Below are 72,089 nucleotides of genomic sequence, written 5' to 3'. Positions count from 1 at the left end.
ATTACAGCAAAAACATTTTTTTTAAAAAGGAGCCAAGCAGTTATAACAAAAAGGGAAAAATACTACTAGGTGGCTTTAAATAAATAACAATAATGATAACGGTGAAATGGCGGTCAACAAGAAATATAGTTCTCTTTGTGTTTCCTTTGTGTTCAAAACTCCCGCCACCACCACACACAATGAGTAAAAGAAAATAACCCTAACCCCCTTAATGTGTTTCATCATCTTTAATATTTTGAAACAGAGAATAATATTGGTGTTGAAGTAAGCCAGTGTAATTATAACAACAGAGAGGGGCAGGTACTATAAGTTTTCTTCATCCTGCTCCTTTTCATTCATGGTGAAAATGTGTACACAATGTATATGTGCAACTATGTGAGAATGTACATACCATGAATGAAATAAATCGAAAATGAAATGTGTCAACACAATGATGTTAAACCTATGTAAAGAAACAGGCAAAATATATTTTGTCTCCTACAGTAATAACTGTGTCGTCATCATCATCATCATCATCATCATCATCATCTTTATTCACATATAGAAAAGGTATTAAAATCATTAAAATATTTGTAATTTCATATGTGAAATGGGACACCCTGAGAAGCTCAAGAGCTTTTAACTCTGCATCACAGAGCTCCACTGGTACCTGGCAGTGTAGTAGTGTGCTACTGTGTTTTACTGTCAGTTTACAGGAAGGTTAGACAGAGGAGGTCACATCTGTAATTAACTGCATAACTAATCTGGATTATAATAATAATCAAAACAGAAGAATTTTATCAGATCTATTTTGCATCAACATCTGATATGTTCATATTCAACCTGTCTGGAGCTGAGAGGACATTTCGTATTAACTCTTCTTTAAAGGCCCAAGACTTTGAACCTGAAGTTTATTTTTTCTTGGGCTGATACAAGTGAATGTAACAGCTGCATTTTAAATTATTCTAATATTTTAAGATCTTTCAAAATTAATTGTGAACTATCTGTTTGGTGATAATTCGGATATTAGAAAAACAGCTGCTGTTGACCACAAAATAATGACATCATTAGTTTAGTTTAGTTTAGTTTAGTTTAGTTTAGTTTAGTTTATTAGTTTAATAAGGGACAGTGTGCAATTACATTAATCATTTAAAGGGGAAAAAATGAAAAGATGGTTGCACCAGGCAAAGTGCTTATAGCAGCAAGATGTTGATTGTTATATACTGTGTATGTGTGGTGGACACCTACAGTATCAGTACAGTAACTGTATGTGTGGTGGACAAAGTGCAAAGTGCTCATAGCAGCATGATTATTCATGGTATTGATAATAATAAATAAAGTAATAATAAAGATAAAACATGAAAGTGGCAACAGTGGCAGATGTAATACCAACGATGGTAATTCTCAGTTACAAAAAACAAAAAATTACCAGCTATGGTAACGTGCATTCACTGTGTGCTTTTCTTAATGAATGCTGCTGTGCTGCTGCTGCCTTGATCATTACGTTTGTCTCTATATAATATAACTTAATTAGGTAAAACAATCAGTTCCAGAGTCCCAGAGGTCTGCAGCACCAAAAACCCTCTGACCTCAGCCTTAGGGTCATGACTTGACAGGTTCTTCCCTCCACCTACAGTGGTGGAAATCTGATTGTTTCTGATGCTTTATCCCCCTCAAGTGGGCTGAAGTGGCATTACATAAAACTAATTCACCCCAAATTGTATGGAATTCACTGCAAGTGCATAATTTCATCCCAGTTTTTTTGCTTTTTTAATTTTTAACAAAGATATTTGACTTCAGGTCGCCCACTTCCAGCTACTTTGCAATTTAAAACTTATATGGATTTTTCTTGCCTTGCAGCCACTGTTGTGAATTTCACAACAATTTTTACTAAAGAGGAAACATCAGCAGAGACAAGTTATTATTAGTCATGTCTACTTTAAAAATAGTCATAGTGTTTTTAGTTATTTAGTATTTCAGTTATTTATTTTATATTATTGGAGTCTATCTGTTAAAAATTGCATTTCATTGGTTAAATTACTCTTTAATTAAGGATTCTGACAACTTTAGTAAAACATAACATTTTGTGTTTGTATTACACAAGTAGACATTACTCCACATGATGTTCAATCTTTAAAAAAAATGCACATGCAAACTGTCTCATAAAGAGACAGTTCAGACATTTCATCTTTTTAACAGTTTAGATGTACCTGTAGCTCCTGAGAAAGAAACACAGCAAAACAGCATCACTGGTTTTTTATTTTTTATTTTTTATTATTTCACAGTTTGCATAAGTTGTACCTGTAATATGATCATAATATACAACAATATCAACATTACCACACACACACACATCACACTGTGTGATACACATCAAAGCAGCTGTTGGGAGAAACTGACATCTTGTATTATGTATTACACAGGAGGGAAATTAAAGCTCTGAAGCTTTAATTTCCCTCCTGTGTGTCAGTGTGTTGCTGCTGCTGCACCGTGGATTTCCAAGGAATAAGATTTAAAAACTAAAACACACAATAACACAAGATATAAACATTAATCACTGAAAGTAAACACGTTAACTCACTCACACACACACACACACTCGCTGTTTCATCTCAAATCCACACAAAATATGTCACTGTGTAAACATTTCAACCTGCTCTGCATGTGTGTGTGTGTGTGTGTGTGTGTGTGTGTGTGTGTGTGTGTGTGTGTGTGTGTGTGTGTGTGTGTGTGTGTGTGTGTGTGTGAGGGATTAGCCTCAGTGTGTGTCCACCAGTGATTAGCCTGGTCAGTGGGCCTGTTGTGCATTCACTCAGCCCATTAGCATATTAATGCAGCCTCGCTCTTCATCTCCCTCCCTCCCTCTCTCCCTCCCTCTTTCTCTTTCTCTTTCTCTTTCTCTATACATAATATTTCCCAGACTCAGTCGTCGCTTCCTGCAGCTTCAATCTATAAATCTCACCAATTTACACCACATCCATCCATCCATCCATCGCTCCCTCTCTCTTTCTCTCATTTCACTGCATTCAAATCCTTTACTTTCTCTCATTTCTATCCCTCCTTTCTGTCTCTAAGTCTGCAGGCCCCCTGAACTTTGTCAAACACAGGAAAACACACACAGAGGCAGGCAAATACACACACACACACACACACATGCACACACACACACACACCTCCCTCCTCTCATTCATTCTCCTTTCTCTCTCTCTCTCCTTCCACAGCAGGTTTAGCAGGACTCGCTCTCTCTCTAGACGCCGGCGCTGAAGTGCGAACCGGACACATTCAACTGTACTTACCGTGGTGAGAGCTATTCAGGCCTTTCTGCTGCACAGACAGACTCTAACCCCCCCACACACTCCCACACACCCCCCCATGCTTTACCAAAATGGGACACCCCCCGATCGCCTGCATGGACGAGCATGAGGCTTCGCATCTAAGAGGGAAAAATATACAGAAAAAAAAAGAAAAAGCACAAAAATGAGTGGCAGGTGCATGTAGCCAGTTGGATCAGCCTGTTGAAACTCACATTTGCACATGAGTGTAATAAAATAAAGTCCGTTTGCCTTTTTTTGGGGGGAAAATCATTAGATTTTGCATAAAAATGTTTGTGAGGTTGCGTTCTTTAAGATTTAGACGCGCCGGCTAGTTTGTGTGTGTGTGTGTGTGTGAATTGCCAAATAATAAATGAAGTGACTTCCTCTTCACTTCCCATTTGGCCGCCGTCCACCTGCTGTCTCTGCTTGGTCGCCATTACTTCTCAAACCAATGATGATATTAATTATTCACCAGCTGGTCTCGTAAACCATGACTGGCCTGCAAATGTAAGATTATTTTAAAAAAAGAAAAAGAGCAGAAATGACTTTTCACTACAGATCATGCTGCTCTGGTACAAGTCGAACTTCTCACAGGCCCGACTGGAAGTGGAAAAAAAGAAAAAGGAAAAGTTGAGCTAATGTCCAAAAGTGTCAAGCGAGTTCTTAGAGGATTTAGATTTACATAAACACACACTCTCCTCTATTCACTGTGTCTCTGTGTGTTTGTCTCTCAGCAGCGGTGGTCGGTCCCTCGCCGGGGTTCAGAGGTCAGGGGCGTGATGTCCATCCACAACTCCTGGTTTCACAAAGGCAGACGCAAGAATTGCGTTTGGACAATCAGCTCCGGACCTCTGGATCATCTTCATCATCATCATCATCATCATCATCATCATCAGGTGAGTTCAGCTCCAGGAAACTCACAGGAAAACAAACCAGAGTGTGCGAATAGTTTAGAGGGTTTTTTTTCATCCCAAAACATCAACTTCCATCCGCTCCGCTGACTGGCTGAGGCTCGGTTTCATAGCAGCAGCGTTCGACCCCCAGCTTGGATCAGGTTGGTTGTATGTTGTATGGAGGAGGGAAGGACGGTCGGGACAGAGCGGCGCAATAATGAGCGGGAAGGAAAGAGAAAGAAAAGCAGAGAAGAGAAGAGAAGAGAAGAGAAGAGAGAGAAAGGCTCTAACTCATGGCTGTCCTGTGTGTGGGTGACACCATGATGAACGGAGGGGTCACCACCGGGGGTGTGTGTGTGTGTGTGGGGGGGGGGGGGGGTCAGGCCCAAACGGAGCCTGAGACGTGACCCTCGCTACAAAAGGAGAAGTGGCTCCCCCAACGGTCACACGGATCAAAGAGGACAAAAGCCTGAGATGATAACTCAGCACAGCAGTGGAGCGCATTATTATCACACTCATGAGCAGCAGCGGTAGTAAATTTAACTGGAGGAGGAGGAGGAGGAGGAGGAGGAGGAGGAGGAGGAGGAGGAGGAGGAGGAGGAGGAGGAGGAGAAAGTAAAGCTCTGACTGGCTCTAATCTGATTTTCCCTACGCAACATTTTCTCTTTATCTGCTTCGCTCTGTGAGGCGTTTTCTCTTTCTGTGGGAGTCCGTCTGTATCCAAACGCTGTGGTCTTTGGTGCGGCCGCGGCCTATTCATGGGAACCCCATGTGCTGCTGTGTGTGTGTGTGTGTGTGTGTGTGTGCCCACCATTGAGGTGCAGAGCAGCATGGCCACAAAGGATGGCAGCGATTCAGAGGGAGAGAGACCTCTCCTCTCCTCTCCTCTCCTCTCCTCTCCTTCTCCTTCTCCTTCTCCTTACAGTTAAAGTCTCTGTTCAGGACAAAGTTTACAGTTAAATCACAGAGCCAGAACGTCCACCTCACTCTTTAAAAGAGGAGAAAGAAAGAAAAAAGGTTGAATGCTGCAGTTAAAAGTGTCTTTTAGTCTGAAACTGTAAAATATTAGAGTTGCACAGCAGCATGGGAGGGAGCAGCAGTTTGACATGAAGGCCATAAGGAAAAGTTTTTAAAAGTCAGAGATAAAACTTTTGCTGTAAAGTTTACAGCCATGTTTAATGACTGTTAGTATTCAAAACAACGTCTATATTCTGTTAAATGTTTCAGACAAAAACAAAAACCCTCTGCTCCATTTTCCTGATGAAACTCCCTGAAGCCTGAAGGCCTAAAGACGCTGCACACACACACACACACACACACACCGGCTGCTGAGCCCATTCAGAGACTCGGCCTGTTGAAAAGTGCACGAAAAAGAGAAAAAAAAGGTGTAAAAGCTGCATTCACATCAGTTAGAGAAGAAATAAAAGAAGAAAGAAAGAAAAGAAGAGAAAAAGAAGAGAAAAGAAGAGAAAAGCCCATAGTGAACCGGTGTTTGGAGCCTTTGGGGCCTAAAGATCTCACGTGATGAAGTTGCTCCCTCGTTCCCTCGGCCGGCGAGGACTCGTCCTCTCCGTGTGGCGGACGTCCTGTCGTCCTGTCGTCTCTTCACTCGTCCTCAAGTCTCAGTCTCAGTTCTGGGTCGAGGTTTAGTCGCTGCGTTGCCGTCGACGACCGCACTTGTCCTACTTCTCTCCATCTTCCACTCTCTCTCTCTCCTCCTCTCCTCCTCTCCTCCCTCTGATCCTCTGATCCTCGTCCTTCTCCCTCTCCCTCTTCAAGCCTCTCTGTCCCTCCGTCCGTCCCTCCTCCGCCTTTACATTTCCTTCTCTCTCTCTCTCCATTTCCACGCCCTCTTTCTCTCTCTTTCTCTCATTCCCTGTCTCTCTCTCTCTCCCTCTCCCTCTCCTCATTTCATGCAGCGCTGGGGTTACCTAAGAGACTGGGCCTCAATGGAGAAAATCTCCTTTGGTACAATGAACTGGGCGAGAGGCAGAGGGGAGGGGAGGGAGGGGGGAGAAAAGAGGGTGAGGGGGTGTATGTTGGATTGAAGGGTGAGGGGGTGAGGGGGTGAGGGGGTGAGGGGGGGGTGAGTGGAACTAGAGGGGGAGATAGTGGGATGTTCAGTTCAGTTCAGTTGAGTTTATTTCATGTCCCAAAGGGCAGTTTGTGTTGCAGGTCCTAGAATCACATAAAGGTAAAAACAACGTAGAGACACATAGAGACATAGAGATGCATCATTATAGACAAGACATCTTTATTTATACAGCGCATTTCATACCAAGGCAACTCAATGTGCTTTACATAAAGACTAAACATTAACAAAGAAGCATAAAACAGAATAAAAACAAACAAAACACTAAAAGCAGAGTTAAAAGCAAGAGCAAATAAAAGCAAAAAGAAAATAGATAAAGTTTAAAGTTCTTAAAAAGAGCTCAGCTATAAGCTTATTTGTTTTTTTCATATAACATTGATTATGTCACACTTTATCTCTTTTTTTCTATGATTATTTGTTAGCCATTGGAATTAGTCTTGCTGTAATTTGTTATAGCGGTGGAACTTATGTACGAGCCAACCGGCTTTGTTCCCTCCGTGCACCATTGAAATTTGTGTGCTAAATAAATAAACTCTAAGCACGTGAAAAGAGAAATGTTTTTTAACCTGGATGTAAAGGTGCTGACAGTTGGGGCTGATCTCAGGTCTGCTGGTAGTGGTAGTTTGTTCCAGTTGTTGCAGCATCACAGCTAAATGCTGCTTCACCAGGTCTGGTCTGAGCTCCGAGCTCCATTATAAATAACAATATAAATACAATATGCACTAATTGTGATCATATAAGAGATAAAAAATATAAGAAATACAAGTTAAAACACTGAATACAAAATCCAAGAACATAGTGGTGAAGTAAAGTGCATCAGATAAAGTGGAGGAGAGCAGAGTGATGGGGACAGAGGGATGGAAGGGGGGAAAAAAAGCCCCAAAAAATTGAATAAGTGGCTTCGCTTGTGTGATTTTGCCTCAATGGTCTTTTGGCGGTTGCCTGTTGCCCCCCCTCCCTCACCCCCCACCTGCTCTCCAGTCAGCCCACTTGGTTGAACTAAAACACACTCACACACACACACACACACACACACACACACACACACACACTCATTTGGGACATTTGAAAAAAACACAAAACTTGAAAACCTGAAGAAAACTAAACTGTCTTGTTGCTTCATTGATAAAAACCACGGCTGGTTTGAGATGAATAACCTTTAGATGTGAGAGTTCTGTGTCAGTGGCCACCATTTTGTTTGTTTACTTGTTTGTTTACTCTGGCTGGGGGGAGGGGGGGGGGGATGAGACCCCCGGGGATCAGAGCTCCTCTTCTCTTTTCTTTTCAAAGACGACGACAAGTGTGTAAACCCTCTCTCTTCCTCCGACCCCCATTCAGCTCCAGTAATTACACTGTCCCTCTTTAATCTATTCACTGTCTCTGTCCAAGAGCTGCCCCCCCCCCCCCCCCCCCCCCCCCCCCCCCCCCCCCCCCCCCCCCCCCCACAAAAAGAGAAAGAAGAAAAAAGACAGAGACAAAACACACACAACCTTGTTTGGAGGTTAGTTACTGATTAGCACCAAAACTGTTGCAGTTCATTTTCCTGCTGCACCTTATTGAAGCTTTTCACTTCCTCATTTGTCTCTGAGTTAGCAAACAGAGCCCCCGCTGCTCAGCTCAGTGTCTTTACAACAACCCCCCCCTCTCCAACACACACACACACACACACACACACACACACACACCGCCCGAGCCCCTTTTCTCATCGCAGGATGTGAGAAAACAATAGGAGCTAATAAAAGCAGTAGAGAGATAATTACAGTTAACGCTCCGACGCCCAGAACCAGAACCACCGGCCACTTTGGGGTCTCGCTTTTCCTTTTTTGTTGCTTTTTTTGTGCTTTTCTTTTGCCGACAACAGAAGCGTGTTGTTGGCGTGTTGTTGGCGTGTTGTTGGCGTGTTGCTGCTGCGTACACGCCACAGTGGATCTGGGATCAGTGTGTTAACGGCTCTATCAGCCCCGGCCCCCGCCGAGGGGACAGGTCCAAGAGGATTGGGGTGTTAGAGGTGTCAGAGTCGGTTTGGGGGCGCCGGGTGTGTGTGAGAAAGAGAGTGAGAGTGTGTGTGAGTGTGTGTGTGAGGTGGGGGGGGGGCAGAGGGGGGCAGAGGGGGGGTGGAGGGGCAGATTGTCCATGGTGCTCGGCCCCGACCCTCCGGGCGGCGGCTGAATGAAGTTATTTCCAGAGCCCCCTGTCCATCTGTTACCGTGGCAGCAGCGGTGACCAAGGTGTTGCCATGGCGAGGTGGACACACAAAAAGGCGTGGCGTGGGAACGGGTCCAGGGGTCAGGAGTGAGGGTCGGGGGGGTCGGGGGGGTCAGAGGTCACAGCCAGCTGGACGGCCGCGGTGAGAAAAGGTTTGGTTTCCTTTCTCTCCTCCGCCTCCTTTCACCACCGCTGGACGGCAACATTGAACTGGAGGGGGGGGGGGGGGCAAGGGGGCTCAGTGGCTCAGAGAGTGGGGCCCCTCAGTGTCCAGCCCCCCCCCCACCCCCCCTGCATTAGGCCGTAGACCTACTGGTGTCTAATCGTGCAGAGCATTTGACAGGCAATTGACTCTGGTCAATGTTCGGCGCAAACGCGACGATTAAGAGGATGTGGTCGGTCTGTGTGGCCGCGGACAACGACTCGTACTGCTCCTTTAAAACTGAAACCTGCTGACAGACAATGAGACGGACTGAAGGACATGGGAAAACACATTTACTCATAATATCATTACACACATATATATATATATATATATATAACCCTAACCCACTAACCCCCTAACCCTATATATATTCAGTTTCAGTTTCATTTATTGACAAGGGACAATGTAAATGAATAAAACATTGTAAAAAACTAATGTAAATGCACCAGAGTTAGCTAAAAAAAAAGCTAGTTTTCATCACCAGTCCCTCTGCCTGATGATAAAAGGCAACCTTAAAAGCAACAATGAGGTAAAATACCAAAGATATATTAATAAATATACATTTGTAAGACAGTAGCCTACACACGTTTGCGATGGCACAAGGTCGTTAGTTCTCATAATATAATCAGTTCTTAGTGCTGCCGTCATAGGACATCAACAATACATGGTATTAAGGAACAGGATTCATTAAACCAATCACTATAACTATCTGGTTACTACATATAGGAAGATACATGACAGAATACTCAATGCCTGTACTACAGTAACTATCTGGTCATATACACTACTCACAAAATGTTGGGGATATTTGACAAGAATCTCCCTGTAAGAAGTTGATGCTGCAGTGATGTTCTATCATGAGGTCTTTTAAGTAGAAGGATGCAGCGGTCATTTCTTTATCTCAAAGAAAAGCAGTGGTGGCTATAACACAACAAAAACCTCAATGTCTCAATAACTTGATCCATTTGATCAAAGTGTCGTCTTGGTCTCATGATGTCACCATGGTAATGTAACGGATGTGCACTCACTCCACCCATAAAAGACGTGCTAACCAACCCGCCAAGTGGTTGTCAACACTGTTCCCTCTAAGGTGTTTTACTGTGCAATTGCACACTGCTCCCCACCTCTTTGCTCAGAAGACAAAAAAGTTCCACACTGTAGTGCAACTACGATTTAAGTTTTTGCTTGAGAATTATTATTACTGTTCATATCAAGAATACTTCTGTGCCAAGAGTTGATGACACCAACTTGATGTTAGTTATTTTTTGACATAATTGTTCATATGGCAATAAATGCAAACTCTATTTTGCCAAAACAATATAGTATTTTTTTATCATTAACTGTAACTGACCTAGATATGGAGTAGCCTAGGTAATGTTGTCAAAATAATCTGTTATTAATCATTATAGTAATAGCCAATAGTATTGATATGTGGAGTTGGAGAGGTGAGGCCATAGCACCAGCATGTGGACGTACGTTTTAAGCTGTCACTCACAGTCGCTCAAGCAGGTCATCAGGGAAGTTGAATTTCTGCTCAGGAGTTTTGAAAATTAGAGGGAACATTTGTTGTCAACCTCTTGGCGAAGAGGTTAGCATGTTAGCATCGTCGCCTCCGGTGCGGGAGATCGTGGGATCGAACCTCACCTAGGGCAGGCCGTGAGAAACACAACGCAGAGGGCCAGATATGACATCGGCTACAGTAACATGGTGGAGAGGAGAGGACTGTCTACAAACTGTCACTGAACCACAACATTTAGTGGTTCAATGACGACTGAACCACTAAATCAGACGGTGCTGGTGATGTTTGTGGTTAATCAGCTTGTTAGAGAACAAGTACTGAAATACTGAACAACTGGCAATGTGCATTCAAAAGTACATATATGTATATACTGTATATATGTACCTTTTGTCCACGAGCCCTACACAGCAGTACACAGCAATACTCTAATATTTCATTAGACTGCCTTCAGCTTTGATTACCACGTGCATTCACTGTGGCATCGTTTCAATAAAGCTTCTGCAATGTCACAACATTTATTTCCGTCCAGAGTTGCGTTCTCAGGTGGGTGAAGGTCTGGACTCTGTGGTCACATTGAAGATGATGGTTCCTCACTGTCCTTCCTGTTTGTAATAATACGTTGGACAGTTCTTAACCCAGCTTTAGTCTCAACAATCTCCTTATGTTTTATCTGCTTGATGCCGATACTTTGACCCTTCTGTCTGAAACAGATGAACATCTTCTCCACGACCACAGGATGAGTCTTCAGACATGGTTGTTTAGAGATGAGACTGCATCCGTTAGGGTTAGATAAGTTGTTACCAGCTGAAACATCATCATCTATGCAGTAATTATCCAATAAGAGGCTCTGACCTGTTAGCTTTATTAAATCCAAGTGGTGACCTTTATTTTTGGACGGGCAGTATAATTTATGCTACACAGAGACTTTAAACCTCTCATTGTGGCTGTTGATGTATCAAGATGCATCAATTTGAGACGTGAGACATCTGAAAGTTTAGATTTTAGTTTGAAATATTGACATTCCTTTATTCGTCCCATTATTCTAATCAAATCAAATCAAATCAACTTTATTTGTCCCATCAGGGGAAATGTATCTTGGGCAAGGGAGCTATGACATTATTGGGACATTTACAATATTTCTGCAGACATCAGTGACAGGAATAAAGAGCACAGGTAATAAATACAAAGCAATAAAAAGCAATATTTGTAAAAGAAAGATTTTGGTACAGTTCAGTGGAGAGTAATGACATTATATACAAAGAAGTGATTAACTCTGTACAGGTATAATATCAGTATTGTGTGTATATATATGACTGAATGATCAGCATCACTTTACTTTCCATTGATTTCCTCTGATCACAGTTCACACAGACGAGTCCTTCTGTGATCAGCAGAACTAAACATAATGAATCTTTGATGAGCAGTAACAAAAAAAAAACACAGGACAGTTTTTAACATTTTGTTTATGTTTCTACTGTATGTGTTATATGCATTATCTCTTTAGTTTATAATTTAATTAGAGCCAGTATAGGTTTAATGAAGAAATGAATCAAGTCGCTGTTGGTGTTAATCGTTATTTCCCACTGTTCATTGCTACAGGTTGATCTCAACATGTGTCAACGTCTTGATCTTAATTTTTAGGTAAGAATCTATATAAACTATACGGGATTGATTATTTTATTATTTCATCTTCAGGTATTACTAGGCTGAAGTCACAGGTGGCTGCTGGTTGGTGTGACGTGACGTTACCATGAATACTGATGAACTGTTGATGGTTTTGGAGCTGATTGTGTCGACAGCTGAGGAGTAAAGATTCACACACATGGAAACCTGCCTTATATTTATATTTAACTTTTTTAGTCATTATTCTAAGACTGTAGGACAGATCTTAGTCTATTACTCCTAATGATACTGTCAAAACAGTTTTCATATGGATATAGAGACTTAAAGAAAAACATTTGTCCACTCTCAGAAGTTTAACCTTAGTAGTTTGTTTATTTGATCTTGTGCACAATAATTTAAAGTTGAGCATCAATCACAATCAGTCAACCTTTCATAATACAATCCTTAGTTCAACTAGTTCATATATAGATCAACAAGGTGCAGGCTGAAGCTATCCAGCCTCCACTTTACGTCATTATTTCAGTAAAACCATTAGAGCTCTTCATGATTTCAGAGTCACAGAAAGAAACAAGCATCCAATAATTAACATATGAAGCCAAAAAAATGAAATAAACAAATAAGTAAACAGTACTACAGTTGCAATCAAAGCCTAATTAATCAATCCTCTTTATAGCTTTGTACCATACTATGTTTTTAATTCATAGTTCATTATTATAAGTCCAACTAACTTGACCTGCACCCCGTATATGGCAGCAGACACGTGGAAAACCTATTATTCTTGTATTTCATGGCTCTATTCTGTGTACGGTAATGTTTCTTAGCTCATTAAACCTCAGATGTTCCAGATGTGAACATCAGTGTGATCGTCTCCGCTGGCGGACGCAGCAGCAGCAGCAGCAGCAGCAGCAGCAGCAGCAGCAGCAGCAGCAGCAGCAGCAGCAGATTGAAATGTCCACCTGCCCCGTAGCGAAGCGACAAGACGGCAAACCTCCAGCCGCATCACTGGATAACACATTATGACAACGTGGATAAGAAGTCGCTTACAATGCAATTACACACACAAGAACACACACACACATACATATACACCCAGAGTAAACACACACACACACACAGGGCCCCATAGGCGTTAATAGTTGCAGGGATGGAGGGAGAGCAGTGTAATAGGATTAGCAGCAGCCTCTGGAGGACATGGCAGGACAAGTCCAACGCTCCGTTTGACACCTTTTGTCCACGAGCCCCGAGACGCAGATCACAGCAATAGGATGAGGGACAAAGGCTTTTGAACATTGTGTTGTAGCTACAAATATACCCCGATGGGAGAACGCTGAGCCCCGAGCGCCGGCCACGGCCACGGCCCAGAAAATGAACAGACAGTCATTCTGACAACTCAATCAACTTCATTTAAGGTGGATCAAGTGTTAAAGAGGAAAAAAACAACAATTTCCTACATGGAAATCAAGAAAATGTCTTGATTGATGAACTGTAAAAGCTTCTCTCAACTTTACATGACAGACTGTTCATTATTTGATAAGAAAATGTTACAAACCACCGGCCTGATGCAAGTTTCATAATTCACTTTAAATATTATCTGACAATTTTATGAATGACATATACAGTGGCATGTAAAGGTCTGGACATCCCTGGTTAAAATGTCTGTTAATGTGAAGTGAACAGTTCAGCAAGTGGAAGATGAAATGATCTCCGTTACAGATGACACATTCCCTTTACATTTTAAACTATATATATTTTACATTTTCAAAAAGACAGAAAAGGAAAAAGGCCCTCAGTAAAGGTTTGGGCCCTCTGCATAGTTAGTAGCTAGTAGCTTCTCCCTTTGTAAACTATCCCAGTGTGTAAATAGTAAATATCTTGTCTGATACCTTGGTCAAAGTTCTCTGAGAGCTGCTGCTTTGTTTCCCTTTTTCACTCTGACACTGTAGAAAACTAAAATAAAATACAACTGATGTTGCTTAAAATATTGCAAAAGAGTGTTTCATGTTTCACTTTTGGAGATAATTTCATCTTCCACTTGCTGAACTGTTCACGTTAACAGAAAGTTTGACCAGGAGTGTCCAAACTTTTACATGACACTCTCAAATTTCTTCCAGATGTGAAATGAAAAAAAAAAAAGGCAAAAGCTGAAACAAACTAAGAGCAAATTATGTTCCAATATGTTTCAATAGGATATAATTAACTTGTTTTAATTGACTGATAAAGTGCAGTTGTTTAGATTTTCTGCAGGTCAATTTAGATTTTTTGTGGGTTTGCTGGTTCGGGCCATGTTTTCTAACCCTGCAGGTATTTTACTCACACACATCACTTCCAGTGGACACCTTGCACTAGGATAATGACATTGGATTTGTTAACTAGTTGGAAGTCTCACAGGAAGCTTATGCCAGTTCAAATGGTCAAAACTTATGAATTTCTGGTTCTAATGTCTAATGGAGGTTGTGTATAATGTGACTGAGTGTCAGACAGTGTAGTGGCCACACAGACACCAGACATGTGGTTGTGTTTCCTGACGCTTCTTTCTCTTTTTCAGAAACTGACATCTGGGACGTCTCCACTGAAACTTGACTGTGATCACAGCTGTAAAACACCGTGAGTAAAACAACACAGAGCTGAGAATCAGTCAAAGCACCGAGAAATAGAAATTACAGAGAAATATCTGAAGGTTAATCCAGAAGCTGCAGCACGATACAATCAGACCATGTAGTGCAACACATGTGATGCTGGAAAAAATCAAAGACTTTACATCAAATATAAACCTTGTGCATGAAAGAATAAACCCAGCCTCGGTTTCCCCTCTGTGTCAGGTAACATGCTGCAGAAAAATGTCTTTACATTTGGATTTTTCACATTGTATTTAGTCATAACTAAATGATCCATAGCTCAGACTTGGTCATGTGATCTTCTAGTTACTTCCCTGTTAAAGAGACAGAGGAGAATCATCTGAACAGGTGTTGGAGCTTTATTTTGAAAGGTAAAAGCCATGTTTTGTGTTTTAATCGCTGCAGAGTTAATATTCAGGTTGCTGTGTTGCTGTGAGAGCGGCCGGCAGCTCGTCCTCGGATCGAGCGATTATTGACATTCCCGGCGATCTCCTCACATCCCGTGCCACGGAGCAGAGCTGACACAGAGCTGCTCTGTCCTCTCTGTCCTCTCCCCCCCCACTGCATTCTGGGAGTCACCAAGAGCAGTTTATGACCACGAGCTGCTGACACTCACTTCCTGCCAAGACTCAGAGAGACGAGGTTCAAAGTGATCGGTCGCACACACGTGCAGCGAGGAAAACACATCGACGCTTAAACACACACACACACACACCTGCTGCATGTGTGTGTTTCTTATATATTTATGTCTGTGTGTGTTAACAGACAGATTCTAGGTTTAAACCTGAGCTGCTGATGTTCTTGTCTCTTCTAGACGCTGATGTGGAGGTTTCTCTGAAGTGCAGCCAACAGGTGGATGGAACAAGTCCAAGTCTGTTCTCTGAGCGCTGGGGAAACGCAGAAGAGTCAGTAGCTGCATCTTTATCACGAGATGATAAATAGAGTAGAAACGTGAAGAGCTCCAATAAAGAGAGTGAGTTTTACTGTGAGGTCAACACTGTGATGTTTCAGGAAGCTCAGGTGGCTGCAGTGGCTGCTGGGAGATCCGTGATACCTGCACAACCTTGAACCTTCACTGTCTCAGCTCGATGATTTTAACTCACTGTGACACTGTTAAAAAAAACACAAAATCCTATTGTTTCAGTGTAATTAAGTGTAATTAAACTATTACTAGGTGCCAGTAGCACTTAGAGAAATTGTGACAGACAGGGATAAAAGTGAGAATGTTATCTTTAAAAAGAGGCCAAGATGATGCACCTCCTCCAAACAGTTCAAGCACAGCTTCAAATAAACTTTGGATGTAAATTTCTTAGGTGCATTGGACAAAAATGTACAGAATTCTACGGCGTTCTAACAGGTAAAGTCCTGAGTCCCAGCTGTTTGCTGCTCACACCGATCAGAAAACATCTGTCTGACGGCCTCGTTAGGTAGTCGTCACTGCTGCTGTTTGTGTTTAATCGTCTGCATGTTCCCTTTAAGTTAGAGAGAAAGATTCTCAGATCACTTTCTGTTTTCATGTGACTTCAGCTGCAGAAAATGAGCCGATACAAAAGTTACATGTTGCTTATTTCTAGGCCGATACATCCCAGCAGAAACACTGAGACTCTCGTCCTCAGCAGCTTTACTGCTTTCATTTAAATGCACCTTTCTTTCTTTTCTCCTGTGCAGAGCTGATACAGATGAATCACACCGAGCTCTTATTGACCTGCCAGATGTGATGTGACACCTGAGAGACACGAGGTGGAGCTGCAGAACTGAGGACGAGGACGAACTGTGAGGAGCATCCAGTGGATTTTCAGGGTTGAAGTGTAACAGAAAAATGTAAATAAAGCTGTATGTTAGATAATGTTCTTACATATATTAAAGATGTTGTGTTTCTCTGCTAAAGTTTTCAAATATTCTTTCAGACAAACCACAGTTTTCTTTTTGAAACGTGCAGTTTAATTAAAATGAAACCTGAATCTGGGACTGTGTGAGTTGATGGTGTCACCTCTCAGCTCTGTGTTGTGTGTGTGTGGTAACTAAGGTTCAACACATGTTGCTTTAAACTTCTTGACATGTTCTCCCTCTCTTCCCAGCGCTGAAAGAGTCTGATGAATCAATGAGAGCGATGATGAAAAAAGGAGGGAAACGGTGTGAGTGGCAGCGACGTCTGGATGAATGAGAGCGGCTGGTCAGAGAGGTCACAATGGAAACGCTCCAGAGAAAGAACAGCCTCCTTTTTTATTTTTAAACTTAATTTTTATTTAAGTTTCATTCAAAATCATTTACAGAATCCTAATCATCACATCTTCTGTTTCATACACAAGGTAACAGTTATAGAGACTACAGTGAAAAAGAAAAATATAAAATAAAATAGAATAAAACAAGATGGAATAAAAGAAATAACATTATATCAGTATACCCATAGCAGGGCTCCACCTTCTAGTGAATATATGTTTTTGGAGCCTCAAGGAATATGTTATTTGTTCCATTTGATATATTTCCTTTATTTTTTCAGTCCACATATGTTGGAGCTCTTCCTTCCATCCCTCTTGGTAACAGACCTAGTAGGGTTAGTTACCATTGGGTCCATTGTAATATTTCCACCAAAGTGTTTCAAACACTTCCTTCCAGAATGCTATAGAGTATGTGGGTCTGATTACCAACGTGTGGCCACAGTTTCTCCAGCATTTATTTGAGTGTGTGGTGCTAAATTTAGCTGTAATTTCAGGTGTCTGAAAGAACCTCATGACTACCTTCCATTTAAATTCTCTCCATACATTTGAATTAGTTCCCATATGTACAAATCTCTTCCCACACAGCCTCCATGTTTAAAGGCAAAGTCATGTCTTCTAGAGAAAATGTGTGTGTGTGTGTGAGAAAGTATGAAAAAAAAGAGCGGTGCATGTGATTATCGGACAGAGGCCGGGGGGGGGGCGGGGGGGCCAGGGGGGTTGGGGGGGGGGGGGGGGGCAGCCTGCAGACGGACCAGAGAAAGGGACATTTACCTTGAACTCCACTCGTCCCGTCTGTGGGGCGGGGGCAGGTATTGTAGCCGGCCTGACAGGGTCAGGAGGGGCAGGGGGGGGGGCTGGGGGGGCAGGAGGGGCAGGAGGGGCAGGGGGGGGGCAGGGGGGGCAGGAGGGGGCAGGAGGGGCAGGAGGGGCAGGGGGGGCAGGGGGGGGGGGGGGGGGGGCAGGGACACAGGCTGCCCCGGGGGTCGTGGGGGGCCACAGAAGAAGGGGGTGGGGGAGGTATTGGCAGATTTTCTAGGGGTGCAGATGCTCAATATGCAGATGTCTAATCGAATTGTGCGACGATGAATTGCCCCCCCCCCCTGATTTGCATGGGGACAATCGGGGCTCGGGGTCGGGGGGGTCGGGGGCTCGGGGGTCAGAGCAGCTCCTCTGGACTAAATGAGCAGCCGGCTGCAGACGCCTGGAGAACGTGTGAACTTGAAGTCGACTTCACCCAGTGACGAGGAGACGAGGAGGATGTTGATGTTGATGTTGATGTTGATATTGATGTTGATTGATTCAGAGTCGGTGTGTGTGTTTGTCTGGGAGAGTCTGACATCTGTCCTCTTCCCCGGGAACAAGAAGAAGTTGTTTCTCAGAGTGTGAAATGAAGAAAACATTCATTGTTTCTGTGTTTGCTCTGCACTTCACTACACAACACAACACAAAAACCTGAATCAGCAGCTGCACGTTGCAACTTTAATTACCACTGATCCATCCTTTATATTCTTATACTATCTATCTATCTATCTATCTATCTATCTATCTATCTATCTATCTATCTATCTATCTATCTATCTATCTATCTATCTATCTATCTATCTATCTATCTATCTATCTATCTGCTCACCTTAGCTTTAATGTTGCTGCGTGTGATGTTTCAGATCTTTTTTAAAGGTGTTGTTCAGAAACGGCCGTTTGTCCTGTTTGTTGCGCCGAGTTTTCACCAGTTTACCCGAGTAAGGAAAACAAATTTGATTGGTCGTTTTTCGACGGGGCGGGCGGGACATTCAGTGTTTGGGGCGAGACCGAGCTCGGTGTGTGTTGTCTCAGACATTTGAGAATTTTACACAAAGTTTGGGCTCCATCATCTGATAGATGAGTTATTACACTGATGTTAAGACCCACAGTGGCTCAAATTCACTTTTCTTTCCTGTACAGCTTTAATGTCGACATTAAAAACACTACAAATGAAAAGCCGCCTTTTAAAAGCAGGACAGTTCATGTTTGCCTCCAGATGAAGAGGCCTCAGTTTCGTGTGTTCAACCTAAAAACCTCCCGAAGCTCCAGTGGAGATGCAGCGTGAACGTGAAGCCTGAACTTGAAGCTGTTGGAGTCGTTGGAGCCGTTGGAGTGGTTGCTTCAGCAGCTGAAGCTCAGTGACAGCTGGGCCGTGCAGCAGCAGACACCCAGCTATTAGCCACCACTCATCTGGTCAGGGTCACGGGTGTAATCCTACAGCTAATAACCTCACTACACAGCGTGAGCCCCTAAGAGCCGATCTACCCAGCATGCAGCTCTCCTTCCCGGACCGGAGGGAAACCACCAACTCTCAGTCGAGCTCCGGGAATCCAACCCAGAATCCAAGGCTGCAGATCTGATGCCAGGATTGGGGGGAGGGGGGACACAAAAGTGATTTTTTTTTTTTACCTGTATGCAACTCATACTATGCCGCCATAAATCACAACTCTGCAAAGTCTCGGCATATCATTCAAAAAGTACTGCACAGGCAAGGCAAATATATTATTAGTATAGTCCGTTTTTACCACCAGTTTGTCTCAAAGGGCTTTACATCCCATCATAACAACATCCTCTGTCCTTAGACCCTCACACCACTGAGGAAAAACTCCATGGAAAACCCTTTTAACAGGGAAAACCAGGAGAAACCTCAGGGTGAGCAACAGAGGAGGGATCCCTCAGACGGGACAGAGATGTTGTTACAGGGAATCATTTATTGTGCTTGAACCTTTCTTGTTTATTTGTCCTAAACAGCCAACAACCGCATCACTGCTGTTATAGTAGTAAATTATAACTTAAAGGGTCTCGGACATATAATATCTACTCATGTTCTTATCTATCGCCTCCATCCGACCCTCCCAGATCCCCAGTTCTTCTCACCATCTTCCTTTTCTCCCAGTGTATGGAACTTTATGCATGATTAATTGATATGGATGAAAATCAAAATATGAAGCTCTAAGATTGAGCGGGTCGTTTCTTTAAAGCCTGCTGATGTCATCAGCGTCTGAGTAAGAAACTACCCGTTCATCTGCATCGTAGTGGAGGAGACCAGAGACCAGAGATGGGATGTGGAGTCAGACATATATTTGTCAAACATTATTTGTTTCACCATTTCAATCATTTCTTTTTAGATGTGAAGAATGTGAAGTCTGAAAATACATTTATTCTATTTTGATTAGTTTGGGGTATTTTTATTGGGGGGGACAATTCATGTTTTTCAGAAATTGGGGGACATGTCCCCCCCCGTCCCCCCCGGGATCTGCACCCATGCCAGAATCTTCTTGATGTGCCGACCCACTGTACCACCGTGCACACGTTAAGTAGACAGGAGGACAGGAAAACCTCTGTGACGATGATTAAATGAATTAACTCAAAGCTGTAATGAAGAATCCAGAAAAACAATGGAGTACCACTGGAAACGGAGAATTTTAATTTTATTCTAAATCCTGGAGGCTCAAAGAGAACTGACTTTAAAGGCTCAGTGCAGCTTTACTTTTTAGATAATGTGGAGGTTGTAGGTTCTAATGTAATAATGTGACATGTCTTGTAAAATAGGTCGTCTACCTTCCTGATTGATGAGTAACATTCAACATCCACATTGACTTTCTAGATTTTATTTTGTGTTATGTATGATTTCTCATCTCTGTATAACACCAGAGATATACCCGCTGTGGTATTTCAGATAAACTGTTTTGCTTTTTCCATTAACAGGATTCTTCTGACTGACGCTGTTTTTTCTCTCATAAAATTATTATCAGATAAAATTTCCTTAAAATCAAAACTGGTAAACCTATAAAAAAAAGTCATAGGGTGCCTTTATTTCATTGCACTTTTAAATGTAGGTCAAAGACAGATCTTGCTTCAGTCAGTGAACAGTAAAAGTGAAGAGCTGTCTCACTTTGAGGATTATGTCGCTCTCTAGTGGCCACACGAGGAAAAACACAATGATCCACTGAGCTCAGACTGACACCTTACACAAGGTTTTATTGTTTGTGTCCCAACTGATAAAGTGTGTTTATATGAACTCTGGATGAAGATGTTAAATTGACTTCATGGATGAAAATATAAAGTGTATTTAACCCTTAACCAGGCTTCATATCTACAAGTCAAGAGGAATATATTCAGGGATGAGACCATTCAACAAGGGCAGAAGTTGATGTGATGTTATCTGTGGTTCTAACTTCTCCAACCTGAACACACACTGAGGAGAACTTCTTTATCAGGCCTCTAACAGATATTAAGCATCAGACCTTTTCATTCATAAGAAATTAATCAATCAATGACACATAAACACATTCAGAGTTTTAACTCCATTTAAAAATTAAAAATTAACAGGGACAGAAACGAAAAAACAATCAAAACCAAGTAGCTACATCAACACAGATGATCAACATTAACTATTAACTGGTTAAAGCAGATATCAGTGGAATGTTTTTGTTAATATAAGTCCTAAATAGTCCTATTTTCCGTCAGCAATCACTTACATGAAGTATTTCAGCCTAAACACGAGTCTCTCCGTCACTCTGCTCTGCTGTAACCCGAGGAGAAAATTTTCCTTGTGGGATACAAGTGTTATCCAATGAGGAGAGAGAACGGCATGAAGGGCTGTGTGTGCAGCCAAGGGATGCGCGTGAATGTGGTGACGTAGCACGAGGACCAATTGATGCCTGACAAGGGCGGGGGCTGCTAACTCATGGTGCGTTCAAAGAAACTCGTACTTTGTGTTTTTCCTTCCTGTGAAGTCATACCAGTTCGATCTGGTACGAGTTCACGGGTCGGAAGTTACGAGTGGCCGTTATAGGGAACTTTCACAGACAACAGGATGGTAAAAACACGAGTGGGTTACCTGGAACGCTACCAAGTCGTAGTTGTGACTTGAAGCTGTAACTTACGGTTTCAAAAGCCTGCCTTGAACGCAGCATTAGCCGAAACGGCCGTGAAGCTGATATCTGCTTTAAGTGTCAAACTTTGACGTCTGACTGGTGGAATTCATGATTAAACATCAATCAGATTGAAGACAGTTTCACAGGAAAACTGACATTTAACATGTGGATATTTACATTGTTTCCTAATGTCACAGTTAAATACATACAGTATTTGTGTCTGCCAGTTGTGTGTGTGCATGTGTGCGTATTTTATTCTACTCTATTCCCTATCATGGGATGTGCTGCTGTGGCAAGTGAATTTTCCCAATGTGGGATTAATAAAGTCAATCTTATTATATTCTATATTCTTCAGTAACGTTTAACAATAAAAAAGATATATACCTATGATACTATTGTACCAGTACAGCAGCGCTCCTTCACACCTGCACAGTGACGGTGACAAGGTGATCAGTCCAAAGCTGAATCCAGTGAACATGACGGGTCTGAACCTAGAGACAGAAAAAAGACAAAGAAAAAAGTAGTTTTATTTGTAATAGAGACATACTGTATATGAAAGACATAACTGTTAATGTTCAGACACATTAAAATGATCATATTTCATTTTTCATAAACTTACTGTTTGCAGGTGTGAAGCCTGAAACACAGAGAAACACATGAGATCATTAAAAAAACAAAAAAAAAAACAATTCTGAGAAATAAATATTTAGTTTTTTTTAGATGCTAACTAAAAAAACACATTTATGGCTCCTACACATATTTCATTGATATAAGTGAAAGGAATAAATGACCCAGTAAAGCGCTCTGCAAATCCGCCAAGTTATAAAGAATATGGTCATAATGTCAAATGATTTTATGATGTCACAGGGAAGATGACCTTTGACCTTTGACCTTTGGGGTTGTAAAATATAATGACTTCTTCAACAAACGTTGTCGCTCACCCCTGTGTCTCCGTCTCCAGATGAAGAATCCAGAGGTGCAGAGAAGCAGCAGCAGCAGCAGCAGCAGGACGACAACACCTCCAACCACAGCAGCAGATAAGGGAGGAGCTGGAACCAAGACAATATTCACAGTTTGTGGTTAAGAAAAAAGAAAGATGTGTATATGTGATGTCACTCTTACTGTCAACTCTGCTTTGATTTAGTCAGGTCTGATTTTGAGACTGGGTTTCGATAGCGCTGGATGTAATATTATTGGGCTATTGAAACTTATTGTGTGACCAATATATATGTGGACATGTATTGACATTATGATGTGTAAATTCTACGTGCCGCTGCTGACCTGGGGAGCTGTCTTGTATTGTCAGTGTATTGTTGTGTTGTGTATCTGTTTGTATTCTATTTTTATTATTATATTATTATTTTTTTGTGTGTGTGTGTGTTTTATGTTGTATTTGCACCAGCCGCACCAGCCCCCCCCCCCCCCCCCCCCCCCCCCCTCACCAGAGGCTGCCTTCATCAACTCTTGTTAACATTTCCATGTTTCTCACTGCTGGAGCTATTTATTAGTTGTAGTATTTAGTGCTGTTTAGTTTATTATTTTGTTTAGTGAGTATTTAGTTTTGGTTATTCTCAGTCAATTTACTTGATTTCAATATGATTAGATTTCTATTAGTATTCTAGTTTATTATTTGTTTACTTTAGGTGTTTCTTGTTTATTATTTGTGTTTTGTTTCATTTGGGCACGGTAGGAGGGCACCTGAAGTTATATAGGTAGGCTGTCGGTAGGGGACCAGCATGCACTTGGTTAAATAAACCACGATTTTTGTTGAAACTGGACATTTGTTTGGACATTATGTTTTTCCCATCCGCGTACGCCACAACCCATGGTGCAACAGTGGCCCTTTGATTAGTATAATTTGAAGTTTGATTTGATACTTTTATTTGTTTGACAATCGGCTACTACACTCACATTCTCTGTTAAACTGTTTTCTTGTCTGTAACAACATCTCTGTCCTGGGTGATGATCCCTCCTCTGTTGCTCACCCTGAGCTTTCTCCTGGTTTTCCCTGTTAAAAGGGTTTTCATTGGAGTTTTTCCTCAGTGGATGTGAGGGTCTAACGGTGTGTTCACACCGGGCGCGAGGCGAATTTTTCGCGCGATAAGATTAAATACAAAGTCAATGTACAGACGCGAATGGACGCAAATTTGTGCCGGCGGCGCGAATGAAGCGAAAACACGAAATCGCTGGAGTTCAAAATATTGAACTCAAGCGAAATATTCGCGCATTTGCCGTGAGTTAAAACAAATATTCCAGCAGGCAAACTCGAGCGAGTCGAATATTTTACTCGTGCCCAGTGTGAACGCACCGTAAGGACAGAGGATGTTGTTATGATGCCATGTAAAGGCCTTTGAGACAAACTGTTGGTAAAAACGGGCTATACAAATAAAATTGCCTTGCCTATTTGGACATGGATTGTATTTATAGGGCATCAGTTGCATTGATACACTGCAAATGATGTTGTATGGACCCCAGGAAGAATAGCATTGGCATTGCCATAGCTAATGGGGATCCGAATAAATCAAATCAAATCTTACCCATGTTGGTCCTGATCTGAGCTTTGTCCAGTTTGGTGACGATGTCGTCCTTCAGTCCAGAGAGCTGAAACACACAGTCGTAGCTGCTGAAGTCTTCAGGTTTGACTGATGAGAGGTGGATGGTCTTCTGGAAGGACCCATCATGGTTGGGGAGGATCTCTCCTTGGTCCACGTCCTCATGAAGCTCCTCTCCATTCTTCCTCCAGAACATGACAGCTTTGTCTGGGTAGAAACCTGTAGCGTGGCAGCTGACTGGAGAGGAGGGGGTCTTCTGGAGGAGAGACACTGAGGGGGGATCTGGGGGGGTAAGGGAATAAAATTTGAATATTCATCTCATATTTGCTGAAATATCAACTGACCAACCCATAAGAAACTACATCAGGTCATGTGACTCTACCTGTTCTCAGCAGAAGGTCTTTCCCGTAGTTCATGAACATCTCCAGCCACATGGGACAAACCTGAGTGTAAAGGTTTACATTGACTCTTATATCTACTAATCGAGCATCCCATTCATGTTTGACGAAGACCGCCGGTGGTTTCACAGCGATCCATCTGAAGTTCTCCATGTCCAGAGTTAAGAAGTCTTCTCCATCATAACCAAACTGCAAGACGCCATTAACCTCTTTAGTCTCTTCATCAAATTCACACCCACTCATCAGCTGAAAAATGTGGCCACCTGAAAGACAGTCACAGAATTAAATCTAATGCAGTTTAAAAGCACATATTTGTATGTACTGTATCAATTATTTTTTAATGATCATAATTATACGGCAACCTACCTTCACCTTGGTTGAGCAGCTGCATCAAACCATAACTAGTAGCTCTGAAGAGCGTAGGCTGATTGTGAAAACACTCTTGATTGTACCACTCGAGCTGCTCAGGGTGGTCTTCTAACAATGTTTTTACCCACTCCTGTTTTGGCTCCACTGTCTTCGTGTTGCTGTCACAGTAACCTGCTGCAATGTCATCCACCTGTGCAACCGCCACAAACTCAGGGAAGTTTCTGACTCCAGATGATGCAGTGATGAAATACTGCAGGGTGTGTTGCACTGTGGAACAAACAGGATGTTCACTTGTATTCAATATTACAGCTTCAGTTCCCCTCTGTTCACTTCCTCCATCCTTCCTTATATCCTTATATATTTCCTTAATTCATAAGCTTCCATTTGAGTCCAAGATAGCCTTTCTATCTCCAAAGCCCCACTTGCTGTGGCCAACGGTCTCCTCTATCTATCTGTTCACTTTGGGGAAACCAGAAATAGAATGTTTTTCACAATAGGTGTTGCATTGTTTGGAGACAGCCTGTAGCTTTCCAGTAGCTATAGAAAGACTATCTTGGACTCAAATGGAAGCTTATGAATTAAGGAAGTTTTCTATATACATGTTAGGCATAGATATTCTCCATAAAGTGCTGAAAAATAAGAATTTTCATGAGAATTTGTCAGGCGAACAGTACTTTTTTTGGTCTTTTTTGGGATGTTGAGGGTGATATCTTAAAATTAAGTTACAACAAACCCCAGAATCTTTTTTTCCTGCCTCCCCCTATGTGTCAAGATACTCTCTGCCAAATGTTATAGTTGTATGACTATTTATGCCATTGTAGTACCTAAATATTTGCATTTACATCATTCCGCCAGCAAAACTACCCCAGAAAGGGGTTTTGGCCCCTGTAGCTTTCCAGCAGCTAGTTGACCGGGTTGTCCACCCAGGTTTTAATCCTTCAAGTTCCTACAGATCATTTCTGCTGTCAAACCTTTTACAACGCTCCCTGTCCGTTTTTTTTGCTTTGCCCCCTGGGTAATGTAGCTTATTTCAGCTTATGAATGGTGTTGTGTTGTAAGTGTTTGTATCAGATGTTGATGCCTTGATGGCAGAGATAGGGTGGCTCCCATTTAAAGCTTTGTGTTTGAAGATCAAACCAACACTTTAATAAGCAGCTATTAATATATTATATCAATAAATTAAATGATAAACCGGCAACAAGAAATACTATCTTTCAATTGGCTGATGTAGCGTGTGTCTCATGCCTCATATATCCAGTTGATGTAGATATTTGACCTACTCTTATATGGTAACATCCTCCTTGACAGTATAGGCCTACTTTCATTATGGTTGAATTATTTTCTAAAACCATGTTTAATCAGAAGTGAAACTCTATCATTAAAGAGCGAGACGGAGGCAAAAACAAATGTTAAAAAGGTGATGTGATCCTACCTGTTGAAGAGACGTGACAGCAAAGAAGCAACACAAACAACTCTTTCATCTTTCTATGATGAAGACGTCCAGCTGAAGGACCGAGCTCAGTCTGTCCTCCGCCCAGCGCTTCTTCCTGCTGGATGAAGAAACTAACGCTTGGACTTTGGAGCCGGTGAACAGTAGCCTATCATTTGTAGGACAGGCAGGGAGCCATATACCAGCCTACATGTGGATCAGTGATGATCATGTGGTGTGTTTATGGTTTAACTTCCCCCGAGAGCTCAAACTACAAGGTGTGGCAGGTGGTGCAACATTTAAAGGGATAGTATAATTTTTTTAAAGTGGGGTTGTATGATCTCCAAATACCCCCTAAGTACTTTAATTGCAGTAGAAGACTCTCTGCACTCCTCCCGTTAGCAACGCCAGCCCATAATAGCCCTGCCCAGAGATTTACAACATACAGTGTTGTGAACAGACCCAAAGAAACGGCCTATTTTCACGGCCTAGAAGAGGTTTTACCTGAAAAATAATACACAGTTCCATTGTTCACTATAATATAATTTTTTCCAGCCCTTCAAAGTGCAGGAAAAACACAGTTTTTATTTGGACCAAACCAACTCACGTATCCCTCCGCCCAGGGTTAGCGCCCGCCGATCAGCAGTTGGTTAGGTCCAAATAAAAACTGTGTTTTTCCTGCACTTTGAAGGGCAGTGCTTTACGGAGACCAATATAATAATCAATATATCAATCAATATAATATCATATAATAATTAACGAAAGAATAAAACTGCATTCAACAAACAATTAAAAAAAACCCAAAAGCAAATAAAGATTAAAAAGAAATTATGTTTGAAATTTATTGGGAAGCTGCAGCAAAAAAATGTTAAAAATGAAACTTGATTTAAATGAATTGACAGTTTGAGAAGACAAGGAAACTTTAACAAAAGCTGCTTGGCCTCAGGTGACCTGAAGAGTCGCTGGCTTCATATCTACAAGTCAAGAGGAAAATATTCAGGGGTGAGACCGTTCAACAAGGGCAGAGGTTTGGTTTAACTAAATATATTATAATATACAATGACGTGATGTTCTCTGTGGTTCTCAGACATGAACACACACTGAGGAGCTGATCAACTTCTTTTTTCTCCGGCCTTTAAACGTTACTAAAGAACATGTAGGTGAACTGTGACATTACTGAGTAAAGTGTGAGTTAAATGTCAGTTTTCCTGTGAATTTGTTTCTGAGCTTAATGAAGTTTAATCATCATTTTACCAGGAATGTTGATGGTCTGTGTTGATCAGCTTTAGTAAAGCACAGAGCTTCTGCTGTCACGTTGATTTTAGTTTAGTTTAGATTGTTTTTATTTCCTGTTTCTGTTTTTAATATCTGTATTTTTTTAAATGGAGTTAAAACTCAAAAATATGTTTATGTGTTTATTGATTGATTCAATTCTTATGAATGAAATGGTCTGATGCTTTAATATTTGTTAACAAAAAGTGTTTTTTGGGATTCTCTACATTACAGTACAGGATGACTGTTTTGATATTGCACCAGTACAGTGCAGCAGTGCTGCTCTCATCTGCTTCACACCTGCACAGTGATGGTGACATGATGATCAGCTCGAAGCTGAGTCCAATGGAAATGAAGGGTCTGAACCTAGAGACAGAAAAAAGACAAGTAGTTTCATTTGTAACAGTTCAGACAACTCTGAAATGAGAACAAATAATTTATTGAGTATAAGCATTGCAAGCTGAAGCACAGCATAGTATCCTAGAGCATGGCTGCAGCAGGTTTGGCGTCAGGCTCTGTCTCAGTTATTCGTTCCCCCCAGGGGGATCATAGAGACAGAGCCCACAGGTGGATGCTGAAGAGGAGGTGCGTTTGCAAAACCTCATGGGCGGCATCAGCAGCAGCAGCAGCAGCAGCGAGATGTATGCGGAAGCAGCAGAGCAGAAGAGTGGCAGGAGCAGCAGCAACAGCAGCAGCAGCAGCAGAGCCAGGGATGAGCAGGTGAACTGGGGGTTCAGTAGCCGCCCTGTTTGGAGGAGGATGTGACTGATCAGCTGATCAGGATGAGTGCAGCTTGAGTTGTCTGCCTGAACTAGTTCCACAGGCTTCGTGTCATAGACATTATATGAAAGACAGAACTGGACTTTAAAGACTGAATGTTAATGATCAGACACATTAAAATTTGGATTTTTTCCATAAACTTACTGTTTGCAGGTCTGAATCCTGAAACACAAGACAGATTAGAAATTGTTAAGGTAGAAGACCACCTCTTGACTAACACACAACACACAAACCCTTTGAATATGTTTTTATGTATTCTCCCTCAGTTGCACCTGCACGGCCTGGCAGTCAGATGATCATAATATATCAACCTTGGAGTCAAATTAGCTTCTTGAAGGTGAAAACAATCTTTGTCCCTCACCCCTGTGTCTCCGTCTCCAGATGATGAATCCAGAGGTGCAGAGAAGCAGCAGCAGCAGGACGACGACACCTCCAACAACAGCAGCAGCTGGAAACTCTGAGGGAGGAACTGGACCCAAAACAACAATCACAGTTTGTGGTTAACTCTTTCGTGACCATTGACGAGTTAACTCGTCAAAACCGTCCACTGATATGTAAAAACAGTTTTAAACTACAATCGAAGCATAATGTTTTTTATAAACTGTGTGATCTTGGTTTTGTTTGAGTAATCGTTCTCCTTGAATGCTGCTCTGGGGACAGCGTGCAGCGCTGTGCGGCTGTCGGCTACAGTGTTGCCACTTTCTCGCTGAATCTGGCGACTTTCCAAACCCTCTTGGTGACTTTTTTTTTTTTACAAAAGCGACCGACGACAAATCTGGCGACTTTCTCCGGTGCTGTTACAAACGTTTCTGGTTTGGAGACTCGGATCTGAAAGCACGTTATCACAGCTGTTTTCACGGTACAGCGGAGCGGGCGCTGTGCAGCGGGCGCTGTGACCGGCCGCCCCCGCCCCAGAGCACTCATCGCCGGCCAGTCACACAGCAGTGTCCCGGAGCTGCTGCGCTGCAGCCAGAGACCCACACCGCTGCACCGCTGCTCTCCAGGCTGCCACACCCCCCAGATTTACCTACAAATATATTTATTTAGCCGTAGAAATGATTTGGGAGACGCCACACTGCAGAGTAGCGGTAAAATGAGCCGATTGCCACTCGACACAAAAGTGCGTTTTTCTCTGAAACTACAGCGGGAGCTCCGTTTTTGGAGAAACCCAGCTCTCTTCTTCTCCTTCGTACTCACGAACGAAACAGTGGAAAAACTCACCGTTTTTTCAAGGAGCACGTTGTAAAGTCACTCTTCAACCACGTGAAGACCGTTTGTTTCTAGGTGATGTACAGAGTTCGCTTCCACGTGAGAAAAAGGTAAACAAATAGCCAAAAACATGTGGTCCTGAGCGGATGTGCTGAGGAATTGACCGCACTGAGGAGTGCGGTCGCGAAAGAGTTAATGAAAGAGATGTGAGTTTCCTCCATCTCCATCATCTCTGATCTCACTCTTACCCATGTTGGTCCTGATCTGAGCTTTGTCCAGTCTGGTGACGATGTCGTCCTTCAGTCCAGAGAGCTGAAACACACAGTCGTAGCTGCTGAAGTCTTCATCTTTGACTGATGAGAGGTGGATGGTCTTCTGGAAGGACCCATCATGGTTGGGGAGGATCTCTCCTTGGTCCACGTCCTCATGAAGCTCCTCTCCATTCTTCCTCCAGAACATGACAGCTTTGTTTGGGTAGAAACCTGTAGCGTGGCAGCTGACTGGAGAGGAGGGGGTCTTCTGGAGGAGAGACACTGAGGGGGGGACTGGAGAGACAGAGATGTCAGATCCACTGTGCAAAGATTGTCTGAAAAATGTGATGATGCATTGATGCAATAGTCGTTGAGACACTTCATCCTGACAGCAAATGTGGCTAATAATGCTGACATTTATTCTTAAAGCCAATCCCCCGATGGGTCAGTACATTGTATTAATGTAAAAAACAAACAATAACATGTTACAAAGTATTAAAAAAACAAAACAAAGATGTGACTGTGACTCTACCTGTTCTCAGCAGATAGCTCTTCCCATATTGGACAGACATCTTCAGAAAAGCAGGACAAATATGAAGGAAGATGTCTGCATTGGATTGTGCTAATTCATCACTTGCTTTCTTTTTGAAGACGTCATCTTCACTTTTCACCCATTTTCGTGTCTGGTCGTCAAATACTATGTCTTCTCCATCATAACCGTACTGCATAAAAATACTAATCTCTCCAGAATTGTCATCCCATTCACAGCCACTCCTCTGCTGTAAGATGTGTTGACCTGGTAGAGAGAGGGATAAAAGAGACTTAGAGGTTTGATGCATTTGCAATAACATGGTATTTAAATATGGAGGACTGAAAGTGCCAAAATGAAATAAATAAATACACCATTAAATAATTACTTAAATGTGTCATTAAATAATTAAAATTGGAATTAAATACATAAATGTTTTATTAAATGTGTCATTAATTCATTAAATACCAATTCATTTTATGTAAAAAACAAAAAACAAAAACATATTTAATTATTTCACTATTTAATTAATTATTTCATAGTCCTGTGTTGCAGCGCATCATGAATTTATTTTATCTGTCAAACTCACCCATCAAAGTCAGTGGGCGGGGCTAAGGCTGATCTAGCCTGATCTGATAGGCCTGTCACACTTCTGTACACCCACTTCCGGTAGTCACCATGGTTATGTAATAAACTAAAGGCAGCCTCCTCTCGCCGGTGTTGTTGTAGTGTACCGGGCTGCTCAAAAGTGAGTGGAAGAGGATAAAACCCAGTGCTACACCCAGCTGCTTAGCTGCTTTCCCTGGAGCAGCTGGGGGAGAATCAGATTAATTGGCAGTCAGTTTTTGATCAGGTTAACGTACACCTTGTTCAACTGTGAGCAGTGGCGAAAGTTGTCTCCTACGGGCCCTAATGTAAAAAAAAATTTGCGGGCCCTATAATAATAACGGGGTGTGGTGGTGGGGTGGGAGGGGGGGTTAGACTGTAGTATAGGCTAGGCCTACTCCAGGCCTGTGTGGAGCGTGTGTGGCGCTGTAGCCCTGCCACACATAAACACTAAAGACAGAGAAGAAGATGGAAAGTCCCCTGCTGTATTCAAACTCAGACATGGGATTAAATGTTGACAGGGAGTTGTGTCAGAGTAAATATCACTGATGATTAAACAGGTGTGATTCAGCCGCAGCGTCTGAGCGACCCGACGGCAGTCGGCCGTTGTTGTTACGTCCATAGACTGTGCAGCTGCTGCAGCGGAGTGTGTGTGTGTGTGTGTGTGTGTGTGTGTGTGTGTGTCTCAGGTTACAGGTACTGTAGAGCGGTGGGGGGCATGACATCATCGTTTCAGAAAAAATCCGTTTTGGGCGTCCAGACTGAGGCGGCGTTTTCAGATTTTCCCACTCTGGGACATGTTTAAAAAAATACCGTTTTCACCCCCCGAAAACGCCGTCCGCCTGGACGCGATGCTGATCTGATAAAGTATTTATCCAGATTCAAAAAAGCTGCATCCATCTGGACCGGGGCCCTGAGTGAGTGACAGCGCTGTCCGCTGCCTCGGTGCTGAACGTGTCACTGCTCAGAGACACAGAGAGAAAGAGAAGGGGAGAGACGGTCAGGATGGCGCTGCGCCGCCGCGCTGCCGACAACAGGAGAACTGTCACCTGTCCCCGGCTATGCCCGCGCACATGTTCATAATCCAGAATAACGTTAATGAATTACAGTAATGATGTAAAAGCCAAGATGATTTAATACAGTAGCCTATACCACCAATTGATACTTTAAAAAAAAAAAGTTTTATTCATTTTTTTTTTTTTTTACCGTTCACCGCAGGCCTTTTTTGGCCACGGGCCCTAATGCAACGGCATTACTTGCATTAATGGTACTTTCGCCACTGACTGTGAGGACAAGTGTGAGGAGGAGGCTGAGGCTAGTGCTAATGCTAGTGGCTCAGCTGTGGAGGAGGAGGATGAACAGCCTACCGCCGTAGACAAATTGAATATTAACTATAACATAATCATTGAAATAAAGAGAAACTGAGCAGGATTCCCTTGGCAATCTTGTGTTAATGACAGTTAAGCCACATACACGTCGTCGTAACACCGTAGCCGCTCCAGCCCCACTAGCTGTCCCATGCTAGCAAGCCAGCACGTTTCTCTCAGCAGCAGCAGCAGCAGCAGCAGCAGTCAGGACCGCAAACAAAAATAAATGCAGTCCGATGAAGCACTCGAGCTGCGGATAGATATCCGGTTGTTACTGATAACTAAAGCCTCAACTGGTAACAAGCAGTGTTGGGTAGTAACGCGTTATTAGTAACGCCGTTACGTAACGCCGTTACTTTTTTCAGTAACTCATAACGTAACGCGTTGTTTTTTTAAAATCAGTAACTCCGTTCCCGTTACCAAACGCTGCGTTACTCCGTTCCTTTCCGTTCTTTTTGTGAGGTTTTACAGCGGCACACAAAATTCCTATAACATTTCAGCGATCAATAAAGTTTCATTGAATTGAAAGAAAGACAGAGCACAGACCTTTTACAGTCTATGGCAGAGACACTAAGCACTAGAACTGTGGCCGCCCTCTAGCGTCCCACACGTAATCAAACACGCTACATGAAGAGGACTGGGCAGGTCAGAGTGATTCTCTAGGCACGGCATGACGGCGAGCTAAGGTAACGTAGCTAACGCAGCATCCAAGACCGAAGCCGTGTCTCAGTTCAGGCTGCAGCCCCTGAACTGGGGCACAGCTCGAGTCACAGCGAGACACAAGCACCCACTCCACCGAGCAGCAGCGGTTGGAGTCCGACAGACGGACTCGAATTATGACGCCTGAAACGGTAAACACAGCTGATCGCTCTGGGTAAACACAGCTGATCGATCGATAAAAAATTACCGCTGGAGTGAATTTACTTCCGTCACTGAAAACAGTCTTAAACGTAACTCGAGATTTTTTTGCAGTTAGGTCAAGCTGCTGCTGACATCATGCAGCATGATGATGATGGTAAAATTGTACAGATAAAAACACGTGTTTCTTCATCAGCATCAGTAGGCTACAGAACTGAAATGACGGCTAGAGGGGAATTCAATCAACATTTATTTAAAGGGATAGTTCACCCTAGAATGATATTTCACTCATTATCTACTCACCCTCATGTTGACTAAGGGCTGGAAGAATTTCCAGAGTCCACCGTCCCTTCTCTGAGTTACAGGGGGTCTTGGCGTAGCAGTGCATTTCAATGCAACGGTTGTAAAGGGACACCAGAGCTCTTCGTAAAAAAACACACACAAAAAAACATCCAAATTACCTCCATGATGCTCGTATGTAATGTCCGTCTTGTGCTGAAGCCCCAAATTGCGTAATTGTCCCGAAAAAAAAATTAAATAAGTCCACATTCCAAGCATGTTTTTAGCATTAGCTCCTAGTTTCTGTTGTCCGGTCTTCCGCTGCCAGCGCGCATGCGCAAGGTTCGCACTGATACTGAGACCGACTGAGACTCGAGTCGGTCCCTGTAACTCAGAGAAGGGACGGTGGACTCTGGAAATTCTTCCAGCCCTTAGTCAACATGAGGGGGAGGAGATAATGAGTGAAATATCATTCTAGGGTGAACTATCCCTTTAATGGGAGCATTGGAAAAAAAAAAACCTTTTAAAGTAACGAAAAAGTTACTTTCTCAGTAACGCATTACTTTTTGGTTTAAGTAACTGAGTTACTAACTGAGTTACTTTTTTATGAAGTAACTAGTAACTGTAACTAGTTACTATTTTTAAGTAACTAGCACAACACTGGTAACAAGTATGAAGGCCATTTTTGTGAACTAGCTCGATGCTAACTTCGGCTAGCGATTAGCATCCGCCGCTAACACTGGCTTCCTAGCTCACAACAACGGCTCTCATGTCTGTTACAACATAGCGTTGCCGGTGTTTACAATATACAGATACACGGCCGTTATTGACAGCTAAAGCCTCGACAAGTATGAGGGTCGTTTTTGTGAGCTAACGTTAGCTCGATGCTAACTTCGGTTAGCGGTTAGCATCCACCACTAACCACAACAGCTCTCATGTTATGTTACACAGTTACAACATAACGTTGCCGGTGTTTACAAACTGCATGAACAAAACTCCACACTCTACCTTTATTAATTAATAACAATTATTATAACTCTTTATTGTTCGTTTTCGAGTGGGACAACATCGTCTGGACCCCACTTTTGGGAGATCTGTCGTCTCCTCTGGTTGCGCTGTCTCAACAGGAAATGACTGTACACTGCAGTGCTTAAGCAGAACGTACTAACCAATCAGGTAGTAGGCCAGTGGGCGGGCTCTCGGCCGGCCAACGGCCGCACCGCTCCAAATATGGCAAGTAAAATCCAACATGGCGCGGTTCAAACCCCCGTAGTAGCGGCACAAAACAGACTCCCCCAAACCAATGGAGGACGTCACGGGTGCTACGTCCATTCTTTTTACAGTCTATGGCTGCAACACAGGACCATGAAATAACTAATTAAATAGTGAAATAATTAAATATGTTTTTTACATAAAATGAATTGGTAGGCTATTTAATGAATTAATGACACATTTAATAAAACATTTATGTATTTAATTCCAATTTTAATTAATTAATGACACATTTAAGTAATTATTTAATGGTGTATTTATTTATTTCCAACCAATCAACCAATCATCATTTATTTGTCATTGCCATAAATAACAACGAAATTCCGTTGGAGCATACAACCTTAGCTACATAGTGATTCATTTTGGCACTTTCACGTCCTCCATATTTATAGCCCTTTTTTTTTTACAAGAGCAAAGCCGTAATCCAGAAACAGGTGAAGCAAAACCAAATCATACACTTACTGAAGAAAGTGAGAGCACAAAGAACACAAGGATAACATTAACAATCTGGAAAAGAATGGATGTGGCACAGCAGCTCTTTATAAGAATAGATGGAGTTAGAGTCTGTCACTTACCTTGACCTTGGCTGAAAGTCTGAGTGATAATATTCAGTTTATCCCTGAATATTTCAGGCAGAAAATCAAAACACTGTGCCCTGTACCAGTCCAGATGGGCAAAGTTGTCATCTAAATAACTTTCCATCCAGTCATGGTTTAGTTTTACTGTCTTTGTGTTGCTGTCACAGTAACCCACTGTGATGCCGTCAATCTGTGCAAAACCCATGAAGTCTGTGACGTTTGGGAGTCCATTGGACTTAGTGACGAAAAACTTCAGGGAGTGTTCCTCTGTGGGACAGACAAGGTTATTACAAATGACTCTTATGTCTTTGGTTCCTAAAAAACATAAAACCTTGAGTATCAATAGGACACATCTCACTATATTTATGATATTAGTTGGGTCATTTACAGAAGTTCCGTGACCGTGGAGAGCAAAGGTTTGTTTCTCACTGGATTTGTTATCTATGAAGGTTAAATAGAAGATTGAGCCAGGGTGCCCCGCCCAAAAATGTGGGGAAATTTTTTGAGAGCCCTAAATCCAAAATGGCTATCGTCCGCCAAGCTGGAAATGATCTTTTCAATGGTTTGGCCCACAGTGCTGCATAATACATGGTTTCTGTGACTATTTGGGTCAAGAAGTTCATAAATGATGTAGATTTATTGATTTGACCTATTTTTGACCTTCCAATTCAAGATGGCCGCCAATTTTTGGCCCTTTAAATGGCAATTTTTCAAAATCGTCATAGAGCCTCAATATTAGGCTCAAATGAAAGCTCTGCTCATACTGAGTTCAGTTTAGGACAGTAAAATTACAAGTAGGCCACACAGAAGTCATTTCAAAGGTCAAAAAGATCAAGGTTTGTGGTGAGAAACAAACTTTGCTGATGTTCTTTTCCATTAGTTACCTGAACTGTGTTTGTCAGTGGTCCCATCAATTCATTATGAACCAGGAAATCATTTTACACTTCTCAATAGCATAAAATATCTCTAAAGTTGTCTTCTGCAGTGATTCAACAAAGCTTACCTTACTCTTTAATAATACCTCACTCAACGAATGCTAGTGAGTCGGGCGGCTTGTCGGGTCCAGGCTTCAGCACCCATGTGTCGGGCCACATCGGGTTTCAATCAATACGGGGATAAACTTTGCACACAAGCCCTCCAAGCTAAATTTTATTATGGGGCCCACTATTACTGCCAATAATACTGATTATTGATTATTTACAAACCTACTATTTACAAACCTACTACAAACTACCAAAATACCGAAGTGAGGAGGTGGAGGAGTCGGGGAGACCGGGGCGACCTATTCTGGTGACTCTGCAAAGTCTGGAGCTCAAGATCAGTTTATTCAGGAAGATCTCTGCTCTGCATCAAACGGACAAGTTTAAAAATGTGAGAGTCGCTAATGATCTCACAAGGACTGAGAGAGAGAAGGAGAAGGAGCTGTACGAAGAGGCGAAAGAGAAGCAGCAGAAATCCTCCGGGGAATACCTATTCAAGGTTGGTGGCCCCCCCTGGGCGAGGAGAGTGGTGAGGATACATAAGACTGAGTGACTTCAGAATATCATTAAATCTGTCTCCGACCAGCCACAGCATGAACTTCCACCACTACAAGGTATCAGGTCGCTATACACAAATGCAGATCAACTTCACAATAAAATACATGAATTAAATGCCTGTTTGAAGGCACTTCCAGTCATTCATATTATAGGAGTTACTGAAGTAAAATCTAAAAATAAGAAGCAGAAATTAAGTCCATCAGAATTTTATTTGGATGATATTGACTGTTATAATTTATTTTCTAAGAACATTGACAATGATATAGGTAGAGGTTTATTGCTTTACATTCATAAATCACTTGAAGTTAAAGAAGTGATAATGGCGACTGAGTTTCAAGAGAATATTTTTGTGGAGATTAAATGTAGGAATCATGAGTTTTTGCTTGTGGGCTTAATTTACAGATCTGATAGTGGCACTGGGACAAATAATGATAATCTTTTGGCCTTAATGGAAGAAGTGTCAATTAAAAAGTATCAGCATAAGCTAATGATGGGGGATTTTAATTTACCAAAAATAGACTGGAAATTAGTTGATGCAAAAGGGGATAGTCTTACATCACTGGATAGTAGATTTTTGGAATGTATGCAAAATGTATTTTTGTTTCAGCATGTACAAGAACCTACAAGGTGGCGTGGTGATGACAAACCACATGTGTTGGATTTAATTATAACAAATGAGGAGAATATGATTGAGGAAATTCAGTATTTGGGCCCTTTGGGGAAAAGTGATCATTGTGTTTTACTGTTTAAACTTATCTGCTATACTAAAGTTGTGAGTAATAATGGTGTGAGAAAAAATTATGATAATGGCAATTATGAAGAAGCATGTAAAGGACTGGAAGGTTTGGAGGGCACAATATCTATCTAGTTGTGATGTCGAAAATTCATGGAGAGTAATAAAAGAAAAGTTGATGGAAATGGAGGACAGGTATGTGCCAACCAGGAAAAAAAGGTCACAGACTAAGAAATATAAATATCCTTTGGATAATATTACAAAAAAGAAAATCGAAGAAAAAAATACTCTTGCGAGAAAGGCGATGAAAAGTAAGGATCCAGAGGTACAGAGGGCATATCGTAGAGTCAGTAACTTTGTGAGAATGAGAACAAGATACTTAAGGAAAGTGTATGAAGAAGATTTGGTAAAGCAAGCTAAGCATAAGCCAAAGGTTATTTGGAACTACATAAATAAGAGGACAAAGATTAAAACAAAAATAGGTGATCTTTCTTGTAATCAAGATGATACTGACTCTTTGAAAACAGATGATGACAAACAAAAAGCAGACATTTTGTCCGATTATTTTAGTAGTGTATTTGTGACTGAACCTGATGGGCACATGCCTGAACTTCCAAAAATGAATGTCCAAACGAAACACTTTACAATTGTTGGTGAGGATGTACATAAGCTTTTACAGGATATTGACATCAATAAGTCACCAGGGCCAGATGGGATACATCCTAGGATTCTAAAGGAGTTGGCGAGTGTAATTGCTGAACCCATAACAATGTTATTTAATAGATCATTTGAAGAGTCAACTTTACCTTGTGAATGGAAAGAGGCCCAAATTAGTGCTATTTTTAAGAAAGGAGACAAATCAAGGGCAGAAAACTATAGACCAGTTAGTCTGACATCGGTAATTTGTAAGACAATGGAGAAATTAGTTAGAAATTATGTTGTAGATCACATGAAGACCAACAAGCTTTTTAGTAAGAAGCAGTACGGATTTATATCCGGAAGATCAACAACACTTCAGCTTCTTACAGTATTGGATAAATGGACAGCAGCTTTGGATAAGGGGCGGGCAGTTGACTGTATATATATGGACTTCCAAAAAGCCTTTGATAAAGTCCCACATAAAAGATTACTTACAAAGATAAGATCTTACGGTTTAGATGAGAGAGTTGTAAAATGGATAGAGGACTTTTTGTATAATAGGACACAGCAGGTGAGGGTAAATGGAGTTATGTCTAGTTGGAAACCTGTGGTATCAGGAGTCCCACAGGGCTCAGTACTGGGACCTGTTCTTTTTGTCCTGTATATAAATGATTTGCCAAGTGTGATACAATCTGATTCTGATCTATACCTTTTTGCGGACGATACTAAAATATTTAGAACAATTACAGGGGACACAGACACAGCCCAACTTCAAGCAGATCTTAACAACATGAGTAACTGGTGTGATACCTGGTTACTGAAATTAAATCCAGAGAAATGTAAATATCTGCAACTTGGAGGAGGGCATAACAACTGTGTTAATTACCGGGTTGGAGATGTGCTTGTCCATAAAGTTGAGGAGGAAGAAGATATAGGTGTGGTGGTTGATGGCTCACTAGAATTTCAAAAACACATTTGTGATAAAATAAAAATAGCGAACTCAAGGGTGGCCATAATAAAACGGACCTTCACAAACTTAAGTAAGGAAATTATTTTACCATTGTATAAAGCTCTGGTGAGATCTCATCTTGAATTTGCTAGCTCGGTCTGGTGTCCCTATAAAGTAAAATATATTGAAAAAATTGAAGCAGTTCAGAGACGAGTAACCAAATTAATTCCAGGTCTGAATGTGATGTCATATGAAGAAAGATTAAGGCACTTAAAACTGCCAACTCTTGTCTATAGGAGGTATAGAGGTGACATGATTGAGGTGTATAAACTTGTACATAAAATATATGACCCCACAGTGGAGCCGGGTTTTAGTTTCTGGAATAATAGTTATGAGCTAAGAGGGAACTCCCTAAAACTCCTTCTGGACCAAAAAGGTGTCGTTGTGACAAAAGAAAATATTTTTTTGCACTCAGAGCTGTAAGAGTGTGGAACGAGCTTCCTGAGGACGTAGTACAGGCTCCATCAGTGAACTCTTTTAAAAATAAACTCGATCAATGTTGGTCAAACAAGGACTTTTTATATAATTACAGGGCAAGGGTATGAATTATTTTGTTTTGTGTTTGTTTTTTTCTCTTTTTTGTTTTTCTCTTGTAGTTATCTTGAGATTTTTGGGGATTATTCTGTCATATGTATTTTAGTGATTATGTATGAGTTGGTATATTTGTGTTTAATTTTTTGTATGTTGTATTTATTGAGTCTGATGTAAAGGATTTATATCCTGTATCAGATATTTTTCATTAAATTTCATTAAATTTCATTAAAAAAACTTATTTAATTTTTCTAATCAGTAATTACGAATCATCATCCTAGCCTGGCTTCTTTTTACACATCTATGTTTTTTAAAAAAAATCAGAAATGGTACCAAATTCAGCTGAACGTGCAGCCTGGGGTTGATTTACACTTAACATTCATATGATATAGTACTCAAGTGTGATACTGTGAACAAGGCCTTCAAAAAGTAACAAAATAAACCAATAAACAATGCATTTGCTGTAAACACGTCATCTACTTTTTAGTCTTTGGTTTTAAATCAACTGCACAAGTGCACAAATGTGCAACAACAACTTGAAGTGCAACAACAACAACTAAGGGTAATTGTAATCATGCAGGATTTCTGTAGGGATCGACAGAAGTTACGCACTACAGATTTAAAAAAGTGAATAGTTTTTTGGGGTCCCAGTGGGCATGAGGCCCTAAGCAGGTGTTAAGTTTGCTTATGCTTTGGGCTGGCTCTGTCTGCAAGCATAAATAAACGATCACAAGTGGCTTAAGGGTCAACAGGTAGATCACAGAAAAAAAAAAAAGAAAAGAAAAAAAACGGTGACTGTGTGGCGGCCGCTGGCTGTCCTGGACTACCGGCAGTTCTATGATTCTCCAGAATACACAGATGGCCTGTCCGCCCCTGCCCCTGACCAATATTCATACATTCATTCATTCATTTTCTATACTGCTTATCCTGCACTAAGGTTGCAGGTGAGCTGGAGCCTTCAGGCGGGGTACACCCTGGACAGGTTGCCAGTCTATAGCAGGGTTAACAACCGTTCACACTCACACCTATCAGAGTTAGAGTCACCAATTAACCTCACCTGCATGTCTTTGGTCTGTGGGAGGAAGCCAGAGTACCCAGAGAGAACCCACATGCGCAGGGGGAACATGCTCCACACAGAGGGGCCCCACGGGCCTGATCAATATCACCGCAATAAAAGAAATCCTCCTCCTCCTCACTCAGTTACTCCCGCCCTTTTACAGTATTATCTGTTGTGAGGGATAATACCAGCTATGGATTAGCTTTAGTTGTGAAAAAATGTGACCATGTTTGACATTGCAAACAAACATAAAACCCCAGTCTATAACTCCTTGCCATAGCTACAGGTGGTTTGCAGGTGACGTCACATGGAACGTCACAACTGCAGATGGGGGGCAGGAAGTGTTTTGCCGACAGGATAACGGTTGGAGAATGCCCAAGTTTTGCGCTGCTACGGCTGTACAAACCAGTCAAACCGGGAAAAACAAAATAATAACAACATTGAGGGAGAAAGAAGTTATTATCTCCATTATGTGTAATTCCCACCAGCCGCGTGGTGTTCACAGCTCAGGGCCGTTCACCACCTGACGGAGGAGGAAGAGGTGTCATAAGACGACCGAGGCAGATGCAACTTTTCAATGATGCGCCACAAGTCAGCAAGACTGAGACGCCCCGTCTGCCTCAGCCGTCTTACTGACCCACCGTCCGCCCGATCCTCCGCCCGATCCTCCGCCCGATCCTCCGCCCGATCCTCCGCCCGATCCTCCGCCCGATCCTCCGCCCTTCCTGATTGGCTCCGAGCTGCAAACACCCCACAGATGAAAGCGGGGCGGTTGGTTTTTGCTCCAGTCCAGTCTCTCCACTCTGCTGGCCTTTTTTTTCACGTTTCCTCAGTGTGTATGGATCACATCCGATATATTTTTCTATTTTTAGACAATACCTGCTACTTGCAGGCTCATCCAACCCTTTTGAGTACTCGCTTTCCATTCATTTCCAATCACCGTTCTCCACTTCCTGCCCCCCATCTGAACTTCACGCGTCATCGGAATCATGTGACTGCACACCACCTATTGGTGCACATAAAATATTACCTGGTTGTGGATTATCATTGAGCTGTTAGATTGACTCTGCTCAGTGAATGACGCCAATATGTCATGATTGCAAATCAATTAGCTAGTGGTGATGTTACACAAGCTAACTTAAGTAATTTAATCTCAATATATGACATGAGCATACACTTGCACTCTTGTCACATAATGTGGCCCTAATTTCAGACCCACCAATTAAATCCTGAACACAGAGATGTTGAAACAGCCTCTGAGGCCTAGCTCCACAATGACATTATGAATGGCAAAAAGGCTTTTTACATGTTCACCCACTCTATAAATTTCCACACGCTAATGTCATTGGAAAATTCCTAGCTGCATTGAGACACTTTGAGGAATTGGGGCTGACTGATTTGGGAATCACTGCAGAAGACAACTTTAGAGATATTTTATGCTATTGAGAAGTGTAAAATGATTTCCTGGTTCATAATGTATTGATGGGACGACTGACCAACACAGTTCAGGTAACTAATGGAAAAGAACATCAGCAAAGTTTGTTTCTCACCACAAACCTTGATCTTTTTGACCTTTGAGATGACTTCTGTGTGGCCTACTTGTAATTTTACTGTCCTAAACTGAACTCAGTATGAGCAGAGCTTTCATTTGAGCCTAATATTGAGGCTCTATGACGATTTTGAAAAATTGCCATTTAAAGGGCCAAAAATTGGCGGCCATCTTGAATTGGAAGGTCAAAAATAGGTCAAATCAATAAATCTACATCATTTATGAACTTCTTGACCCAAATAGTCATAGAAACCATGTATTATGCAGCACTGTGGGCCAAACCATTGAAAAGATCATTTCCAGCTTGGCTGACGGTAGCCATTTTGGATTTAGGGCTCTCAAAAAATTTCCCCACATTTTTGGGCGGGGCACCCTGGCTCAATCTTCTATTTAACCTTCATAGATAACAAATCCAGTGAGAAACAAACCTTTGCTCTCCACGGTCACGGAACTTCTGTAAATGACCCAACTATATTGTAATAAGTTAACACAAAACTTGCATCTTGCATGTGTTGTACGTCTTTGTGTTTTTCAAATAAAAGGATTCATCATATCCTATTCACGATCAGCATAACATTAGCTAATTATATAGATCAGCAAAAAACCTCTGCAGTGTGAGGATTGTTCATACAAAAACAAAGAAACAAGAGAGGACACAATTTCCAAAGTCTCTGCTTCATTAAACTGGTGATTGGTCTCATGTTTCTGTCTGTTTTCTAGCTTCACATCAACATCAGACCAACTCGTCTTCACTCTGAGCTCAAGATAAACAGCTCCCATATAGATATCTATCATAGTAACATCAGGTGTTACTACAGAGCATGCAGATGAGATAAAACACACAGGGGCAGGAATGTGGCAGAAAATCTGTCCCAGTTTAAAGCAGATATCAGTGGAATGTTTTTGTTAATATAAGTCCTAAATAGTCCTATTTTCCGTCAGCAATCACTTACATGAAGTATTTCAGCCTAAACACGAGTCTCTCCGTCACTCTGCTCTGCTGTAACCCGAGGAGAAAATTTTCCTTGTGGGATACAAGTGTTATCCAATGAGGAGAGAGAACGGCATGAAGGGCTGTGTGTGCAGCCAAGGGATGCGCGTGAATGTGGTGACGTAGCACGAGGACCAATTGATGCCTGACAAGGGCGGGGGCTGCTAACTCATGGTGCGTTCAAAGAAACTCGTACTTTGTGTTTTTCCTTCCTGTGAAGTCATACCAGTTCGATCTGGTACGAGTTCACGGGTCGGAAGTTACGAGTGGCCGTTATAGGGAACTTTCACAGACAACAGGATGGTAAAAACACGAGCTACGGGTTACCTGGAACGCTACCAAGTCGTAGTTGTGACTTGAAGCTGTAACTTACGGTTTCAAAAGCCTGCCTTGAACGCAGCATTAGCCGAAACGGCCGTGAAGCTGATATCTGCTTTAAGCAGTGACTGAAGGTCGTGAACAGTGGATTTGTAAAAAGTGCTGAAACAAAGCTCATGTCTCTAACTCCACCTGCTGCTGCAACAGAGAGATGAAAGATTTAAACTGTTTCTTACCTGGAGATGAAAAGTGGCAGAAGACGAGCAGCAGCAACAATAATTTCATCTTGGACTGAAAGAGAAGTAGAGCTGAAGAGCTGGAAATCACCTGCAGTGAAGTTTTGCTTTGGTTCACTGATGTTTCCTGGTTTATCAACATGACTATTTGGTTTCTGTAGGTGTGTTCATGTCTTGATGACCCCTGACTGGTGAACAGGAACTTCTCTCCTAACCAATAAGAATTAATTGTTCTCAGCCCTGACATGTGGGGAACGAGGAACTGTATCATTTTTCATTGGTTGTGTTTAATATGATATGATATATATGATCTGCCTGCACTTGTCCAGCTGCTAAAGTTCTGTAACAAAAACCTGTTTAACCTGCTTCTACTTTTAATTTTATTTATAGTTCAGAGGAGGAGGTTTTCAAGTCTGTGGGTGAATCTTTCTCCTTCAGACATGGATAACATTATGCACCATATTGTACATTTGTTTATGACAGACGTTTGCTGCATTGACCCTCCTCTGTTCTTCAAGGAAACATCCACATGACATCACATCAGACAGGTGCAGACCGTTTGAACACTTCACTGACCTTTCAGATTTTAGAGGAAACGTTAAACACATCATCAATAATGTAACAATCAGTTCCTGTTTGAGCCAGAAATGTCTTTTTATTTACATGTCATGATCTTCTCATCAAACTCCTCGATCAGTCACAGAGGAGTATGTGGACTTTTAAAGATGAACTGTATTAGAGAGATACACAGCACATGAAAAATATATTCATTATTGACAAATACATTTCTATTGTGGCTTTCCTTCGTGGTGTCAAAGCCACATAAGGGGCATGACGGTAGTAGGTGTTATTATAAGAATGAATACAGAGATGTATCTGTTTCAAAAAATAAAAGTTTACTCAAAGAAAAATCAATTACATCCATCACTCTGTAGAAAAACTATGTGCTCCCTTTCACAGCTCTCATCTCAACACTGAAGCTGTCGGTGACGTAATTTAAATACTCCAATTCTAGCACTCTAGAGATACAGCACAAAGACAAAAAATACATGAAGATGTAGATGATTAGCAGACAGATGTAAAACTGAATATTGATTTGTCCAGTTCAGGGCTATAGCAAATGTTCTTTTCATTTTCCTAATAGAAAAATAATTTAATTAATTTCTATCTGAATTTAATTGATCAAATACACATACAGAACAGTTTGAACTTAGTGAATAAAAAAAAAATGGGGACAGAAAATACAGTCCAAACCAAAACTAATGTAATGTACAGTAAGAAAGCAGAAAGTGATCTCTAAACACTGAGTGTCCATTCTAAAGTAGATCAACACAGATGATTAACACTCTGGTTAAAGCAGAAGTGAGTGATATATTTGTGTTAATATAAGTCTTAAATAGTTATATCTTCCGACAGCAATCACTTACATAGAGTGTTTGGTCTGAAACACGGGTCTGTCAGTCCCTCTGCTCTGCTCTGAGCTGAAGAGAAAACATTTATCGTATCCTACAGTTTTTATCCAATGAGGAGAGAGAACGGCATGCAGGGCTGTGTGTGCAGCCAAGGGACGCCGTGAATGTGGTGACGTAGCGACGAGGACTGTTATGGTGCGTTCAAGGAAACTCGTGTTTTTCCGACCGTGAAGTGGTACCAGTTCGATCTGGTACGAGTTCACCGGTCAGAAGTTACGAGTGGCCGTTATAGTGACTTTCACAGGTAAAACAGGTCGGAGAAACACGAGTGGGTTGCCTGGAACGCTACAAAGTCGTAAGTTGTGACTTGAAGCTGTAATTTACGATTTCAAAAGCCTGCCTGGAACGCAGCATTAGCCAAAACCACCGGACCACTTACTTCTGCTTTAAGTTTATGATTCAACATCATTAAGTGAACAGTAATGTCACAGTTCAACCGTATATTCTTTGGTAACTTTTAACAAAGATGTGATCAGTAAAACTGGTTCTGAAGTGAAGCAGTAAAACCTCAGAGGAGAATTAAATTCTCTACATTACAATGCAGGATGACAGTTTTGGCAGATTGTCAGTAGTTTGATGAAGACAGATCATTATTTTTTTTGTTTTTACATATATGATGATCAGCTCGAAGCTGAGTCCAATTAAAATGAAGGGTCTGTAGTTTAATTTGTAATAAAGAAACATGGTATGAAAGACAGACCTGGACTTTAATGACAGAATGTTAATCTTCAGACACATTAAAATGATCATATTTCATTTTTCATAAACTTACTGTTTGTTGGTGTGAAGCCTGAAACACAGAGGAAACATTAGATCATTAAAAAGATCAAAACAAAACAAATCTGATTTTGACTAAGAAATGTTTGTGTGTAATTGTGAATTTCTAAGACCAAGGCCCAATCCCCAAACACCACCACACCAAAGAGACACAGGAGTGCTGCCATTTTGGCAAATAAGGTCTTTATACAGTACAGTGTAAAGAACAGAACAGTATTTGATAACATTAAATGATTATTACTGATTTGCACGACAGTCCCACATTTCCACATATTTCTGTCTGATGCAGCAGATGATTTCTGAAATCTAACTGAAGATCCAGCAGCAGTGAGTCAGTTGGTTGAAGTTCTTTATCGCTCATCTGATATCAGTGAATTATGATGCATATGATAACGTATCATAGTAGTGGTGTCTCGTTTCTTATGGGATGTTTCTACACCTATAGGCTACCACTCGTTTGTACGGGATAGGTATAAGAAATGTTGTGAGCCTGACTCTAACCAACACACTACATCTGTTGAGGACTCTTTGCTCTATTTTTTCTTTTTGTTGGTAGTCAAATGATCATAACATATCAGCAGTGAAGTCAAAATAGCTTCATGAGGGTTGAACATCTTTGTCCCTCACCCTTCTTTCTCCCTCTCCAGATGATGAATCCAGAGGTGCAGAGAAGCAGCAGCAGGACAACAACACCTCCAACTACAGCAGCAGCTGGAAACTCTGAGGGAGGAACTGGACCCAAAACCAGTTTGTGTTAATGCAGGAGGAACTCGTTGAGTCCACTAGAGGGAGACAGAGTAAACTGAACTGTTCTGGTTTTCCTTCAACAGTTTGCTTCAAGCCACTTTGCCCACACACTAATGACAATAAAGACTGAGAGACAGAGAGGACGGTCATCTCACCCTTACCCATGTTGGTCCTGATCTGAGCTTTGTCCAGTTTGGTGACGATGTCGTCCTCCAGTCCAGAGAGCTGAAACACACAGTCGTAGCTGCTGAAGTCTTCATGTTTGACTGATGAGAGGTGGATGGTCTTCTGGAAGGACCCATCATGGTTGGGGAGGATCTCTCCTTGGTCCACGTCCTCATGAAGCTCCTCTCCATTCTTCCTCCAGAACATGACAGCTTTGTTTGGGTAGAAACCTGTAGCGTGGCAGCTGACTGGAGAGGAGGGAGAGGAGGGGGTCTTCTGGAGGAGGGACACTGAGGGGGGGTCTGGAGAGAGGGAGAGAGATTATAAAATTTCTCCTACGATGCATTGATGCAATAGTTGTTGAGACACTTCATCCTGACAGCTAACATAGCTAACTAGAAAATTTCCTCTGGGAAATTTTGAGAGGGCCACGGGAGCTACGGCCGATTTTGCCATGTCTGTCAACATGGGAATCAAACCCACGATCTTAGGTAGGTAGGAGAGGAGGAGTGCGCGCTTACGGGCGCATTTGTATGTTATCTGTGTGTTTTGATGTGTGTGTCTGTAACTGTAATCACATGAAGCTGGCTCTAGAGTCTGTGTGTGTGTGTGTGTGTGTGTGTGTGTGTGTGTGTGTGTGTGTGTGTGTGTGTGTGTGTGTGTGTGTGTGTGTGACTGACTTGACACATAGTTAGTTAGTAGCTGCATCCTGTGTCAGTCTGATTTAGCTGTGTCTGTGTTTATAAACATTTAAACGAGCGCCAGGTGGATTGTTTATGAAGTTAACGAGCTCTGGCCTGAGGATCAAAGAGGTTACCACGGCGATAGGGGCCCCCGCAGGCTGAGACAGACAGAAACGTGGAGAAAAAGAGCCATTTTCTGCCTCTGCACCGGTCTCACATTTAGGCTCAGCATTACAAAACGGTAACTCCTATCAGAACAAAACACAGATCAACGTTGCTCTAAGGACTTACTGAAAAACGTGGTACGATTTGGTGTTTCTACAGTAAATATTTTGGAGACACTTGCGAGTTTAAAACATCAGGCCGTTCTGCTTCTCTCAGAAAATATTTGTATTGGAGTCAATGAGGAGCAGAGACAGACGTGGCCGCACTCAGAGGCTGATCATTTAAATTCTGTAAATCTCTCTGATATTTTGAGCACATGGTGAGACACAGAACAAGTTTGTCTACAATCTTCTGAAAAAATTATGTGTGTAGAGTGTAAATTGTGGCCGGGCCGAGTTTGGAAAGAGAAAAAATCTGGAGTTTTTCTGGACTCTCTCCCACTCTAACCGATGATGTCACGCACTCTGACACGAACATTCCGTCCAATACACACCCATTATAATCTCATAATTTCTCCAAAAATGATCATGGTCATTGATCATGGATTGATCAAAAACTATATGACCTATCAAAACGTGGAGTAATACGACAATACACAAGACTTGTGTCTACTGTTTAAAGTTTAAATGGAGTCTCTAGGTGAAAGTATGCTCTTTTTTTTCCGCCCGTCCCATTGCCCGCCCGGTGCGATGGCCCGTGGCCCTAATAATGCTAACACTTACTCTGAGGGCCAATCCCACATTGATCAATACATTGTGTTGATGTTTTAATAAAATAGTATTAAATACATATTGAGATAATTGTTGATATTGATCCATATGGGAAAAAAAAAGGACATTATCACCCAGCAGTCCAATAAGAAACTCCAGCAGGTCCTGTGACTCTACCTGTTCTCAGCAGGGAGCTCCTTCCAAATTGGACGGACAACTTCAGCAATGCTGGACAGTTATAATCGTAGATGTCCACATCTTTTACTAAATCAATTTTGATCGATTTCTGTTTGATGATGTCATCTTCAGATTTCAAAAACAAGAAAGGACTCGCAACACTGTATGCGAGTCCTTTCTTGTTTTTGATACTCGTCTCCCTGGACTCAGCACCTGGCTGCACTTCTGGATGTGCGCGAGCCTTCTTTTGTTCATCTTCAGATTTCAGCCATGTTCCTGTCTGTTGGTCATATGCTATGCCTTCTCCATCATAACCGTACTGCATAAAATCACTCATCTCTCCACAATCTTCATCCCATTCACAACCAGTCCTCATTTGTAAGATGTGTTGACCTGGTAAAGACAAACAGAAGACACGCCAGTTTGAGCATTGATTCATTTGCAATTACAGAATCTAACAAAAGTCAATAGCTACTGATGGTTATGTATGATTCAAATGATTCTGACAAATCCAAAAAGCACAGAAATAGTGATTACAATGGACTTGTCTCATTCTCTCCTCCACATTGCACTGACTCTGGAGAACAGCAGGGGGCGTAGTTCTGCATCGTGATGACTGGTTCCCAGACAGTCGCTGTGTTGCACAGCTATGTGCTCCAGGTAACTTTCAAAGCAGAAATGTATTTTGTGTCCCTCCCCTGAACATCAGCATAAACATACTTGTTTATGTCTACTTTTCATTTAGTGTCACTGACTAATCAGCTTGAACAGGGACCATACATATAATCTGAGCTCAACAGGCAGCTCCTTCTTGTTTTTGCTTTGATAAACACTGTCACCTTTCTTTCCAAATCACGTCCAATTGGCTGACTATCACAGTGTCACCTCATAACAAAGGACCCATTGTCACTCACCTTTACCGTCACTGAAGATCCAAATGAAACAATAAAGGTCATTCCTTAATATTTGACGCTGCAAATCAAAACACTGTCTCTTGTACCAGTCCACGTGGGCAGGGTTGACCTTTAAATAAACGTCCGTCCAGTCGTGATTCAGTTTTAATGTTTCTGTGTTGCTGTCACAGTAACCCACTGTGATGTCATCAACCTGTGCGTAAGCCATGAACTCGGTGAAAAACTTTTTATTCTTGCTGTTGTAGCGAATGTGGGCTGGAAAAGCTGAAATGTTGTTGTTGTTGTTACAACTTGAAATAAAGCTTTGGAAGAAAAAAAAAAAAAAAAAAAAAACTCGGTGAAAAACTTCAGGGAGTGTTCCTCTGTGGGACAGACAAGGTTATTACATTACATTACAACATGATGGATTCAAGAAGCAGAATTGACTCTTATGTCAGTGGTTTCTAAAAACCATAAAAGCAAATTATGACATTATGACATTACAGTCCCAATGTCATCACTCCCATTTACTTATAATGTCCTATTCTCAGGGAGCGATGAGGTCGGAGCCTTTACACCAAACTCTAAATGCATACTGAAGCTGCAATAAACATTTTAATGTGAGTTGAACTGTTGCAAAGCAGCAAATACAGAGACCATCACAGAATACTGTTCAAATATTTTTTATATGTCATTCATCGTTCTTTAACCTTTCATCACAGACTCTCTCTTCCTTTCCACTGAAATCAAAACCTGTTGAACCTGCTTCTGTTTTTGGTTTACTTTCCCTCTTGTTTAAAATGGAGTTGAGTGGCTTGTATGAGCCTAAACACCTGTTTATGTCTACTTTTCATTTAGTGTCACTGACTAATCAGCTTGAACAGGGACCATACATATCATTTATGTATTTGATAATCATATCATATACGTACAAAAGTCAGTTTTGAGCAGAAAAATATGTTTTGTACATTTTTTGTACTGACTAAACTCATGTCACAGTAACTTTTGCAAACATTCATTGAAAAGTGAAAAGTCAGCATCAAAACAAAGATTTAGTTAAGTTATATAATCCAAAACCGTATGTTTATATATGTTTAATATGAAGAATATGGTCATAATCTCAGTTGATTTCATGATGTCACAGGGAAGATGACCTTTGACCTTTGGGGTGTACAGCATCATTGTAAGAGCCATAATGTATATATAAGAGCTATAATTTATGGATAAATGAAAATTAAGTCGTTTCTTAAGTTTGTGAATTTCATAGTTTGTATTTTTAGGCTATGCATTATATGTTTAAAATGCTCCTTTAATTTGAGTATTTAAATGACGTCACCGACAGCTAAAGTGTTCAGAAAAGAGCAGCCACGAGAAAGGGAGCGCATAGTTCTTCTAGAATGATGCGATGGATGTGATTGCATTTCTTTGAGTAAACTTTTATTTTTTGAAACGGATACATCTCTTTTTCATTCTGGTAAGAACACCTAACTACCTTTCTTGCCTCTTATGTGGCTTTCACATTACAAGGGAAAGCCACAATAGTCATTAGTTCATTTTGTCCTTATAGCATTCAAGTTACATACATTCATGAGTTTCCTGAGTGACTGTTAAGCATCAGAACACTTCATTCATCAGTTACATCAAAGACACAGATATACATTTACAGTTTGAACAGAGACAGAAAATAAAAACTATCAAAACCAAAAAATAACATGCATGTAACAACAGAAAATGATCTGTTCAGAGTAAGTGTGTGTTACTAAAGTTGATCAACGTTCCTGGTCAAATTAATGATTTAATACAGTAGAGGAGTGTCATCTCCTCATCTCCTTCACAACTGCACAGTGTCGCTGACCTGATGAAATGACTGTGATCTGTTCGAAGCTGAATCCAATGAAAATGAAGGATAACAAAGAGACATTGCATGAAAGACAGAACTGGACATTAATCACTGAATGTTGATGTGCAGACACTTGTTTTTCATAAACTTACTGTTTGCAGATGCGAAGCCTGAAACACAGAGGACAGACAAGGTAAGTCATTGGCTGTTTTCGAAACCGCATACTACCGTACTGCTATGGAGGTTATTTTCTATCATAAATCAAGAGCATATTATGTTGATTTGAGAGCATTACTTTTTGATTTGACGTTCAGAAAACTCTGCTCTCATATTCAAATTTACTCTGCTCACGCTCAAACTATGTGCTCGATGTTTAAACCTGTGCTCTCGGATTCAAAGTTGCCCTGCTCGTGCTCAAACTTTGCTTTCGCATTCAAGTTTGCCCTGCTCGTGCTCAAACTGTGTGCTCGCACTTGGTCACAGCTGCCTGCGCAGAGTGTTTCCTCTTGCGCGGAGGAAAGTCCTGCTCTCGGATCTCTGCTCTGCTCACGGAGTTTCTGTCAACTGTCAACCAATAGAAGACCGGCTACTGTTGACCAATCAGATCATCCCTACTTCTATGCTTCTTTGTGGGTGCGTTCACTGTAATTCAAGGAGCGTCACATACGGGCGGGCACTCTTTCTACCGGGTTTATCTATTTCCGCCCCACAGGCTGTTAAATGTGGCGGCTCCCTTTATGTTTTGACAACTTTTGGAATAAAATATCAGTTAATTAATACACGAGCGCCCGTGCTTTTCATTACAATAGGTAGCTATATAAACATAAACTAGCAGTAGTAGCGGATGGGTGCCTTATGTATGTTTTTTTTTTTTATCCACGTTCATCGGTATATATGTTTTATAGTCTAAATGCCAAGAGTCACTTGTAAGTGCTGTGATGGTACAGTGGTTAAGGCAGATGACAGTAGCTCTTTTTGTTGATCATGGGACCGCTGGTTCGAATCCCGGAATATATATATTATATGGAATATGAATATGGAAGCATAGACTGTAAAAAGATGAAAGAGGTACAAAATAGTAGGTATCTGGCAACATGAAACAATAAACTTAACGTTACTTGAGTACTTCGGTCGGCCATGGTGACTGTCTCCCCGCTCACTCAGTCTCTTTCTTCTTGGGAAAGCACTGATCCAAAGTAGTGCGCCCCCTGGCTTTGACCCCCGGGTGTCACGCACCAAAATTATTATCATCATGGCATATTTTTTTAATTTTCATTTCATCATGTTTTTAATCACGCATGGTAACCCACCATCTCTTGTTAAGCGTTTCAATGAAAAAAAAAAAATCATAAAAATCAAATAGCATAACATGAGGGTGCCGGCAGGGCCGGGATTCGAACCAGCGGTCCCATGATCAACAAAAAGAGCTACTGTCATCTGCCTTAACCACTGTACCATCACAGCACTTACAAGTGACTCTTGGCATTTAGACTATAAAACATATATACCGATGAACGTGGATAAAAAAAAAAAACATACATAAGGCACCCATCCGCTACTACTGCTAGTTTATGTTTATATAGCTACCTATTGTAATGAAAAGCACGGGCGCTCGTGTATTAATTAACTGATATTTTATTCCAAAAGTTGTCAAAACATAAAGGGAGCCGCCACATTTAACAGCCTGTGGGGCGGAAATAGATAAACCCGGTAGAAAGAGTGCCTGCCCGTATGTGACGCTCCTTGAATTACAGTGAACGCACCCACAAAGAAGCATAGAAGTAGGGATGATCTGATTGGTCAACAGTAGCCGGTCTTCTATTGGTTGACAGTTGACAGAAACTCCGTGAGCAGAGCAGAGATCCGAGAGCAGGACTTTCCTCCGCGCAAGAGGAAACACTCTGCGCAGGCAGCTGTGACCAAGTGCGAGCACACAGTTTGAGCACGAGCAGGGCAAACTTGAATGCGAAAGCAAAGTTTGAGCACGAGCAGGGCAACTTTGAATCCGAGAGCACAGGTTTAAACATCGAGCACATAGTTTGAGCGCGAGCAGAGTAAATTTGAATATGAGAGCAGAGTTTTCTGAACGTCAAATCAAAAAGTAATGCTCTCAAATCAACATAATATGCTCTTGATTTATGATAGAAAATAACCTCCATATACTGCCTACTACATACTGCGTTATATGTACTGTATACTGCATACTGAATGTGGGATTCAGTATGCTGCTTCAGCAGACCGACGCCGTTATCGCAGTATGCAGTATACGAGTTTCCCAGAATGCATTTCACGGCAACCGGTAGCAGCAGCTGTAAAACAGGCTTTTTTCATGCGAGAAAGTAACTGTTAAGACCCCAAATATACGGCCAGTTTATCCAAATGACGGCTGTTTAAAAGTTTGCTCCGATGTTTTTCGGAGAAGTGAAGCTCCGCAGCGACCGGGACATCACAGAGGCAGCAGCCGGTCTGCAGAGCTGCTCGGCCGGCCAGCACTACGACGTCATTCCAGAGGAGAAAACCATCGCTAATTAACTTACCCGCAGGTTTTTAAAGGTTTACCACCGGCTGGTTAAATTATTTTTAGGAGAAAAATGTTGGTCTCAGTGATGAAATCTCAATTGTGGCAGTAGCATTAAGTTAGTTTGTTTGAATGTAAAGTGAAGCTTCTTGTGTGTAAGCAGCGCTGCCTCGGGGCTCTGGAGCCTAACGTTACGTACAGAAATCACCACATTTACAAAAAATAAATAAATATTTTACAATGAACCGATCAGTCTGCATGAAGTTTTATTTTATTAAACTATAGTTACGGTACACGGCTACACTACCGTCTTTGGTTACGCTCTGGTTACGTTAGGACGGCAGGGGAGCGTTGCATTGTGGGATACAGTACGCGATGTAGACTGGTCGGATGCATACTGGAGATATTTTCCGAATCAGTACGACATCCGGGAACTTTTCGCATACTGCAGATTTTGCTTTTGTTCGCATACGGCATACTGCATACTACATTTTGGCCAAATCAGTACGTACTAGCAGTATAGTATGCGGTTTCGAATACAGCCATTGAAAAAAAGAAAGAAAGAAATAGATCATGAAAACATACATGAGGGAAGTTCAAACAACTTGTTCTTCCTTGTTCTGCTTTCTAGCTTTTCTTGAAATTCTGTAGACGCCCAAATCACCACCAAACATTTTAGTTTCCTAAACAGACAACAACAAATAATTTGTCTCCATGTTGTCAGTCGCTGGCTGCCTTCTCCTTCCTGCTGATAGAGAGCCGAAGCTGAAGCAGGAAGTAACGTCGCCATGGGAACTCAACTCGGAGAAAGTCTCCATGTGAGTGACCGGGAGCCAAAGTTTTATTTCGTGATCTGATTGAATTGTGCCAAGAGAAAAAACTCTGTCCTCTACCTGTTTAAAATCACGTTTCATGAAGAGAAATCAGCAGTTTGTGGTAAAACTATAGGACGAATCTCCTTGTTGTTTACAACTACTTCCTGGTAGAAAACCAGCATGAGAACAATAGTGACGGACAAGAGTTTCTCTATATTTATCTAATTTTTCATGTCACTATATCACCGTTTAGACTAATCTGATGTTTGTAAAGTTTATAAAACCAATGATTGGACAAACATTACTATTTCTGTGTGCACATTTTTGTAATTAGTCATGGTTATCATAGATTAGCTGGGCTAACGGTTAGCTACCTGTTTAACTTTATTAACTCAGTGACTCAATAAACGCTCCATGAAAAAATATTTTCTCCAGCGGATATCTGAGTTCCAACATGACTGAGCTAACTGGAGTAGTTTCATGTCGTGTCCCACAACGGGAGGGTTTTAACAGCTGACGTCCTGCTGTTAGCTTAGCTACTGATGTTAGCTTAGCTACCGCTGTTAGCTTAGCTACCGCTGTTAGCTTAGCTACCGTTAGCTGTCCCTGTCGGCTGAGCCACTGATTCTTTCTAGACACTGTGATTCCCCCAAACTGAATAAATACAACACATAGCAACACAAAACACACACACAGAAATAGTAATGTTTCTTCAATCACTTCAGATTTGTCTAAACGGTGATAGGGCGTGAAAAATATGATATATAGCTAAACTCTCGTTCGTTACTATTGATCTCATTCAAATTACAGCTGGTTTTCTACCCGGAAGTAGAATGTAAACAACAAGGAGATTCGGTCGATTGTAAAATGAAATTCCGAAGAATCTGTAACCAGAAAGACTACAGGTGGCGTAGGTGACGTCACCATGGCGACCACATGGCGTCCTTCCTTTCCCGTGTCAGTTGGTGACGTATTTTTAGTGGGACACCAGATCTGTAGTCCTAGAGCGTCTTCACACTAAATACATTCTTCTGTTGCCGTTTTACAACAAACTGCTGATTTCTCTTCATGAAACGTGATGTTTTAAACAGGTAGAGGACTGATTTTTTTCTCATGGCACAATTCAAATGGATCACGAAATAAAACTTTGATTCCCGTTCATTTACATGGAGACTTTTTCAGAGTTGAGGTCCCATGGCGACGTTACTTCCTGCTTCCGCTTCGGCTCTCTATCAGCCTAGAATAAAACACGCCCACTGATGATGTCACAGTAAAGGAAAGGAAACCATAAGTTCTTTTCAGGTTCTGAACCTGTTATTTTTTGGGTTTGAACGCGCCGACTGGTTCAAAATTTGGATTGTGAAACCCCTAGCTACCTCAGGACTGGCACTCAAATTATCATTATATATCAACAGTCAAAATAGCTTTATGATAGAAAAAACGTCTTTGTCCCTCACCCTTCTTTCCCTGTCTCCAGATGATGTATCCAGAGGTGCAGAGAAGCAGCAGCAGGACAACAACACCTACAACCACAGCAGCAGCTGGAAACTCTGAGGGAGGAACTGGACCCAAAACAACAATCACAGTTTGTGGTTAAGAAAGAGATGTGAGTTTCCTCCATCTCCATCATCTCTGATGTCTCTCTTACCCATGTTGGTCTTGATCTGAGCTTTGTCCAGTTTGGTGACGATGTCGTCCTTCAGTCCAGAGAGCTGAAACACACAGTCGTAGCTGCTGAAGTCTTCATGTTTGACTGATGAGAGGTGGATGGTCTTCTGGAAGGACCCATCATGGTTGGGGAGGATCTCTCCTTGGTCCACGTCCTCATGAAGCTCCTCTCCATTCTTCCTCCAGAACATGACAGCTTTGTTTGGGTAGAAACCTGTAGCGTGGCAGCTGACTGGAGAGGAGGGGGTCTTCTGGAGGAGAGACACTGAGGGGGGGGCTGGAGAGGGAGAGAGAGTAGGGGAATAAAATTTGAATGTCTGTACAAGGGTTACACCCCGCCTTTCCGAAGCCCCGCCTTTCCGAAAATAGACTTCCATTCATCGTAATAGCGGGGTTTTCTATTTTTTCTAAAGACCCCGCTATTCCGAAAATGCTATTGGGGAAAACCGTCCATTCTGAAACCCCCCCACTCCGAACGGACAGACGGACGTAATCAGAAAGGAAATGGAGGTTGTGCAGTGCGCATTGATCCTTTTTTCCTTTTTGGGGTCAAATGGATCATGTGCATAATTAACTGCAAAACAAGCAAATACTTCATATTAATGGCATATAATGTTCATTATGCTTCTAGCCTGTCTAGCCTCTACCTGGTCTTTTTACTAAACTTAACCAACTCCTTTCTTCATTGCCTAAACCCAACCAAACAGCGGGGTGTCGGAGTGGAGGTGTGTCGATATGGAGAGCTGTGCCCCAGTACAAGTATCAATCCCATATTTGCTGAGACATTTCAACCTGGACCAAACTGATGGGTCAAGTGACCAGCACTGCCCCAGAGTCCTGCTGCTAGTGTGGTTAATAATGCTACTAATGCTATAGACTCATCTGTATACCAAAAGGTTTACAGTCCGTTAGCCACATCACACAGACCCATAAGGAACCACATCAGGTCATGTGACTCTACCTGTTTTCATCAGAAGGTTTTTCCCATAGTTCATGAACATCTTCAGCAACACGGGACAGTTCTGAATGTAAAGGTTCACATGGAATTTAAATTCTACTGATCGAGCATCCAGTGCATCTTTGACGCCGTCCGCCAGAGGAATCATAGCGGTCCATCTCAAGTTCTCCGTGTCCAGAGTTAAGAAGTCTTCTCCATCATAACCAAACCTGAAGAGGCTTTCAACCTCTCCAGTCTGGTCATCAAATTCACACCCACTCATCAGCTGTACAATGTTGGCATCTGAAAGAGAGTCACAGAATTACAACTGATGGATTTGAAAAGCATTTGCATGTGTTTTTAATTTTCTAATTATCATAATTATCTAAAATGACACTGCAACCCAACCTACCTTCAAGTTGTGGAAAAACATCACGAGCAGTTCTATAGATTAAAGGCCCATAAAAAACACACTCTCGGTTGTAACGCTCCAGCAGCTCCACGTGGTCATCAAACATTTCTTTTGCCCACTCCTGTCTGCTCTCCGCCCCCGTCTTGCTGTCGCAGTAACCTGCTGTGACGCCGTTTATCTGTCCAACAGCCATTAGCTCAGGCAAGTCTGGGAATCCGGATGATGCAGTGATGAGATACTGCAGACTGTGTTGAACTGTGGGACAAACAGGATGTTCACTTGTATTCAATACGACATCTTCACTTCCCTTCTGCAAAGGTAAAATAAGGTAAAATATGTAGGGCTGACCCCAAAAAATCGAAGCTTCGAAGCTTCGTTCGTTGCCATGTTAATCGATCATGAAGTCCGTGATCGATTGTTTTTTTTTTCTTCCTTTTTTCCTTTTTGACACAGTTGTCATCGGCAATTGTTCCATAAAAACGAGTAGGGAACTTGGCACCTGCCAGATTTTGGAGATATGCAGTGTTTGTTTGCCTTTACTTTCATTATTTCTGCTCTTTTCTGCCATTGGATTCTGAAATAGGATTAGGCCAATTATCATTAGCCTACTAGCTAGCTAGGATAGGCTAGCTAAGCATCACAAGCATCATTTTCATTGTAGCTACCTTGATTTATGCAATTTAAGTAAATTTGTTTATATATCTAGCTAGCCATAGCTAAATTTATGGGGGATGAATAAAAATGGAACTTATTTCTACCTTTAGAATGACTTAAATGATTGTCCCAGTTTGCCAATAACACACTGTCCCACTTTACCAATAGCACATTGGTAGAGTGGGACAGTAGCAAAATGCCACTTTAAAAAAAATGTAAGACTCACATGGATGTGATTTTTTAAAATTATGAATCACCATTACACCCCTTAACAAAATATATCACAATTACAAACTATCCACCAGTTTGCTTATTTCTAGAACACTAACATCTTTCAGCTAAGAACGCTATGTCATTTTAGCTACCACCCTGTTTCACTGTGGAGGTAGTTGAAGATGGTGAGCCACGCCCCCGGAAGTGATGTCATCGACACAGAACCACTCTTTTTTAATCTCATACATAGGCTACCTATGATGAGCTCAATGATGATTTTTAGTAATAGAAGTATACACATGTAAAGATAAACATGATTAACTGTCCCACTTTACCCATATTCACCCTATATGACATATCCCTAGAAAAAAAGACACATGTTATATAATATATAACCCTCTTAGAAACTGGAACCATTTCTAGACCATATATATAATCTCTAGCAGATGTATTTTTCATAAATGTGTGTTGTGTTTGTGGCAGATGTTGATGGCTTGATGACAGAGACACGGGGCTCTCATTTAAATCTCTGTGTCTGAAGTTCAAACCAACATTTTAATAAGCAGGCAATGAAGCACTTCCAGCTCGTCATAATCAGAGCGTTCGTGTGCGTTCTAGGAGCGCGTGCATTCAGCGCTGCCAAAACCTATTTTCAGATTTACCCAGCAACGAGAAATACTATTTTTCGATTGGCTGAAGGTTGTTAATTCAAGACAGCTGAATGGATGGACTAAGCAGAGCAAAACCAGTTTAAAAACATTGTCATACGGGGCGGTGCGTCGAATCCCGTGTCGGGCAGCCCAGTTTCCTGTCTATCTCTACTATGTGCTGTCAAATAAAGGCAAAAAAGCCCAAAAAAATATACTTAAAAAAAAACAAAAAACATTGTCATAAACATGGACGCTTCTTAATGTAACTAAATTGTAAATTGTTGATGATGTGTGATGCTCTATGTGACTGCTGTTTGATGTGATGTGCTCTCGAGGACATTGGAAACGAGGGTTTACCCCCAATGGCCCTTGAGATCTAAATAAAGGTTAAAGGAAAAGAAAGAATCTGCCTTTGCATCGATCATTCGTAGATTAGCCTACTAATTACTGCTAATTGGTGCGAGCGCGTGAAGTCACATACTGTACACACAACATATTTTTAGGTCAGAAACTAATATTTTGGACCAATCCTAAATGTTGACTAGTATCGATACCGCTGAAGTTTGAATTAGCTAACTTGCGGTTGTAACACCTTTTATCTTTGTTGTGTCATTATGTGCCATTAAATGTCACCATCTTGGAATTGTACATGGACTATTATTAAACCTTTATTTTACCAGGCAAATTGCTTGAGATAAAAAAAATCTCTTTTACAAGCATGGCCTGGCCTGACTATGAGCAGCTTCTGACCTCCTGCTGAAGGTTTCTATTCATACATGTTCTCCATTCACTGGTATTATCAGAAGATGTTCTTTAAGAAGCTTTCTAATGATCCACACCACTGTCACTGTTCATCATTTATCCATCAGTGACTGCGTTTACATGCACTTCACTACCCCGATTTCAATCAGGTTTTTTAAGTACCCCGAATTTGTGTTTGCGCATGTAAACACCATTTCCCGATTCCAGAAATCGGGATAAGCTCATATCCCGATTTTGAGAAACCCGATTTTGCTGCCCGGAGAACTCCGAAAGAAATCAGGATACTGGAGCATGTAAACACCGTACCCCGATATCTGAAAGCTGCTCAGCCAGCTGACGTAACCGTTACCATAGATACGTTACGTACAAAATGGCGGCGACAACAAGAGCGCATTCTGGAGCGACGAGGAGACTATTACGTTTTTTTGTTAGTCTTTTTCATGCGAGAAAGTCACTGTTTAGATTCCCAATGTGCGGTCGGTCGGTTTATCCACATGACGGCTGTTTACAAGTTTGCTACGACGTTTTCCGGAGGAGTGAAGCTCCCCGTGTGTGAGCTGTGACCGGGACATCACAGAGACAGCAGCCGGTCTGCAGAGCTGCTCGGCGGCCAGACTACTCCGTCACCTCGGGAGAGAAGACGGTCGTTAATTAACTTACCCGTAGGTTTTAGATGTTTACTGCTGACAGGTTAAATTCTTTTTAGGAGATAAATGCTGGTTTCATTGATGAAATCTAATAATTGTGGCAGTTGCCTTAGTTTGTTTGAATGAAAAGTGAAGCTGCATGTATTGGAGGAGCAGCGCTGCCTGGAGGCTCTGTCGCCTAACGTGTGTACAGGAATCACCACTTTTACATCAATAAATGCATGTTTTACAATGAACCGATCAGTCTGCATTACATTTCCCTTTCTTTTATTAAGTTATATAACATGGCAGCATTTTTAATTTGTAAATTTTCGGACCTACATATTTCCTAGTAGTTGCGCTTCCTGTTGTAAATAATAAACATGAATGAAACACACATACGCACGTAAGACGCAGTAATCAGAAACCGGGATACTGTATTTATCATGTATACAGGGATACTGAATAACCGGGGTTCTCTAACTTCATGTAAACACCATACCCCCAATTTGATCAATAATCGGGGTACTTAAAAAACCCGATTGAAATCGAGGTACTGAAGTGCATGTAAACGCAGTCGAGTTCTGTTTGTTCATACTGAACCACAGGAAGATACTTTAGTGTTGGAACATAGATGTATTTTTTTTGGTTTGGTCTCAGTTTTTAGTTTTTAATCTCACTCTTACAATTTACCCCAGGTTGTGTTACAGCCGACCCTGGTAGTGGGGTCGGTTGTAGTGGCACTTCTTGCATTTGACATCAAATAGTGTGTGAGGACAAATGAGGGTACTCATCCCCGGTCTCCCCTACATATTTGATGATGTAAACTCTTCTATGGTAACATCATCCTTGATATACCATAGGCCTACAGGATGTTTCATTATAGTTCAAATACCCTTTTTTGTCTTTTTTTTTTTTGTATAGGCTAAGCGAAACTAGCCTACATCAGGAAGAAATTACAGTTAAAAACAAATGTTAAAAAGGTGATGTGATCCTACCTGTTGAAGAGACGTGACAGCAAAGAAGCAACACAAACAACTCTTTCATCTTTCTATGATGAAGACGTCCAGCTGAAGGACCGAGCTCAGTCTGTCCTCCGCCCAGCGCTTCTTCCGGGTGGATGAAGAAACTAACGCCTGGCCCACAGTAGGCTACCTGTTATAACTTGAACTAATACATGTGGATCAGTGATGACTGATAACTTCCCCTGGCAACTGAAACAACATTTAGTCAAAACACCAATGATCCAAGCAGAGAGAGAGAGAGAAATATGAGACAGTGGTTCTCCCTGATCTGTCACATATTCATTCTCAGGGTTTCATGTTCACAGATGTTATTTTAAAGCCACAGTGTGTAACTTATGTTGTGTTGTGTAGTTTGCAGCGCATTTTTCCTTAACCCTAGAACACAAACGTTAAAAATAGTAACATCATCACTAACGCTGGGTATTTTTTACCTGATATAATATACCCATAAAAAAATATTTCTCACCAAAGTATATTAAAATACAACAATACATGGCAAATTGAAGTACACTTCCCTTATTTTCCACTATACAATGTTTCACAAAATGAAAAAAGGTATCATGGTGACCCTATAAAAATGTTTCCAAAATTTGTGATTTTTTTTTGTTTTTTTTTAACAAAAACTTCCTTTAAAAAAACTAATGGAGCTGGGAACTTGTCCTTCAGACCCATTTGTGGGACATTTGAGACTTATTTGGTGGAGTTAAAAGAAAAAAGAAAAATGTTCAGCATCACCAGAAACGGTCGCCAGATTTAGATACATAAACACTAACGCCGGGTGAAATCCACCCGAACGTGTGCCTGCTGAAAACACTAGGGATGGGAGCAGGGAAACATGCCTCCTACCTTCAATGACGTCAGTGAGAAGTATGAAGCTGGTGAAAATCACCCGACGTTAGTGTTCTAGGGTTAATATGTTGTGTTGTGTAGTTTGCAGCGTGTTTTTCCTTAAAGTGTTGTGGAGTTTGCACCGTAAATCACAGCTGCATCCAAAGTAAAGCTTTCTGGTTCCTTAGAATGAGTTGTTACAAGTCGTTACAAATACAGAAGTGGGCGACGCACCGAACCGAGGCGGCCATGTTGCATCGTAGGTAACCACGGAAACTGAGCGGAGCTGTCGGCTCGGGGAGAAAGTTTTCCAGGTAGCGCCTGTTAAAGCTTCAGTCAGCGATCCTGTGGTTTTGTCTAACTTCCTGTCAGCAGATGGAGTTAGCAGCCCCCGCCCTCGTCATGGATCTATTGGTCCTCGTCCCTACGTCACCACATTCAGGCGCATCCCTTGGCTGCACACACAGAGAGGACTGCCCCTTTATGCCGTTCTCTCTCCTCATTGGATAAAGGTTGTAGGATACAAGGAAAGTTTTCTCCTGGGCTCAGAGCAGAGCAGAGTGACTGACAGACCCGTGTTTCAGACCAAACACTCTATAGAAGTGATTGCTGTCGGAAGATACAACTATTTAAGACTTAGATTAACACAAACATTCACCTGACTTCTGCTTTAAGTGAACAGTAATGTCACAGTTCACCTACATATTCTTTGGTAACTTTTAACATTAAAAAAAGATGTGATCAGTAAAACTGGTTCTGAAGCGAAGCAGTAAAACCTTGGAGGATAGTTTTGGCAGACTGTCAGTGGTTTGATGAAGACAGATTTTGTTTTTTACATAGGCTACCTATGATAATATTGTACCAGCACAGTACAGCAGTGCTGCTCTCATCTTCTCCACGAGGGTCTGGCTGCAGACCTCCACTGTCAGGGCGCTTCCTTGCAGACCTCCACTGTGAGGACGGAAGTTGATTCGAAGCTTTTCAAAATAAAAGCAAATAAACCGGAAGCATGTATTTGTGATTTTTTTTTTTTTTTTGTGGTCAATAATGGACAAACGCTGGGCTTAATATATGAATAAAATTAAAACTAAATTGGCTATACCGTGTGTGTGTGTGTGTGTGTGTGTGTGTGTGTGTGTGTGTGTGTGTGTGTGTGTGTGTGTGTGTGTGTGTGTGTGTGTGTGTGTGTGTGTGTGTGTAATGGAGTTTTGACGGGCTCGACAATGTCTTTCTGTCAACGTTCTGATTCGTACCTGCCTGTAGCCGACATGTGGCTCAATTCTCCGCTGTTTTCCTGCCTCCTCCCGGTCGGATGCGTTTGTTTCCAACCAAGCCTTTTTAATAATCAATCGGTGGATCAATGGATGGACATGTTAGGATGGGTGTATTTGTGTAGTCTTATCTGATATAAACACATTACTGTCGTGGACTCGGTGCCACCGAGCTCTTTTATTTATTTTTTTCTCCAACTTGACGAGAGCAGTGACAGCGGAGGCTCTGAGGCTCTGAGCAGCAGAGAGCCTCCACTCTCCCTGTAACAAGCTACAAGTCATTTATTATGCTGTTAATGACGGTAAAAATGAAACATAAGGTAAATATCCTGCTTAGCTCTCCTCCTCTGCTGTCCTCTGATCAGAGCGGAGTCCCTAGCAACGGCCCGTTTTACCTAGTTTGTTGTTCTGGTAATTCATTCAACCTTTAAATTTAAATTTAAAAATATTTTTGATTATTAAATAGCCAATTTAGTTTTAATTTTATTCATATATTAAGCCCAGCGTTTGTCCATTATTGACCACTTTTTCTTATTCTTCATGTTTAAATAAAAAAAAAAAAAAACTTCACAAATGCTTCCGGTTTATTCGCTTTTATTTTGAAAAGAATCAACTTCCGTCCCCACAGTGCAGGTGGCCTTACCAGAGACAGGACTTTGGCCTAACGCCTAAATTCCACTGGATGCGGAACGGCTGCAGATCCGCTCCGGTACGGCGGCGGAGCCGTTACGTATTAATTATAATCACCGTGGCAGCGTCCACCGACTCCGGGTCCGCTGCTTCATGGGTCCGGAACGGCACCGGCATCCGGCAGCCGGAGCAACACATACGCAGAGCAGAGCCGGAGCACGGCGCATCAAGCAGCACAGAGCAGGTCGTGTATGACAGGAAATCGCGGGCAAAATACAAAATAAAACACCTGGTTAATTTTCAAAATAAAATACACCGTGTTTACAGCAGAGCATATTTCCTGCTTTACACCTTGAAAACGTTGTAATGGGCAGCGACCGGCCTGAAGTCAGCAGCTCGGAGGTTTTCAGACATCATTTCACCCCGTTTACACCATGGACAAGGAGATAGTGATTGTAAAATCAAGTCAGGTCAGCACCAAGTTGTTTCTCTACTACTCCTCTGGATTAAATGAATTGTTTTTGATTTTGTGGTTCACTTTATGGAAACTACAACCCGCTTTATCACAAGATCACGTGTTCTCGCTGTGCGGCGGAGCCGCAACAATCAACATCACGGACGGAACCGGTGTGAGTTGACGGAGTCGGAGTACACAGCCGTTCCGTAGCGGACCCGTTTCGGAATCGTTCCGCATCCAGTGGAATCCCGGCGTCACAGTGCAGGCTGCAGCCAGACTTTTATTTTTATTTTGAAAAGCTTTGAATCAACTTCCGTCCCCACAGTGGAGGTGGCCTCACAGTGGAGGTCTGCAGCCAGACCCCTCTCCATCTCCTTCACATGAGGGGTGTCAAGTGGCACAGTAGGTTTAGCAATGCCCCATGTGGCTATAGTTGTCACTGCAGGCGGCCGCTGCCCTTTCCTGCATGTCATCCCCCCTATCTCTGCCTCCCCACTGTCTCTCTCAACTGTACTATCTAAAAAAAAAGGTCAAGCCAAAAAAAAAATACTTAGAATATAATTTATCAAAGACTGTTGTGGCTGTCTTTCAACAAACTTCAGCCGCTGAGGAACTTAAAGCTCTTTTGTGACGCGTCCAAAAACTCCATGGGTCCACGATCAGTTTAAAGTGTTAAAGAGCCAACAAGCAGTTATATCAAAAGGGAAATGAATACGTGCCCTTTCAATAAATAATAATAATGATTCTGGTGAGGTGATAAAGTGAAAATGATGGTGAATTGACGGTCAACAAAAAATATATGAGCTTAGTTCTCTCTCTCTCTTTGTGTTCAAAACTCCCGCCTCCACACACACACACACACACACACACACACACACACACACACACACACACACACACACACACACACACACACACACACACACACACACACACACACACACACACTAAGTAAAGAAAATAACCACACCCCCTCAATGTGTGAACGCAAATGACATCATCAACGCAATGACGTCAAACCTACAGCAAAATGGCAGGCAAAAATATATTTTAGCTTCTACAAACATCTTCATGACATCACATCAGACAGGTGCAGACAGTTAGAACACCTGATGACCTCACTGACCTTTCAGACACACACACATCATCAATAATGTAACAATCAGTTCCTGTTTGAGCCAGAAATGTCTTTTTATTTACATGTCATGATCTTCTCATCAAACTCCTCGATCAGTCACAGAGGAGTATATGGACTTTTAAAGACGAACTGTATTAGAGAGCTACACAGCACATGAAAAATACATTCATTATTGACAAATACATTTCTATTGTGGCTTTCCTTCGTGGTGTCAAAGCCACATGACAGGTAGGTGTTCTTACAAGAATGAATAAAGAGATGTATCTGTTTCAAAAAAATAGAAAAATATATATTAGGTACATCCATCACTCTGTAGAAAAACTATGTGCTCCCTTTCACAGCTCTCATCTCAACACTGAAGCTGTCAGTGACATAATTCAAATACTCCAATTCTAGCACTCTAGAGATACAACACAAAGACAAAAAATACAAAACATGAAACATGAAACTAAAATTCAAAACCTTAAAGGACAATTCCGGGCAAATTCAGCTCGGGGCTGTATGTTCCTAACATTTTAGGTCTAACAGAAGGAATCTGAAGGTTTTCAGTTTAATTGCTCCTGTTTTGCGGTAGTTATGGTCTGTCCCCGCATCGCCACGGCAACGATGAATGGGAGCGGATTGAAGTTCTGCTGCTTAGGCTGTTTCCATCCCTCAAAGCCACAGACAGCGTCAGATGGAGACTCAAACATGCAGCCAGAAGTTTATTTACTTCAACAAGTCGACATGTTTGTAAAACTAGATCTAATTCAAAGTCTGGCGGAGTCGAGACCCAAGTTGACGCTCGGTGTGTTCAGGTGCAGTGGGAAGCTCCCGTTTGTGTCAGAAACACAGGAATATCAACTCCGGACTTGCTTGAAGTAAATAAACTTCTGGGTGCATGTTTGAGTCGCCATCTGACGCTGTCTGTGGGAAAAAATGTACACTTAAAGCACGGATGATGATCCGTAACGACAGATTAGAACAAATTAAATTAGTTTGTAGCAGCTAGGTGTGTAAATGATCAGTATTGTTAGAGGGCCCCTTAGGCCCCCATGGAGGCTTGGGCCGGCCCTGTTCACAGATAAACACGGCTGTCGGGTATTTAGAAAAGAAAAGAAAAGGAAAACAGTGACTACGTGTCAGCCGCCGTCGTCCTGGGCTACCGGCCGTTCTTCTCCAGAACACACAGATGTCCAGTCCGCCCCTGGTACTTGCGCTTCGGCATTTTGTGAGCAGAGGCAACGCTGCTCCGACGTCTGCTCCCTCTGTATGAGCATTGCATTGTACCAGAATGCATTGCTGCACAGTTCCACAGTAACCTCATATACTCCATTGATGTCTCATGTTCTTTCTGACCGAAGCCCTGCAGTGGTCAACTAGGCTAAAATCAGCATCAGAGGTCACACTCCTCAACACTGACATTCACCCTTGGTTCTCAAATATTCAGGGTACCTCGGGCATTTCTTTGAAATTCGTACCCCTCTTCCACCACAATTACACCCTATAGAGAGAGAAACAAAAATGAGATAGTTTAATAAAAAAGACAGAACTGGACACATGACTGAATGTTAATGTTTAATTTTTCATAAACTTACTGTTTACAGGTCTGAAGTCTGAAAGAGGAAGAACAGCCGATGCTGCCACGGGTGCTAATGGGGATCCTAATAAAGAAAAGAAAAGAAAAAAAAGAGGACAGATTAGATCATTAAATGTTGAAAAAAACAACAATGGAAAACAAAACAACTCTGAACTGATGAAAGGACACAGGGAAATGATTTGTTGGTGAATGATTTTATGAAGCAAGATTTTTGCACAGTGAAAGATGAAGGCTCAGTCCCATTTCTACCCCTCCATTTAGTGCTTTCTCATCAGGGATAGGGGTGTCCTGATTCCCTTTGGGATGGACAGGTGGGGCTAAGAGGAAGACTTTCATTTAGGAGTTTTCAGGAATCTAAGGGGTATGAATTTCAAATTTCCCAGAACCCAAACACCTGAACCAAAAACCATGAAGCAATCATCATGAAGATAAAACAATCTTTGTCCCTCACCGCTTCGTCTCTGAGCCAACCTTTGCATCTCAGTCGAACTTTGTGTCTCAGTCGAACTTTGTCTCCGTCTCCAAATGAGGAATGCATAGGCGCAGACAACCAGCAGCAGCACCAGTAAAACAACCCCAACAACAGCACCAATCGGGAACTCTGGGGAAGGAACCGGAACAAAAACCACAATCACAGCTTGTGTTTTATGTAATGCAGGATGAAAAAATGCACGAGAGAGAGACAGAGTAAACTGAACCATCAGCTGAACAGTGGTTCTGTTTTTCTCAGTATTCTTCACAGAAGAGACTGTACCCACACACCAATGACAAGAAAGACTCAAAAACAGAGAGGAAGATCATCTCTGGTCTCACTCTTACCCATGTTGGTCCTGATGTGAGCTTTGTCCAGTCTGGTGACGATGTCGTCCTTCAGTCCAGAGAGCTGAAACACACAGTCGTAGCTGCTGAAGTCTTCATCTTTGACTGATGAGAGGTGGATGGTCTTCTGGAAGGATCCATCATGGTTGGGGAGGATCTCTCCTTGGTCCATGTCCTCATGAAGCTCCTCTCCATTCTTCCTCCAGAACATGACAGCTTTGTTTGGGTAGAAACCTGTAGCGTGGCAGCTGACTGGAGAGGAGGGAGTCTTCTGGAGGAGAAACACTGAGGGGGGGACTGGAGAGACAGAGAGAGGTACAGATAACAAAAAATACAGAGTTATTACAGTGAAAGGAGGAACAGCACATAAAACACAGAGACAATCCAAAGGGCTGCTCCTGAGAGAGGGAGACAATAGTTCTGATCTGAGAGAGATAAAATACACTCCCTCAAGTATGTCCTCACTGTCCTCAAATGTCACAGTCAGGTCATGTGACTCTACCTGTTCTCATCAGAGAGTTCCTCCCATAGTTCACGTACGTCTTCAGCCACTCAGGACAAACATGAGTTAACAAGTTCCTATTTATCTCTATGTCAGTCTCCCATCCCAGTCTCTTGACCACATCCTGTGGTATTGGAGCGATCCATCTGTCTGTCTTCAGGTCAAATCTCAGCATGTCTTCTCCATCATAACCATATTGAAGAAATCCAGTAACTTCTTCAGTCTCATCGTCCCATTCACATCCGTACAGCCTCTGTAAGATGTGGACACCTGAGACAGAGACAGAGATAGATAGAGATAGAGAAAACTTTATTGATCCCAATGGGCAATTCAGTTTGCAGTTGCACCTAGCCATGGTGAATAAATACATAAATAAACAAAGGACAATACAATACCACAATACAATACCACAACCAGCATGACGTGGAAAGAGTCTCAGTAACACATTCAAATTGACATTCAACATTTAAAAGCCAGGGGAAATAAGCCAAAGATATGGTGTGCCCCTACACGCACACACACACACACACTTAAGCAAGTAAAAAAGAATAAAAAGGAGACAGATGATGGACAGTGATGTTACACATTGTTCATTGCATGATGGACAATTTTATCCTGTTCTCATAGACTTGTAGCTCTCACAATTAAAGAGATCATATTTTTATTTAAATAAAACACAATGATCATGCTCATTACTCAGTTAATTCCTGGATGGCTGCCAATGGCAACAGACCACATCATGATGGCTTCTTATTTTCAAAACAAACAAAAGAAAGTGAACATTTGTGTGCAGTTGCTCATTGTGTGAGTCTAAAGCTGCAACAATGATGATTGGCTCTGAGTGATATTTAATAAATGTGTTGACCATTTTAGTAAAATAACATGATATGATATTCATGAAGCCAAAATCCTGTATCTTACAGTACATATACTGCATACTTTCCTGTGTTGTTGTTGCAGTGTTCAAACACAAAACTACGTTATGACCTCAGCACAGACATAATCCAAGACTTTTAGTGATGATGACGTAGCTGCTTTACAGCTTCTCTGTATCTTAGTGGCACAAGAAACACATTAACATATGTGGAAATTTGTACATGTAGAAATTATTTAATACATTCCAAATATTTACAACATTATTAGCCTCTGTAATGAAAAGCTATAATTCATTTATTTTCTGTTGATCAAAGTCATTTAGTTATTTGTTTGTGCCACATTTGGGCCTCCATATAGTCCATTCAAAACAGTATACAATAGATAAGTGAACTATGACATACTGTACCTCGATTCTGGCTGAAGTGCTGCATGAGAACATAAACGTTGTCTTTGAGGATGAGTGGTTGAACCACACATTCCTCAGTGGTGGTCGTGTGTATATCAGGGACCGCATCTATCACCTCTCTCACCCAGTCCTGCTTTGGTTCCAGTTTCTCTGTGATGCTGTCACAGTGTAACACCAGGATGTCATCAACCTCTATGACACTTATAAACTCTGGGAAGTTTGGGACCTCAGAAGACTCAGTGTAGAAATACTTCAGGGAGTGAAACACTGTGGGACAAAACAAGGATTTCAGTCTAAGTACTGTACACACTCAACCTCAAAACGTACCGTCACTTGTTGTAGAGCCACAACAAGATGGCGATACGGTTTTCTAAGTGAAACTAAATCATACAAAAGTGTAACGCTGGAGAAGAAACACAGAGCACAGAGTAAAACCAAACATTGTCCTACCTGCTGAGGAGCCGTGACAGAGAAGAAGGAACAAAAACAAAGTTTTCATCTTGTTTTAGTCGGTTACATTTGTACAGACTAAAGCTCAAAGCTGACTGTTTCCTGATGGACTGAGCTTCACCTGGAGAGGAGGAGGAGGAGGAATGGCTCTTCACCACTTTATCAGGTGTTTATTACACATCATGAAGTCTACAGTTACAGTAGACTATCAATAATTAATAGACTATCAGAACAGCGTTGACTTTAGACCCTGATGGTGACTTTTATTAGTAACAGTCTAGATGCACTGACTGGCTGTTAGCTGCTCTCTACAAATCATATCTGACAGATCAGAACTATCTTAGTGCTGCTACTACTTTCTCTCTCTACCAGGGTATTCAGATCATTGGTGTTTTGAATTCATGAGCAGGTCGATTTGTGATTTCAAGTTGATGAATAAGCTTGAACTGAATCCCACTGAATATCTTGATGTTTTGTTTGTTTTGTTTTTATTGCTACTATGATCTTTTATGCTTCCACTCCTTTTTTGTAAGGTGACCTTGGGTGACTTGAAAGGCGCCTCCAAATTCACACACTACCGCCATCAGTGTGTGAATGTGTGTGTGAATGGGTGAATGCAATGTACTGTAAAGCGCTTTGGGTATCGTTCAGGTATAGTAAAGCGCTATATAAATACAGACCATTTACCATTTACCATTTACCATTTACCAAATAAAATGTATTATTATTAGAGCCTGTGTATTATCCGTCTATATTATGATTGGGTAACACTTTATTTGAAGCGGTCCTTGTTCCTGTGTATCTACAGTGTAATTACCTATGTAACCGTATGTAATAACATGTACTTACATTGTAAATACATAGTGTATTTTGGTGTACTTACAGGTCCTTGTTACACTTTTAATAAGATAATAAGAAATGCCAAAGTGGCCTCTCTCTTTGCACAAGCATTTCTTATTACAAGTGTAACAAGGACCTGTAAGTACACCAAAATACACTATGTATTTACAATGTAAGTACATGTTATTACATACGGTTACATAGGTAATTACACTGTAATTAATTAGGTAGATACACAGGAACAAGGACCCCTTAAAATAAAGTGTTACCTATGATTGAATATGTAGTAATTAAAGCCTGTTTGTCCTATAGTGAAACACTCCCTCAAGTATGTCCTCACTGACTCCCAAACGCTGTCACACAAATCGTTGTTGGTGGAAATACGGGACTGGATGAAAAGCTGCCGACCTCTGGCAGATGGCCTACAATACAGAGTGTCTCTGCCAAAACTTCCTTTTTTTTGCACCTC

The 72,089-nt window shown here is 41.6% G+C and overlaps 2 protein-coding genes across 2 annotated transcripts in view; both read right to left on the bottom strand.

Annotated features, from left to right (window-relative positions):
* Positions 1-22,015: 22,015 nt before the first annotated feature.
* Positions 22,016-44,011, bottom strand: LOC310993817 (major histocompatibility complex class I-related gene protein-like; the record flags this gene model as incomplete). The annotated part of the gene is made up of 7 exons (XM_083982296.1): positions 43,916-44,011; positions 35,312-35,581; positions 30,358-30,621; positions 24,103-24,399; positions 22,507-22,614; positions 22,185-22,202; positions 22,016-22,056 (listed from the first exon to the last, which is right to left on the bottom strand). The coding sequence occupies exons 1-7, from the start codon at positions 43,962-43,964 to the stop codon at positions 22,016-22,018; spliced, it is 1,047 nt and encodes a 348-aa protein (XP_083838422.1). The 5' UTR covers positions 43,965-44,011.
* A 23,161-nt stretch (positions 44,012-67,172) lies between these two features.
* The window catches only part of LOC310993816 (major histocompatibility complex class I-related gene protein-like), a gene marked incomplete at both ends in the record, with an annotated part of 6,942 nt that continues 2,025 nt past the window's right edge, over positions 67,173-72,089 (bottom strand). The window contains 4 exons of the mRNA XM_083982295.1: positions 67,173-67,201; positions 68,541-68,843; positions 69,049-69,318; positions 70,331-70,597. Of these exons, the coding sequence (XP_083838421.1) occupies positions 67,173-67,201; positions 68,541-68,843; positions 69,049-69,318; positions 70,331-70,597 (869 nt within the window). The remainder of the gene's footprint in view (positions 67,202-68,540; positions 68,844-69,048; positions 69,319-70,330; positions 70,598-72,089) is intronic.

This window comes from Trachurus trachurus, assembly GCF_905171665.1.
Source record: "Trachurus trachurus genome assembly, chromosome: 11".
In the NCBI taxonomy this organism is placed as follows: Eukaryota; Metazoa; Chordata; class Actinopteri; order Carangiformes; family Carangidae; genus Trachurus; species Trachurus trachurus.
The sequence above is the reverse complement of the archived record's forward strand: the minus strand, read 5'-3'. Positions and strand labels throughout refer to the sequence as shown.